The sequence below is a fragment of the Lygodium microphyllum genome, chromosome 14 (genome assembly GCF_053477565.2).
Source record: "Lygodium microphyllum isolate KBCC chromosome 14, Lygodium_microphyllum_v1.1.10, whole genome shotgun sequence".
Lineage (NCBI taxonomy): Eukaryota > Viridiplantae > Streptophyta > Polypodiopsida > Schizaeales > Lygodiaceae > Lygodium > Lygodium microphyllum.
Window position 1 is genome coordinate 7,272,267 of NC_141148.1, and position 72,089 is coordinate 7,344,355.

The following is a 72,089-nucleotide window of genomic DNA, read 5'->3' on the forward strand; positions in this document are numbered from 1 at the left end:
AATCTGGCTACACTGGCAGCCTTATTATCCTTAAGTGCTACTGCTTCAACCCATTTTGTGCAGTAATCAGTAGCAACAAGAATATACATGTTCCCTCTTGGAGTGGTTGGCTTAACTGGTCCAACAAAATCCATGCCCCACTTTTGGAATGGTTCTAAGGGCAAAACCGGGTGATCAGATATTCTGTCTGCATTATCTGGCTGACCACTCTTTTGACAAATTACACAACTTTTGGCAAAATCAAATGCATCCTTCAATACAGTCGGCCACCATAATCCAGCGTGCAAATTTTTCTTCCCTGTAATCTCACCAGTAAAATGCCCACCTGCTGCACCATAATGTGCTTCTTGCAATATAGTTTTCTGTTCAAAATCTGGCACGCATCTTCTTATTACCTGATCTATGCCTTTCTTATAAAGTGCTCCAGCAATCACCAAAAAAGGCCTAGACTTCAAAGCAAACTTTCTTCTTCAATCTGGGGTGAACTTAGTTGGTATAGTTCCATCAAGCAAAAATGATAACAATTGATCATACCAAGAATCCGATTCAACAACTTGAACCTCAAAAAGTGATGCATCAGGCAATTCATCATCCACACCAATGGGTGGTTCACCTATTTCCAACCTACTAAAGTAATTTAGCAATAGCATCTTGTTTCCCTGGGATATGAACTATCATAAAAGCAAACTCTTGTAATAACAGCACCCACCTGGCCAACCTTCCTGTCAGTAGAGGTTTTTCAATCAAATATAACAGAGCCTGATGGTCCACATGAAAAATGACCCTGTTCCCTAGTAAATAATGTCTGAATTTATTCAGATAATAGATCATGCCTAAAGCTTCCCGTTCAGTCACAGCATAATTCCTTTCTGTAGATGACAAAACCCTGCTAGCATAGTAAACTGGCCTATACCAGCCCTTCACCTTCTCCTGCATCAGAACTGCCCCAATTGCCATATCCGAGGCATCAACAAAAATATGACAAGGTAAAGACCATTCTGGTGATTGCAAAACAGGTGCAACAAAAACCATCTTCTTCCATAACTGAAAGGACTTTTCCTGAGGCTCAGCCCACACAAAAGATACATCCTTTTTAGTTAAATGTGTCAATGGTACTGGATATTTCCTGAGGCTTTTCTTATTTGTACAGGACATTTTCGAGAAGGGGAAGCTGCTGCATTTTATACAAGGCTTAAATCCCTCTCTGGCTGCTGATGTGAGAGCTCATAATCCTCAAACCATTGAGCGAGCAGCCCATCTTGCTGAGGCGTTTGAGCCAAAATATGCTAGCAAGTATAAGCATTTGTCATGTAGCTCCTATGGTACTTTTTATGAGGCTGACAAGAAGACAAAGTTTGCTGATTAGATCGATAAGAAATCAACAGCTGCCCCCTTTCCACGATATCCAACGGTTACTGGGAGTAAAATGCCATATGCAAAGCCATACAGGACCATGGATGCAAAGTCAGGTGTCAAACCCAGTTCTGGTTTTGACAAATCAGAAGCTAAACAACATTCCAGGGCCATAATGGATAGTAGGAAAAAGGCAAATTTATGCTTTAGGTGTGGAGAGAAATGGACACCTGAGCATCGAGACGTGTGCAAAATGAAGAATGTCAACTCAACCAAACTCAACATGATAATTGAATTATCAGATGATGATGAAGTGGCTGATGTAGCACACCCCCATGATGTCTCTCATGAGGAATTGACAGGAGCTCATGATGCAGATGAATCTCCTGACACAGAAGCCACAAAAGGGACTGCATTACCCTTTGATCCGGGTGGGGCTATTGAGCAAACCACTCGTGTGATGCATGATATTGATATTCAACCTACATGTGGCAGGAAAGGCCCTAAGCCAACACTCTCTGTGTTGGAGCATCAACCTACAATGCCTTTTCATGTCATAGGTGATGCTAATGGTAATGTCCTTGTGGATGATGAGCAGATTTATTGGGATGCCCAGTCTACACTGTATACCATCTCACTTCATGCCTTGATGGGTGCCAAAAGTGCTGACACAATCAGGTTGAAATGAATGATTAATGGCAGATCTGTTCATGTATTGGTAAACAGTGGTAGCACTCACAGTTTCATTAATTGCAGAACATTGCAAAGAGTGGGATTGGTTGCTACAGAGATAGACCATGGTCTGAAAGTGGAGATATCAAATGGACAACATATGATTAGCAGACATTGTTGCTAGGATGCCAGGATCAAGTTCTCTGATGATTATGAGTTTGCAGGTGATCTTCTGGCATTGGATATGGGGCCAATAGATGCTGTCCTGGGTTGTGATTGGCTGTAATCATTGGGGAAAATCAGTATAAGTTTGAATGCCTTATCTCTTGAGTTTTGCCACAAGGGTAGAACTGTTACATTGCAGGGCATTGTGAATCAGAAATTGCAGATCATTTCAGCAAGGCAGATTATGATGATGAGATAATGATCATTGTAAGAGCAAATCATGCAGATTGTGATGATGATGATAATGAGATAATGATCATTGAATACTAACGTACTCCCAGCTAGTGTTGTCCCTTTTCAGAGATAAGTAATTTTGAACATTGAGAGAGAAAACCTGAATACTAACGTACTCCCAGCTAGTGTTGTCCCTTTTCAGAGATAAGTAATTCGTACAGTGACTAACTAGGTGGTGTGCTCATATTAATAATAGAGAGCATTGCTGTTAATATGGGCAGGTAGAGGACATTGGCTTGGTACTGCTGGCAGCTGAAGGGCTATAACTGATCTTGGAGATGGAATCGGAGACGAGTGCGTCTTCAAGAGTCAAGACCATTACATTAAAGCTGGCAGATTATCAGAGACAGGACTATCCTGAGCAGCTGAGCTTCTACTGCTGCTGAGCCCATTAAAGCTGGCAGACTATCAGAGATAGGAGTCAGGACTATCCTGAGCTTCTGCTGTTGCTGAGCCCATATTTATTATATGTTGAGCCTTTCGCTTCTCTAAGAGCAAGCTGCACAGCACATCTAGGATCTCCCTCATCGATGGACGATCTTTTGGGATGTGGTTCACGCAGAGCAAAGCTATTTTCAAGACTCCATAAACTTCATCTAGACGTTCTGTTGATGAATCATTTTGATATCCATTGGGATGGAGCAATAAAGCTGGATCTATCACTCTCTGCCAATCTTTTGCATTATATGCCGACTGAACCCATCCTCCCAGGTTCTCACTCTCATCATCATCAATCATCTTCTGCATTATATACAATTTACTGTTGTATATGGGATTCATCCCTACTGGAATTGATGTTATCCCATTGGCAATGTCATTGATTGTATTTATCTTCCTTTCACCATATGGCAGATTAGTCATGAGAACACCAAATTGCTAAAATTTGTCTAGCTATGACAAAAATTCAGTAAAATACAAGTTTCTGATCATACCTTGCCGATGCCAGATTAATCCCCGGTTATGATGACGATCTTCCCGTGCACATTCTCCTCGAGGACCTCATGGAAGAAGCGTAGCAGCACACTGTGGAAGTTGAGTGGGAGCCACATGACAAAGACCCTGGAGAGGCCGCCAATGACAGGAAAGAAAAGGTTGAGGAAGCCCCACATTAAACCCTACTGCAATGCTCAAAGCCGGGAGCTTGTGTCAATTCACAATCTGTGTCTCCCCACCATCGCGCACATAAACATCAGGCCTCTGCATTTGGGTATTGCACGCAAGTTCTTTGAAGTAGTCGAAGCTGCTTTGGCTGTGACTGGCTATTTGGGCAACATTACAATTCGTTAGTCAATAAGCTCCTCTAGTTCTCTTTGCCATTTCCATTGGTGGATGCCATTTCTGTTCGCTTTGTCATTTCCATTGTGGGTGCTACAGTCCCGTCCAGTCGCTACAGTCATCTGCTACCCTCTCCCCTTCGCTGTCTGCAGCCCAAGTAGCTTCTGCCATCATCCCTTTGCCATCTACGGCTTAGTCTGCTGTCGTCATCCCTTCCCTATCTACCGGTCAGTCCAATGTAATTTGCATCTATGGCCTGTCGAGCTGAAGCTTGAGCTATGGAGTCGCCTGCCCTCAGAGATCCTCCCACACTCTATCTTCCCTTGTTTGCCCGGTCGATCCAACGTAATTCGCATCTATGGCCTATCGAGCTGAAGCTTGAGCTATGGAGTCGCCTACCCTCAGAGATCCTTCCGCACTCTGTCTTTCCCTGTTTGCCCTTCTTGTTCCTCTTCAAATGCTGCGCATCCTATCGCGAGCTGTCTGCGCTCATCTCTCCTCTCGCACCTTCTGGCTACGTTTTAAATCTTAAATTAAATTAATAATTGTTCTAATCAGTTCTAACTGTACCCATTCCTATTCCACCCATTCTTATGCATAAGTGCATAACTTGTGTTGGAATTCTATTGGCATAAGTGCATAAGTGACATATAGTATGTACATTTCTTTGTGCAAGCTATAAGTTGTGTTGTACGACCATCTTTCAACTCACACCATAGTTTCTTGGAATCATTGTGTAGTCCACATGATACCCTTGATCTTAATGAGTTAGAAGATGAAATAGTGTTGGAATCCCAACCTGTTATGCCTAGTCCATTTCAATCTCTAGCTATGTCAACCCCACAACCATCAAGTAGTGTTCCAAGTCCTCAACCCTCTTCCAACATCCCAAACCCTCTACCCTCTTCAAATGTACATGTCAAAAACCCATCACTTGTAAGCTCTCTCATTGGACAGTCCTCTTCACAAAGAAATACTCTATCCTTGCAAAAAGTCTCTCCAACACCAACCCAAGTGGTGGAAGTGCCAACTGCTTGTACAAAGAAGAATGAGATTTGGTATTCTTTCCAAATTTTCACTCTTCTTGACTATTATTAGGATAAATGGATTTCTTTGAATTGAGGGAATTTGAAGACTAAGCATTGGGTTGAATTTGCTCAAGATGTGAATGCAAGTTGTGGAATGGAATTCACGGAGACTCAATGCTAAAATAAGTGAAATAACTTAAAGAAGGCATACATGAAAGAGCATGCCAAGAGGCCATATCAGGTGCAAAATAATCAAGATGGGAGTTTTATGAAAGAATGGGTGATATGCTATCAACCACCCCAAAGGTCAATGGGCTTCAAGGTGCTTTTGGTGGAAATAATTTTGCCCTCGTCTCAACATTTTATCTCTAGATGATGAGGAGGATTCCAATGTGCCAGTAGCTAAAAGTCAAGACCTAGAACAACCCTTGGAGGCACATGAGGAGGACATAGAAATGGAGGGGCATCCATTATAAAGAGGGCTATGCACAAGTGTGATGAGAATAAGACTAAAGAAAGCAATGTGGGCCCATCTATTGGAAGAGAAATCTGAGGCCAATGCAACAAAAAGTAGAAAAGAATGTCAATGGACAATGTTGGTGCAACACTCAAGCAAGGCATGAGCAACTGGGCACAAGCACTAAAAGAAGTGGAGCTTAGGCACATTGTGTTAGAAGAGAAGAGGCTAGAAACTCAATTGCAAATTGCCCAACTCCTTGCCAATACAAGGTATACAACCCCCCCATGAAATTACATTTGTATTCTATTCTTTTGATCTTAATGCAAGATGTCATCTCATTTACAAAGTTGTGTCACTTTTGAACTAGTTTGAAAATGCCCAAAAGTACTTAGTACCTAATGTATCTAAAGAAGAAAAGTAACCAAGTATGTGCTAACTGAGATTGGTATTTGAGAGAGACAACTTGTTCTAATTGCATCAAAGTATCTAACTAAGAGCCCAAGCCAATAAAGTATCTAACAAAGTACCAAATTGATTAAGTACCAAAGTAACTAACTATCAAAGTATCTAAGTAACTAAGCATCTAACTAAGTATCTAAGTAACTAAGCATCTAACTAAGTATCTAAGTATCTAAGTAACTAACTATCAAAGTAACTAAGCATCTAACTAAGTATCTAAGTATCTAAGTATCTAAGTATCTAAGTCACTAACTACCAAAGTAACTAAGTAACTAAGTATCTAAGTAACTAGGCATCAATCTAAGTATTTAAATATGCACACTAACTGACCATACTAAATATTTAACTAATCATCTAACTACTATCTAATAAAGTACCAAATCAACTAAGTATCAAAGTATCTAAGAAACTAAGAACCAAAGTAACTAATGATCTAAGTAACTAAAGCATCTATCTCTAAGTATCTAAGTATCTAAGTATCTAAGTATGCACATTAAGTGACCACCTAACTAAGTATCTACCTAAGCATCTAAGTACTAAGTATTTAACTAAGCATCTAAATAATATCTACTAAGTATTTAAGTATCTAAGTATCTAAGTACTAAGTATCTAAGTATATATATACACTAAGTAACCACCTAACTAATTAAGCATCTAACTACTAACTACTAAGTATCTAAGTATATAAGTATCTAACTAAGCCTAAAGTATTTAACTGAGCATCTAACTATGTACACTAAGGAACTAAGTATGTACACTAAGTACCCAATAAAGTATGTCTCACGAAGTATACATTAAGCACCTAAGTAAATATATCTAACTAACTAACACATTGAATGTCACATTGGTTGAACTACATTGACACACACATTGAATGTACACGTTGATTCAACCACATTGACATGTAGATTGCTTGACGTTAATGACATAGAAGAACTTCAATTGAGGGTTGATTACAAAGTACAATGGAGAAATACAAATGCTACGCATGATGGAGAAACAAAAATGCTATGCATGATGGAGAAATACAAAGCCATAGTCTTAGCTTTGCTAAGAAAGAGGCATACAAAAAACTCAAGCTAGTTGCATACACAAGGTCCACTGATTAAAGGCTGCTAATCTTAGAGCTTGGCCCTCAATGCATTTTGACCTTGCGGGATGAGTTGGTACATTATCATTTTGGGATGAGGGTCAATATCATCCTCTCTTAGTTCATCCTCTAATGTATCCATGAGGAAGTTATGCACGACACAACATGCCACTAATATGTACATAGGAATGTGTTACAACTCAACATTCATGTCATGCAAAATGCACTATCTATTCTTCAACATACCAAAATCATGCTCAATGCACACTCTTCCCTTTGATAGATGTTGATTAAATAGCTTCCAATCTCCATTATGAGCATATATCCATAATGTCTTTTTTGAAATTGTTCTACATGGATTATGGTTAGGCCTATCCATTGTGATGTGTATTACTTAATTACATAAGCATGACTATGTTAGATGTTGTGCACAAATTTGTTCTCATTTGCCATCTACAATTATTTTGCTAGTTAAAGCTTGATTTTTAAATCTACTAAACATCGCTATATTAGATGTTATATAGAAAATCTTCTCACTTTACCATATAGGCATGGATTTCACTAGTTATAGCTTCACTTTTATCTAGTAAAACTAAAAACCTAGTTTCAACTAAAAATTTCCTAGGTACTATCTAGAAAAATTTGTGTATCTACTAGATATGTGTGTATTTGCTATGTAGTTTCGTGTCCAAAGTTCCTTGTGTCCAAGAACTCTTGATCGCGCCAGCTACCTCGACTAGTTCCTTCCACCACTTCGAGCACAATAGTTGACCGCCTTTAACAGTTGGTTTGGTCTTCATGACCACCTGGAGCTGCGTGAACAACCACCTCGATCGTCTTCTCCTCTAGCTTAATTCTCATCGACTCTTACCTTGAGCAAGATTGGTTATTTTCCTTTCCTAGAACCACGGTTGGTTATTGCTTAGCACCACGGTTGTTTATTATTCGAAAAAATTTCACAATCTAGAGAAATGTTTGCCCTTTTGTACCTTGGTACTTTTGTTGTCTATCATTGATTAACACGACAACCCTTGAAGGCGTCGCATACACTTGTTACTTTCAATACCTCGCCATCACATAGAAACTTCCCTTGAGGCTTGAGGCTTCAATGACTATCTCAAAATAATTCCTCTTTGTTTTTAAATTTTTATTTCAAGAGACTATAAACCACACTAATTGCAAGCAGCTAACACCATATTAGGGAATATGGGAATTTCCCATAAGTTTGGGACACACGGTCAAATTTTTGGATTTGTCATAACTTGAACACTATAACTCTAAATTGAGCGCTCTATAGCTCAATAGGTTTCATTTTTCAAGCACTTTCCAATAATAGGTCACATCATACGGTTTTGAGAAATTTATGGGCATGTTATCCGGGTGCCACCTTTTCAATATTCAAAAAATGAGAATTGGGAGATTCCCAAACTCACTAATATTGTGTTAGCTTGGATCACTCCTTCGGATAACTCGATTGTTGCAAGCATAGATAGTCATAAATGTCCATACTAATAAATACATATACTATCTTCATATTGATCTAGATAATGAGTATGCATCTATTCGAAAAGAAATAAGGTGTTTGGTAACACATCAAGTGTGTTGGAAGTAATGAGACTAGAGGGTAGGAAGAATATCGATGGACAAATGTTAGGATATATCCTGTGGATCCTACAATCAAAAGTACCTATCCATTTTCTTCATCTTTCTAATTGCTGAGGTTTGTTGGACATACTCAGCTTCTAGCTTATACTCAAAATCTAGTAAGCCATTCAAACATTTTGAAGTTGGAGAACCAATGGTTATACCAAGAAACAAATATACAATGAGAAAAAAATTAGAGGAGAACCAAGGAAAAATAAGTAGTCGCAGAACCTAACTACATGCAATTAGACAAAAGAAAGCGCTGCTCCGGTTGCATTCAAGACAAAGCAGTCTAAATAATATCAAGCTACTAAAGCTTGGAAGTAGAGGTTATAGGAGAAGAACAATAGCAATACGATAATAGTTGGTCACTCACCCTAAGCTTGTTGTATTCTCCTATTGTGTTTTGGGAGCATCAAGTCCAAAACAAGTATTTATTCCATGAATGCATTACAAATTCATACCTGTATATGTATTGTTATTTTTGTTGTAACTAACAAGGCCATTCTCCATCTAGACAAAGCAAGAAAGAACATAGATAGAGCATTACAAGCCTATAGTAACATCATTCCTCCCAAAACTATGAAGGGAGTGAGCTTGGAGTGGAAGCACAAGCTATGGTGGAAGGAGCAAGAGTAAGAGAGAGAAAGACACCATATGTGGGAACTCTAATAGTCACAATATGTGACTAGCCTTTCTTTTATTCAAATATCACTTTAAAAAAAATGAAGCAACAGTGATGGGTACACAATACCTGTAGTGCATAGGTGTGCAAGTACTATCAATGTAGTAATATACGGGCAACTAAGCACATGTGCCTTTACTCCCAACAACCTCCCACTTAAAGAAAAATGTATCTCTAGTGAGGAGAGAACGAGAAAAAGGTGACAAAGTATAAATGTACATAAGTACAATAGGATGAGGCAAAATGCCATATCATCCAATGCCATTAACTTCCTAAAGAAGACAAAAAGCTCCGCTAAGAGACTTTTTGTGAGTAGATCTATAGGATTTTGGTCAGGTGAGATCTTCACAAGGTGAAGTCTGTATGGGTCACTACTAACTGAGGGAGGTCCCTTCTAGTTACGAAAGGATCATTATTGCTTGGTAGTGATCCTCGTGTGTAGTGAACCCTACATCCAAGAGAGGGAGACCTGTTCCACTTGTAGAGGGCCCTGGTATCACTTGCCAATAACCCTTGTGTGTCGTGAAGCTTGCATGGGTCACCACCAAAAAGCAAGGGAGATCCCTCCCACTTACAAGAGACCCCATATCACTTGCTAGTGACCCTTATGTGTAGTAAATCAGACATGGGTCACCACTAAGAAAAGGAGGATCCTCTCACATGTGAAGTACCCCTGTATCACTTAATGGTGACTTTGGTATATTGTGAAGCCCACATGGATTACCACCAAGTGAGAGGAGGCCCCTCCCACTTGCAGATTGATCCCTATTGCTTGGTAGTAATCCTCGTTTGTAGTGAAGCTTGCACGAGTGAGCATCAAAGCGAGAAAGGCTTCTCTCAATTGCAAAGGAATGTCATATCTCTTGGTGGTGACCCTCATGTATGGTGAAGCCCACATGGGTCACCACCAAGGAAGAGAGACCCCTCCCACTTATGGAGGGACCCCGCATCACTTGGTGGTGACCCTTCTTTATGGTACGGTGAGAATTTGTTTAGGTAGTTTATTTGGATTGAAGAATTTTTTGACCCTTTTTTCTTATTCTCTCTTTTATGAATAGGAAACAATATGAATTATGAGCTAGAGTTTGAGGATGATGTGGAGGAAACTACATATAAAAATATTTTTAAAAATGTTTCTCCACAGTAGTGCGCACTCTTATTCCCATGCTCATGAGTTGTCATGTGTGTTTACTTTTCTGCTTTCTATTTAGAATGTTTTGCATTCCTGTATAAATGTGCTGAGTGTCCATATGGATGAATACTAAAGGATAATTTCAAGTAGCATAGTGAACACAGAGGCACAAGAATATGTTGACACTCATGACTTTGCGACCAACAAAGTCACAAACAAAAAGCTAGCCAGGAGACTGGATAAATTACATAGTGATGCACCTAATGATATAAAGAACTATCGAATACACTCAAAGAGGTATCATTTTTTGCAATTCTTCTTTGCATTGCTTTGCTACTTGCATCTTGTAGGGGATCAGAATGACTCATAAGGGATTTCACAAGGATCACATGGTAAGGAAAAAAGATAGCCTACCATTACCATTAAAGAGGTTGAAGAGGTAGATGAGATGATACCCTTAGACAGAGAGGAGGAGAGAGTGAAGGCTACTCTACAGAGTTTTGATGGAGCCCTAGCTACCCCTAATGATCTAGAGGGTTGTTAGATATGATCAATGCCCTACCCTCATTAGGTGCTACCAATGATCCATGGTGCTCAAAGTTGTAAGGCCCCCATTATGAGGAGAAGCCAAATGTGAGCCCGGACATTGGTTGACTCCTGACTTGTATATCAGATGAGGTCTATGTGACCGGATGGCAAAAAGGTGACCGTTGTGGGTCTAATCTTTGGGTTAGACGGAGTGGTTAAGCTTGTAGTAACTCCAGGCGCATTGCATAGAGTTGTGGTGTAAGGGAGTTAAAAGGGGCCCCTATTGTGGGGCTTGGGGGCCGCAGAAGCGGACCCTGGCTGGGGGGGTCCCAGGGGGGCCAGCGGCCCCCCTAGCGGGGGTCCGGGGGTAGCGCCCCCGACCCGATGGTAAAGAGAATATTCCTTGGAATATTCCCTGGCCGACTAGTGGAGGCTCATATGATAGGTCGGTCAGCAGGCCGACCTAACGACCTTCGCGGGCTATAAAAGCTAAACCCCTTCGCAGCCATCTCCCACTCATCTTTCACCCAGTCAGAGTTGTTGTTCCAGCTAGCCTTAAGCACTTCACCTATCTTCTGTCTAGATCGCCATCTAAGCTTCACACAGTGGAAGCGCACGGGTGGACAGAGCCATCTTTGTATTAGTTGTTTGGAGTTAAAGAATTTACTGATTCTCTTCTTATCTGTTGTGTACTCTCTATCTCTTTCTCAGATTCTGTTCGCTGCGCCATGTAATATTTTACATGGTATCAAAGCCCAGGGGGCTCTAGAGATCGGAGAGTGTGCAAGAGGCAAAGGCTTCAATAGCAAAGAGAAACTATGTCAACTTTCGGAAGCGGTTCTGACGCATCAGGAAGCGATGCAAGAGGTGGTGTTGCTGTACCGGCTATTCAAACACTGAGGATTCGTCCACCAACCTTCAGCGAAGGCAAGTTAGATGGTACAAACTACACTTTGTGGAAGTTCAAAATTACAACTATCGTTGATTCTTATGAGCTTCTCGAGAGTGTGCTGGGGATTGACGCAGAACTACAGTCTACCCCCGACCCATCAAATCCTAGTGTGACGATTCCTCCAAATGTAGATCTTCTACGAGCTTGAAAACGAATGAATTCAGATGCATTGTGTGCCTTAGGTACAAGCTGTTCTGACAGTGTTCTGACTTTGATTCAGCATACAACCAAAGCGTCAGAGACTTGGAATGTACTAAGGAGTCAGTATGAAACACGAAACCAAACGAGGATTCAAAACTTGGAGAATCAACTAGCAGCAGAGAAGTTTGCTGAAGGAGAGACGGTTGAAGCATTCATCACTCGGATTAAGAACTTGCTCGACCAGGTGGCTGGCGCTAGGATACAAAAGACTAGCGAAGAGCTAGCTCGGAGGTGTCTTCGGATTTGTCCACAAAAGTTTGATGGACTAGTAACTGCCCTTAACACTCAGGTGAGACCTCAAGCTTTGACTTTTGAGGAGTTTTGCGCATTATTAATGGAGGAGGAGTTGATGCTGAAAGCCCGAGAAGGAAGCAACAATGGAGATGCTGCATTCTCTGCCAATGCAAAAGGCAAAGGTGGTTCCTTCACCAAAAATGATGGTGACAAAAAGAAGAAGGGCGGAAAGAAGAAGTTTCAAGGAGAGTGCTTCTACTGCAAGAAGAAAGGACATGCAATTGCAGATTGTCGTGTCAAGAAGGCAGATGAAAAGAATGGTACCCTTAAAAGTAAAGGGAAAGAGACATCCAATACGGCTGAAGCAGAGCTGGAATTATTCATGGCGACCATTGAGGAAGTGTGCTCCTCAGCGCAAGAAGAATCTACCACTGACTCATGGGTGTTGGGTAGTGGGGCCTCCCGTCACATGACCAACAAGAAAGGTCTATACAGTTCTATGCAGCCTCTACAAGAATCCATCACTGTGACGGTTGGAAATGATGCTAAATGCCCTGCTATGGGCACAGGTACTATTTCTTTTGTTGCTGCAAATGGTGAAGTCAAAAAGCTTTCAAATGTGTTGTATGTTCCGAAATCAAGAGAAATCTATTATCAGTTGCTGCCATAACTGATCTTGGTCATGAAGTGAGGTTTAAGAAGATAGGTGCAGAAATTATTTATAGTGCTGGCACAATTGTTGGCAAAGGAGAAAGAAGGAACAACCTGTATGAGCTAAGTGCTCTTACAGCCATCGCTGGAGTGGGCACAAGTAAGCTTTGGCATGAAAGGTTTGGACACATCGGATTTGCAGTATTGAAGGAGATGCAAAAGCAAGGTATGGTTGCTCACCTACCTACAATAACTGAATTGAAGGAACCATGTGAAGCTTGTATGATGGGCAAGCAACACAGAAAGGCATTTCCACAAGAAAGCAAGAATAGAGCACAGGCTCCTCTAGAGTTGGTGCATGCTAACTTGTGTGGTAAGATGCCTACACAGGCCTGGGGGGATCTTCTTATTTTATGTTGATTGTCGATGACTACAATAGAAAGATATGGGTGTACTTCCTTCGTGATAAGGCTCAAGCTTTTGGTAAGTTTAAAGAATGGCTAATACTTGTTGAGAATGAAACAGGGAAAAGTGTTAAGAAATTTAGAACAGATGGTGGTGGTGAGTTCAACTCAAAGGAGTTTGAAGGCTTTTGCAAGAGCAAAGGGATCAAGCATCAATTGACGACGCCTCACACACCTCAGCAGAACAGTGTTGTGGAACGCAGGGATCGCACCATTGTGGAGATGGCAAGATGCATGCTAAAGGGCAAGGGATTGCCTAACCATTTTTGGGCTGAAGCTGTTAATACTGCAGTCTACATTCTAAATCAGAGCTATACAAAGGCTCTCAAGGGAGAAACACCTAATGAGGCTTACACTGGTAAGAAACCATCTGTCTCACATTTCAGAATTTTTGGATGTGAATGTTATGCACATGTTCCAGATGAGAAGAGAAACAAGTTACAACCAAAAAGCAGAAAATGTATCTTCTTGGGTTATAGTGATGAGCATAAGGCTTACAAGTTATATGACCAAGAGGCAAAGAAGATCATTGCGAGTCGTGATGTGGTGTTCAAGGAGGAGCTGCATACAGTGGAGGAGAAGGCAAGTTCTTCCACTTTATCATCAAGCGAAGTAGTCCACTATGAACCTGTCCCGAGAGCTATCCCTATCCTTAAGGAGGAGAAAGCATCATCTTCAGATGATGAGGAAAAATTTCACCAACTTGACATCACCCCACCGCAAATGCCATTGCCGCGCTAGGTGAAGCAGCTCTATGACCACAATAATCCTATGCCTGCATCTATTGAGGAGAAGGAAGACGGACCAAGGAGGTCTCAGAGAATAGAGGAGCAAAGGAGGGCTTCTCCTCACATAGTCAATATGGCCTTGATGGTTGAGATTATGAGAGAAGTAAAGTAGCCAACTGACTTAGAAGAAGCACTTGCAGATCCATCATGGAAGGCTGCTATGCAGGCGGAGTACGACAACATAATGAAGAATGAAACTTGGGAGCTAGTGGATCGACCAGCAAAGCGGAAGGTTATTGGCACCAAGTGGATCTGGAAGGTAAAGTACAAGGCTGATGGTACCTTAGAAAAGTACAAAGCTAGACTGGTTGCCCAAGGATTTTCACAAGTTGAAGGGTTTGATTTTCAAGAGTCATTTGCCCCAACTGCCAGAATGACCACTATTCGCACGGTACTTGCAGTGGCTGTCCACAAGAAGTGGCCAGTGTACCAAATGGATGTTAAGTCATCGTTATTAAATGGTGACCTCAAGGAGGAGGTGTACGTGGCTCAGCCCCACCAGGGTTTGAGCCCCCCCATTCTGAGAACAAAGTGTGTAAGCTGAAGAAGGCATTGTATGGGATGAAACAAGCCCCCAGAGCATGGTACCAACGGATAGATAGGTTCTTTTTAAACCTAAACTTCAAAAGATGTGCCTCAGATGCTAACTTGTATGTTTACAGGGATGGTAAAAAGTCTATAGTGATTGTCCTATATGTGGACGACCTTCTTATTACAGGTGACTATGAAGATATGATCAACCAAACTCGAAAGGCTTTGAGTTTTGAGTTTGAAATGACAGACTTAGGCTTGCTGCACTATTGTTTGGGGATTGAAGTCTAGCAAGAGCCAGGAAAGATCTTCATCTCTCAGAAGAAGTATGCATGGGAGATCGTGAAGGCATTTGGCATGACCGAGTGCAAGGTGATAGCTACACCTATGGAGGTGAATGCAAAGTTATCCGTCGAGGATACATCAGCACTAGCAGACATTGGGAGGTAAAGAAGGTTGGTCGGTAGTCTGATCTACTTGTGTAACACCAGACCATATATTAGTTTTGCTGTTGGTGTTTTGAGCAGGTTCTCAAACAAACCTCATGAGAGTCATTGGAAGACTGGGATGCGGGTGCTTAGATACTTGAAGGAAACTCTTGACTATGGTATCACATACAGTTTCAGAACTTCTCTTGTGGAGAACTGTGACTCAGATTGGGCAGGAGACATTGATTCCAGGAAGTCAGTTTCTGGTTATTGTTTCTCTTTGGGTTCAGGAATTTTCTCTTGGATTAGTAAGAAGCAGCCAACAGTGGCATTGTCTTCTACCGAAGCAGAGTACAAGGCAGCTTGTTTTGCTGCATGTGAAGCCGTATGGTTGAGAAGGATTCTATGGCATATGGGAGTGCAAGATGAAGAACCGACTGTGCTAAGATGTGACAATCAGAGTTGCATCGCCATTGCCAAAAATCTAGTGTTTCATGCACGCACCAAACACATAGAGATCCAGTATCACTATGTGCGTGATTTGATGGAGGATGGGATAGTGGAACTGGTCTACTGTCCAACAGAGGAGAATGGAGCAGATATCTTTACCAAAGCACTTATGAAGGATCTGCATCTTCAAAGACTCGGAATTTGGCCGAGGAGATAGTTCACCTATGGGTGGACATTGAGGGGGGGTGTTAGATATGATCAATGCCCTACCCTCATTAGGTGTTACCAATGATCCATGGTGCTCAAAGTTGTAAGGCCCCCATTATGAGGAGAAGCCAAATGTGAGCCCGGACATTGGTTGACTCCTGACTTGTATATTAGATGAGGTCTATGTGACCGGATGGCAAAAAGGTGACCATTGTGGGTCTAATCTTTGGGTTAGACGGAGTGGTTAAGCTTGTAGCAACTCGAGGTGCATTGCATCGAGTTGTGGTATAAGGGAGTTAAAAGGGGCCCCTATTGTGGGGTCCGAGGGCCGCAGAAGCGGCCCCTGGCTGGGGGGGTCCCAGCCCGATGGTAAAGGGAATATTCCTTGGAATATTCCCTGGCCGACTAGTGGAGGCTCATATGGTGGGTCGTCAGCAGGCCGACCTAACGACCTTCGTGGGCTATACAAGCTAAACCCCTTCGCAGCCATCTCCCACTCATCTTTCACCTAGTCAGAGTTGTTGTTCCAGCTAGCCTTAAGCACTTCACCTATCTTCTGTCTAGATCGCCATCTAAGCTTCACACAGTGGAAGCACACGGGTGGACATAGCCATCTTTGTATCAGTTGTTTGGAGTTAAAGAATTTACTGATTCTCTTCTTATCTGTTGTGTACTCTCTATCTCTTTCTCAGATTCTGTTCGCTATGCCGTGTAATATTTTACAAGGGTGTACAATTGGTTGATGCATGTGAGTAAGGAAGCTTGTCATGCCCACATTTACAATATTAAATGACCAAGACTATTTGTTATTGGCCAATATAATAAATTTACTAGATATCTGTGAGGATTATAGTCTCATTGTCTCAGCATAGTTTAATGAGGTTGACTTAGGGTGGACATTGGATGAGATAGATGTGCATCCCTTGGCTGATTCTACAAGTTGAAGATACAAAGTTTATTATGAGAGCCAGTAGATCCTTAAGAGCTCGGGCCTAGCCAACATGGAAAAGTATAAGGCATTAGGTACACATGAGAATGGGTGTGGCACAATCCTATTGTGGATGCATTGTTTGGTTGAAAGTGATAAAAATCAACTGGTATTTGGTTGATGCTCTTATTGTTCTTGGTTTCCTGATAGTTCTTGGCTTTCTTTTCTAAGAATATATCCTTTAACTAGGTCCTAGTATATAGCGACAACATTTTTACTTAAGCATGGGCTTAAAGACATCGGTCACTAGTAGGTCCAAGTCAATATGACACAAAAAATATGTGGCTCTTTTATAATACATTGGAAAATTAGATCATATAAAGGTACATGACATGCACATTCGTAAATACTATGTTCTACAATTTATTATAGAGAAAGATTGTATTAATTTAAATAAATGGTGAGTATATTCATCATTACAGATTATAAGTTTTCACAATGAGTACCATCACAATGCAAGGCTCTCTCTTTTTGTGCTGAAGGTGTTGGCCAGATTTTATGGAGGCTATTCCCTTCAAACAAACATAGATATAATTTTGATTGAAAAGAGATTTGCATTACGATGGTATTTGGAATTGAATATGGATGCCAATCTTTAAGCACCCTCACTACATATTATATGTTACTTATGCCATTGCAATGAGGATCAAGAATGTGTGCAATTTGCATCCTTACTCAAAAAGAGAATTTTTGCAGTGGCTAAAATGCAAGGTTCATATGGAGTCATAGCCTTTAACAGTGCTGGCATCATGTATACAACTACCAAGATTAGAGGATGAGGATGATGAAGATGATGAAATGCTAGTAAACAAGATGCAATTATCCTCTTCAAACCCATATAGTGAGGAATAAAAACTTGTATTATCTGCTATTTGAGCCCCATTTTTGGCCTTTCCTCTCCCTAGAGGCTAGCCATTGTAAAAAATTCTCATTCCCACATGAATTAAGCTAAGGTTCTTATCTCTTTTGTTTTGCCATTTGTAATGTAACAATATGCATGAGTTTTGGCCAAGAGATCCTCCTTGGACCAAGGTATTTTATCACAATACATGAACATTGTGTTCAATGCCTTGTAGGCTTTGGCCCTCCTGCTCCTTGCTTTTCCATCATCCTCATGGTCTTTGAGTGCATTGCATAGCACTCTCCATTGACTGTAATGAATGCAAGAAGAACCTATCATGGAGTTTATTTTTGTAGGCTTGCCATGGAAGCCCAAAAACCTTCAAGCCTTAACTCCACCTAATGAGGGTTTCCCAGAAATACTATTTCCATTTTTGAATCTCGGAGGGTCTGCCGCCTTGATCACAACATTGCCCTCATGGAGAACCTTCTTGATAGCCCTAATAACATCATCCTTGGCCTTTTGGGTTTACAATTTCCATGTAAATAGAATGTAGAGATGCACAATTTTCTCTACTATTCTACATAACACATGCAATGTGCACATGCAGATGTTTGTTAAAGGGATATCTAGAACAACTTGAAAATTTGGATCTTTGGTATGTTTATCAGATGCCTTATTCCAAATAGCAACATTGTACTACTTGGTGATGGCCATATAGTAAATGCAAGGAATCTTAGAAGTAGCATCTCTTGATACATTTTATAAACACTTTATTAATATCTTTAAATCTACAGCCATGTGTTACTCCAATTTATATTGTCCTTTACTACTTAGTTTCTCCCTTGAGCACTTATCACAGTATAGAATGTTGTTGAAATACCTAGTGCAACATGCCTAAATCTTCCATGTCAATCTGAAATGCTCCTAACTACCAAACATCTTGCTTTGATTACATGTTAAAGTGCATTGAGCTCTCAATTCCTTCATCATCCTCGCTACTTAGCTAAAGAGTCCTATTCATCAGGGTGATAGAAACTCTCTCCATCTTCTTACCTTTAATAATCTTAGTTTCATCTAGCTTGATAACAACAATGGCAACCCCATTTGCTATTGTATGCTTTAGCTTATAAAACCTAATCATAGATCTCTATAAAGTCTTCAAATCAAAGGATATATTGTTACAACTATCATACTTTAGTACTCTCTTCTTTTTTCTAGGATAGCTATCTATGATTTAAAAAGGCTAACCAAGGACTCCCAAGACTCTCTAGTTGATGTTGCATCTTGTTTGTCGAACTAAAGTTAACTAAAGTTAGCTTTGAAAGCAAAGAAACTTTTACTCTTTTGTTTTTCAATGTCTCTTCCATAACTTTGAAGAGCTAAGTATAGCTTTGTCCATTAATCTCTACTTTGTCCAAGGTGCTTTAGATATCCTCTTTGTCTAGGTGCAAGATCTTTGCAAGAACTTTTCGATGCATTATTCCTTAGCCCTTCTAAACCTCTTCTAACCAATATGTTTCCTATAGCTTGTTGGGGGTAAAGGCGCATATGCCTAGCTGCACAATAATTACTACACTATCAATACTCGCACATTTGTACACTATAGGTGGCAGGCACCCATCACTCTCACTTCATTCTTTATTCTTTCAGTGACATTTAAATAAAGGGAAGGCCGGTCACACATTGTGATGATTGGTGTTTCCATATCTGTTCTCTCTCTCTCTCTCTGTGTCTCTCTGTCTCTGTCTCTGTCTCTGTCTCTCTCTCTCTCTCCTTCCACCACAGTTTTTGCTTTTGCTCATGTTATTTCACTCCAAGATCGCTCCCTTCAATTGGTATCAGAGCCATTGCAGTGACATTGAGGAGCCCTTCCCCTTTAGTTTGCTTTAGCCTATGAATACCTACAATAGTTCATTTTGGGACAGCCATGGATCCTTCACTCAAATGTATGCAATGAGCTCCATCTCTTCCCGACTTCTTTCCATCACTTGGGGCTTGTTCCAAAACTTTGATGAGATATATTGGATCTTGCCTTGTGCCCCATTCGGCTCAACATTAGTAACAAACGATATCAGTAAATCCACGTGATTTGTGCCTCTTTGTTGGTCTTCCATATCTAGTCAGCTTGATCATCTAAATTAGCTCATGAAGCTCTCCTACACTTGGACACACTCTTGGCAACTTGCAAGAGTATTCTTGGTTGCATTGGAGCACTCTCTTGAGTAGTACATGCTCAGACATTGACTGGATATTCAAATATGCTTTTTATCTATAGGTTTGGATACCTTGTAACTCATTCTAATGTACTTTTGTGATGCTCATGGTACTTGCCCTTGATGCCAAGATGGTTATTTAATGCTTGGAGGTCCCTTATGGATTGGATTGAGCTTGAATAGCTCAGTTTTAAAAGAGATTTCCTTGCTGTAATATAGTTTGTAAGCAAGCTTTTATCAAGAAACACTACATATCTATTATGCTTGGATATCATTTGGGTGTTTCATATACATGTATTGATGCTTAGGATTGGTCTATGCACTCGAACATGCTATGGGATGCACTTGAGCTTTGATTTGGAGCTTGGCAACATTCATCTTGACTATGGTTCATCAAGCCTTGGTTGCTTCAATGGCTTATGCAATTATGAGCTTGAAGAATATATTGGGTTTTATGCTTATAAATATATGCTATTTGGATGTATGGACATCACCATGATGTTTTGAGCCTTTCTTGATCATTTGGAATTCCACTTCTATTTCAGTGGGAGCTATATTCAGTTTTATGTATTGAGCTACATTTGACACTTGGATGTACTATAGAGCATTTGGTTTATGTAGTTGGACTTGAGCTTGTTACATTGAGATAATGGAACTTAGCGTGATATGTACATGCTCTCTTCATACTATATGTATGTAGTTGATGCCTAGAGGGCTTATTTGACTTTTGTTTTAGGCCAGCACCTATCGCTTTCACATTGTTGTTAGTGATGTATTCATCTTACATGGCTATGAATTGGGATTTTGTTTCTCATTGCTTAGTTAGTTGTGCCTTGTAGGTCTTTGTTGTTATCTATGAGACCTACAATATGCATGGTGGTTATGCTTATGGGATGTATCTCAATCCAACACATTGACATTTGACACTCAATGTTGATTGCATATTCACTCACTCCTAGTTGCCATTCTTCCCTAGTAGTTACAATTTACATTTTATCAGTGATAGCTCATACTTGGCTTTGGTTTCTTATTGTTGTACTCTATTTTCAATTTTCTATAATTATAGTTTATTGCACTGTTTATGAGAGCAGCCACCTCCTCTTGATAGCTTTTTGCTTACATTTTTTGGATAGCCCATTACTTTAGTAGTATCTCTTATCTTTTGCTTGATTTAGTACTGGTTTTGGGATTGATTTGCAGGGTATTATAGCAACCCACATTGCCTTCTATTCAATTGCTTGGTCTCGTTACGCTAGTGGTTCTCGCAAAACAGTTTTATCTTCAACATTGAGAAATTGGATAGGACCAACTAATGCTATTGGAAGCCCAAATATGGTAGGTTTTGGTGCAAAAATTATAGACTAGACTACTTAAAAATGGGGGTTCCAAACCCAACATTGCAGCAGGATTGGGATGAACTAGATGAGGTATGCAAGTCCACAATCATTTTATCACTCTCTAAGCAGGTTCACTACAATGTTGTAATTGAAAATCAAACTACATATGAGCTTTGAACATAGATTAAGAATTGTTACACACTTGAAGAAGTTTCACTCTATCATTAGCCATTTAGCTTCATAGAAGGTTGAGTTCAAGGATACTTTGCATTCTTTATTTCTACTTGGTACTTTATCTAAGTTGTGGGACACTTTTCATACAGCTCTATGTTCCAAGGATGGGCTGAAATTGTAGGATGTTGAGAGTGCCCTCTTGATAGAAGAGGTGACAAAAAAGTGTTGATGTTTCTCGTATGTCACATGCATTGATTGTGAGAGGCCAACAAGACGATGAAAATGGCCATGGTAGAGACTCTAATAGGTCTCAGTCTAGAATACATGGACAGTCTCATAGTAAGTCCCATAGCCATAAGTCTAGGACATGTGGACAGTCTCGTAGTAAGTCTCGTAGCCGTAAGTCTAGGACACATGGATAGTCTTAGTCTACGAAATGTGGAAAGTCTTGCAGTAAGTCTCATAGAGACAAAATTCTAATCTTACTTGTCATTATTGTGAAAAGGTAGGTCATATTCAGTTATAGTACCATAAAATACATGAAGTTAAGCACAAGAAAAAGGGAAAGGGTAAAGTCCATGAGAAGAATGATGATTGTAGCACTGTGCCTAGCAAGACTAGCATCAAGATTGAGGAGATTAATGTAGTGCAACCTAATGTATTTGATGATCTTATGTTGGCAACCTCTTCCTTGGATGCTTCAGAGTTGTGACTGATATTTTGTCAGGCTATACTCAATGTTGGTTGATAGATTCAATGGCTTCCTTTCATGTGACCCCTCATAGAGAGTGGTTTCACTCTTATCACACTATGATTGGATCTATTCATTTGGGTAATGACCTAGCATTGGAGATAGTTAGTAATATTCACTCTTCATGATGTATATCATGTACTAGCTCTCACAAAGAGCCTTATCTCTACTAGCACCTTGGTTGATGTAGGTTGTGTTGTCTCTTTTGGTGATTCCTCACGGAATATTACTCATGGGAATCTTGTTATTGCATGTGATGCTAAGTCTAGTACCTTCTATCATTTGGTTGTACTTGGATCAATTGATCATGTTTTTGGTTGAGGCTGTAGTTCCACATGTATCTCTTTCGCATTGTCGCCTTGGATACATGTATTTTAAAGGAATGAAAATACTTACTAGTTTTGTAGTATCTTCCACCCTTAGACTATAAGTGTTTTTAGTCTTGTGATCATTGTTTATATAGTAACAGAAACATAGCATGCATAAGGAGGCTCTCATGAAGCGCATGGGTGAGCCTTCGGCTCTTGTGCATTTGGTTGTATGTGGTTCCATGCCCTATCATCACTAGATGGTGCAAAGTACTTTGTCACATTCATTTATGAATACTCATATAAGGCCTAGGCTTACCCTATTAAGTAGAAATTAGATTTCTTGTCTAGATTTCATCATTGGATTGCTCTTGTTGAGAACCAATTTGGGTATAGGATGAAATGCCTAAGGTTAAATAATGGAAGTGAGTATATCTCGAAATCTTTTGAGAATTTTTGCAATGAGTGGGGTTAAAGTATTAGTTGACCATCCCTTACATTCCTTCCTAGAATGGTATTGCCGAACGCATGGACATGACAATTTAGGAGAGAATCCCTAGTCAAGTAAGCTTACCATATCACTTTTGGACTAAGGTAGTTACTACTACCATACACTTGATCAACCAGTCCCCTTGCACTACTATTGATTGCTAGGTTGTAGAGGAGGTATGGATTGGGAATCCTCCATTATATGTTCATTTGTGCATCTTTGGTTATGAGGCATTTTGCCATGTTCCCAAGGACAAGCATAATAAGATGCATCCTAAGTTTATGAAATGCATCTTTCTTGGTTATGGGGATGTAGGTGAGATGGGATATCGCCTATGGGATTTGTAGGCTTGCAGGGTTATCTGCAATAGCCATGTAGTTTTTCATGAAGAAAAGATACATAAGCAGCCTGAGCAAGTAGTTGAGGTATGCATGGTGATCTTTCAAGGGAAACATCCTACTCGCATATAGCTAGCTAGATAGTCTACAGGAGTTGATGCTCTAATGGCCAAAGCTCTACTTGTTGTGTAGGATCAACTTGTTTTTGTAATAAAGCATAAATGCCTTAGACTAGGGTTTAAAGTATAAATACCTTAGCCTGGGGTTAAGTATAAAAGGTGGAGATGTAACATGTGAAGGATCTTTTTCTATTTTGAAGAATACAAGATTTGAGGTTTCCTTTCTCCCACCATCGAAGAGGGTGCATACTCTTAGCCACCAAGATCATGGGGTGCATACCATGTTCCACCTTGGCATGAGGTGAGTATTCATGTTGCAGCATTCCACTATGATTCTCAGCCTTCCATGGCAATATAATTTCATGATTAGCCACCTTGGCTATGGTTTCTTGGCACATATGGTGTATTTTTTGTATTTTTTGTTATTCTGCTTGTTATGAGAATTAGTGATGCTAGGAGGCATATTCCACGGTGGATTCCGTAAAATTATATTTGTTGTCGGGGCCCATACACAAGGCGCATTCCTTGTGCGAAAAGTCGATGGGGACACCTATCCTTTTCGGGCATCTTGTTAATTTAATGTGCAAATGGGTGATTCCATAGTGGGTGATTCTACAAAATACATATTTAAATTAATGGACATTTATGAGTTTAGAGTGTGCACTCCTAATAAATTAAGGTTAAAATGGAGTTATAACTAATTTATTTATTTTGTAGTTGAAGACTGCTAGGTATTCACTTTTGTCGGTTTAATTTTATTATTTTCTAACAATTGTGAATGCTTCAGTTGATGTGTAGAGTAGGCAGCAATGGCGTTGGGAAGCACTGGGCGATAGCTTGTATTTAAGTTATTTAGAAGAAATTATCATTTTGATGGGCGCGCATCTTGGGCGTGGCGCCAATATTTATTTTGATGCGCTTATTTATTGAAGCGCCTGACATTTATTTATTATTTTGTATGCGCATGGGTGCACGATTAAATATTTGTTATTAGACATTGTACTTGAGCACAACCTGACTCTTTGGGTGCCTAACCACTTTATTCTTTAGTTGGAAAAAAGCAAACACAAAAGCTAAAACGTGCTAATGGTAAATTGGGCTATTTTTTTGAGCTTGGAGATGAATAATATATCAAATACATGCTTTGTGGAGTGCTCACACAAGGCATGGGGGGAGATTGTACCCAATTAGTGTTTTGCTTCATGTCGTGCAAGTCTTCTCACTTGTTTTTTGTGCAAAAGTAGAGTTCTTTTGTTCTTGGGGACCTTCTGGTGCTCGTTATGTATGCATACAGCATCCGATCTGTGCACCAGTGGTATCAAAGCGAAGTTGAGATCAAGGGCTTTCAATCGCTTACCATCTTACGCGAAGGCGAAGCTCTTGGAATGATCGAGCTCTATAGTCAGTCTGGCGGAAATTCGTCAATACCAACGTATGCCTGGCAATGAAGAACCCCTGCTACGCTGTTGGATCGTGAAGAACCAGCCTCTACAGGCGGAGGACGAGTAGACAAACTCCTACAACAAGTCGCTTATTTCCAGATAAGAGAAGAAGTTTATTATCATTGCTTAAGTAAGAGATAAGCTTTAAAAGCTTATAAAAGCTTAAAGCTCTTGTGATTTTGATATTTCTGTGGCGGTATGTCGCCATGGATGGTGGTGTAAAAAACGGCCCCCTCTTTTCACGACGATAGCAAATGTTGGTTTTTTTAAAAAAACCAAGAGCTTTAAAGTTTAAAGCTACTAAGGCTACAAATTCTAAAGTTTCAACCTCTCCCATAGTGGCTATTCATACACAACTAGTCTTGAACGGGTTTTCAACTTCCTTGCAAGCCCTGATCACACCTAGGGATTGACAGAGTTCAATTCCAGCAAACAGATTGGTACACGCAGACTACACGCACCAAGTATCCTCTTGGAAGAAGACCGTGATATCAAATTTAGCATCCGCAAAGAAGAAATACTGCAAAAAGCCATTTAAAAGAAAAAATATAAGCCTTGTAAACTCGACTTTGAGCTACGCTCATCCAGTTAACAAGATTTCGAGTGTGTGAGGTCTTTTGAAATTTTACAGGATGTTCGATCAAACCATGGAAGATTTTATGGCCGAAGGTGATTTACCGAAACCAACGATGGAGCAAAAACTAAACCTAATCATGATGCAGCTTCAAGAGGAACGAAGAGCATGTCAAACTTTGCAAGCTCAATTGGCCAATCTGCAATGATCTACCACCAACCAAGATGGCCCGCAATCTGAAGATCTTATACGACGTATGATCGATGCGACACTTGAAGCGCAATCTATTCGGAAAGAAACAAAGATAAGTAAAAGAAATTTCAAATTTCATACTTTCAATGGGTCACGCGATGGAAAGACTGTACTTGCTTTTATCAGTCAATTTGATGATTATTTCCATGAAGAACAGTATGCTGAGAAAGGCAAAATTAAGTGTGTCACTAATCATTTAGTAGATAGAGCATCCCTATGGTGGACTGTTGTCCACAAAAGCATTGATTGTCAGACTTTCCAAAAGAAATTTTTGCATAATTTCCTTCTGCTCCAATTCCACGAAAAAGCAATCAAACAGTGGGATCTTCCACAATAGAGGGATCTCGAGCGTATTTCACAATACATAGAGCATTTTTTGGAATGCTTTATTGTAACTTTGAATGCTCAAAGATGTACTTGAGGCAACCTATAAACGCAAGTTTATGTCTAGCTTACTTGGACATTTTTATGTGGAGGTGAACATATTCAAGCCAACAACTCTCGAAGATGCAATTTCCTTGGCCCATGATACTGAAGACAAAATTCGAGGATGAGAGAAGCAACCATAACAATTTCCAACTAATGGTAACTTTGGTTCAAAACAATTCAATTCAAAATTTTGAAGATTCAATCAAAATCATTTCCTTCCATCTTCATTCCGTAAAACCTAGATACGACTCCCTGCTTTACCATCAAACACAAATCTAAACCCTAAGCCATCTTTCCAGCCAAATCCCAACATTCCTAAACTTCTTGCTATTACCAATAATGTGTCTAAGGCCAAATCCATAGTCTGTTAAAAATGTCATCAACCTGGACATCTAGCGGCGAATTATCAATCCAAAAAGGCAATTGTTCACATTAACTATTTGGGAGCAACACAAGATGAAGACCATGAAGAAATGCTAGATTTCATGGAAGAGGATGACGATATCGATACTACTTCAGATACTTTACTAGATATGCCAAACCCCCATTCTTTATTAATGATGAAATGTCTTGTGCATGGTAAAGAAAAGACTATTTTACATGATGACGGGAGCACACATGACTTTATTTCTGCAAAATTGATCAAAGAATTGAATTTACATACTAATTTCACTCATTATCGCATCAAGGCTGCATTCTTAGGCACTAGATACAATGGAACACAAGAAGTGCATGATTTAGAAATTAAAGTTGGTGATTATGTTGAATGTAGAAATTTCTTAGTTGTGCCTTTACAATCTAGTGACATTATCTTAGGAATGCATTAGCGTCATCAGTATAATCCCGATATAGATTATTCCATGCATTCAGTCATGATTCATTCTAATGGAAAACAAATTACATTGCATGGTATACACACTTTCGATAATTTTCCATTGCTTAGTCATACACAGGCTAAATGTGCATTACGAAAGGTAGCAAATCCTACTTAATATCGGTGAATGAAATTGAAGTTAAAGAAAATCAGATGAATTCTAGGTATGCACAATTTCTTTCACAATTTCAAGATTGTTTTGCTGCTGATTTACCACCTGGCTTACCATACGTCCTGAAGATCACAAAATAGACCTAATTCTTGGATCACAACCACCATGTAAAGCACCATATAGACATAACCAAATTGAACAGAAAGAAATTCAAGCCCAAGTTGAAGAATTGTTAACCCGAGGACTCATTAGACCCAGTAATTCTCCATTTGGTGCACCTGTCCTATTAGTAAAGAAGAAAAACAAAACCTATACGATGTGCATTGATTATCGTGCCCTAAATAAGATCACTGTTAAGAATAGATATCTGATTCCTAGGGTAGATGATCTTATGGACAAACTCCAAGGGTCTGCAATATTTAGCAAGATAGATCTTAAATCTGGATACCATCAAGTACGATTGGACACATCTCATATTTTCAAAACTGCATTTAGAACACAATTTGGACACTATGAATTCCTTGTTATGCCTTTTGGTTTAACTAATACACCAGCCACATTCAATCGTATGATGAATCACACATTTTTGAAGCATCAACATTGTGTAATTGTTTTCTTTGATGACATATTGGTTTTCAGTAAGAATGAGAATGAGCATTATAAACATTTATCTTTGGTTTTCAAATTATTGAAAGAGAATCAATTATATGCTAATCTTGAAAAGAGTGATTTTTTCCAAACACAAATTGAATACCCAGGACATATTGTTTCATTTGAAGTATTAAAGTTGACCCTAAAAAGGTAGAAGTAATTTTGAATTGGTCGATACCTAAAAATGTGCACGAATTACGTTCTTTCTTAGGTCTTGCTAGCTTTTACAGAAAATTTGTGAGAAATTTTTCATTGCTTGCATTACCTTTGGCAAAGTTATTAAAGAAAGGCATTGTGTATCATTGGTCTGACAATCAACAAAAGTCCATTGATTTACTGAAACATGCTTTAACTCATGCTCCTGTACTGCAATTACCTGACTTCAATAGATCATTTTTCCTAGTAGTCACTAACGCTAGTGGATTTGGAATAGGAGCAGTCCTTATGCAAGATTCCCGTCCCATAGCCTACTCTAGCTACAAACTTAAACCCTCTGAACTTAAGTATTCTACCTATGATAAGGAATTGCTAGCTGTAGTACAAGCTTTATGTTAATGGAAACACTATTTAATGGGATCTGAATTCATGATCAAAACTGACCAACAAAGTATTAACATCTCCTTAGTCAACCACAAATATATGACCGACACATTAAATGGGCTGCTTTTATTCGAAGTTTTCATCCACTCATACAATATCAACCTGGAAAAGAGAATGTTGTTGCCGATGCTTTAAGTAGAAGACCGACTATTCATAATATCTCTGTGATATCTTTTGACTCTCTTCTTCCTATGAAAGATACCTATGACCAAGACCCTAGTTTTCAAATTGTTTGGAATAAATTAGTTGCAAATAACTGGATTCCAATTGATTCATTGTCTTACATTGATGGATTTATGTTCTATGAAAAAAGATTATGTGTAATTGTTCCATTTCGATCATTTGTCTTGCATGAAATTCATTGTCCCCCATACCAAGGCCATAGAGGAATTATTTCTACTTTGCGTATATTGATTGAAGATTTTTATTGGCCACACATTGAATCTGATATATCTAACTTTGTATCTGAATGTTTAATTTGCCAAAGAGTTAAACGATACCATGGTAAACAATATGGTTTATTAATGCCTTTACCAATGCCAGAACGACCATGGAAACAGATTTCAATGGATTTTATCATTGGTTTGCCTAACACTAAAGCTAATCATGATATGATTTGGACTATTGTCGATAGGTTTAGCAAACAAGCATATTTCATTCCATGCAAGAAAACGTTAACTGCATCTCAAGCTGCTCAATTGTTTTTGAAAATTGTTTTCACTAATCATGGCTTGCCAAAAGTTATTATTTCTAACCGTGATTCTAGATTTTGCAATAATTTTTGGATTACTTTGTTTGCTAATTTAGAAACAAAGATTGATTTTTCATTTGTATTTCATCCTGAAATAAATGGGTAAACAGAAGCTACTAATAGTATAATTTTAGATCTTTTGCGTGCATACACAATTTCAAAACCACAAACATGGGATACACATTTACATTTACTTCAGTTTGCATACAATAACACACCACATATATACAGCTACACAGAAAGCACCATTTGAAATCATTTATGGATTACCTACACTAGTTACATCATTATCAAACAAAGTCCAAACTGCTGATGATATTGCTAACATGCATGCCACTATTTTTGATGAAGTTAAAGATATGATTGCGAAAGCCCAGCAATCATATACAAAACAAGCTAACAAGAAAAGAAAAGCTATGAGTTTCAAAGTTGATGATTATTTTTGGTTATGCATTGAAAAGCAAAGATTACAAAGTGTTGACAAACACCTTGTTGTAAAGTTAGCTCCTAGATTTTATGGACCTTTCAAGATCATTCACAAAATCAATGACAATGCATTTAAACTAGAATTACCACAACACTGAAAAATCCACAACACTTTTCATATCTGTTTATTATGACCTTTTAGAGGCCAATTACCTTTACATCTTGTCTATGAAAACCCTCCTTTGTTAGAAGAAGAAACTGAAATCCTTGAATCTGAAACTATTCTAGATACTGACTTTATGACCACTAGAACTAGCTGTAGATATTCTAGATATTTGGTTAAGTTTAAAAATCATCTTGTTGAAGAGGCTCAATGGATGCATGCTCGAGACCTAAGTGCTTACCCCTCACTGTTGGCTCCACATTGAGCTAATAGCAATTGAGGACAATTGCTATCCCACCCCGGGGGTATGATGCCAGGAGGCATATTCCACGGTGGATTCCGTGAGGTTTTGCGGTGGATTCCATAAAATTATATTTGTTGCTGGGGCTCATACACAAGGTGCATTCCTTGTGTGAAAAGTCGATGGGGACGCCTGTCTTTTCGGGCGTCTTGTTAATTTAATGTACAAGTGGGTGATTCCATAGCAGGTGATTTCGTAAAATACATATTTAAAATAATAAACGTTTATGAGTTTAGAGTGCACACTTGTAATAAATTAAGGTTAGGATTGAGTTCTAACCAATTTATTTATTTTGTAGCTGAAGACTACTATGTATTCACTTTTTTTTGTTTAATTTTATTATTTTCTAACAATTGTGAATGCTTTAATCGATGTGTAGAGCAGACAGCAGTGGCATTGGGAAGCACTGGGCGATAGCGTGTATTCAAGTTATTTAAAAGAAATGATCATTTTGATAGGCGCGCATCTTAGACATGGTGCTAATATTTATTTCGCGCTTATTTATTGAAGTACTTGATATTTATTTATTATTTTGTATGCGTATGGACACACGATTTAAATATTTGTTATTAGACATTGTATTTGGACACAGCCTGACTCTTTGGGCACCCAAACGCTTTATTCTTTAGTTAGACAAAAGCAAACACAAAAGCTAAAGTGTGCTAATTGTAAATTGGGCTATTTTTTTGAGCTTGGAGATGAATAATATATCAAATACATGCTTTGTGGAGCTCTCACACAAGGCATGGGGGGAGATTGTATCCAATTAGTCTTTTGCTTCGTGTCGTGTAAGTCTTCTCTCTTGTTTTTTGTGCAAAAATAGAGTTATTTTGTTCTTGGGGACCTTCTGGCACTCGCTACGTACGCATGTAGCATCCAATCTATGCATCAATTAGCTATTTTACATTGGTATCAGAGCATGGACTTTGATCCATGGGAAGAGTCATTTTCTTTAGTCATAGGGACAAGTGATAGGTAACTAGAGTACAAGAATTAGTTACAGTGTTTGACATAGTTAGAACCGTGATTAGCCATGATTATATATATTAAGTTGTCACTAATATGGAGGTTCTTGGAGTTGGACATGAAGAAACTGGAGGATATATGGTGAAAATAGCATGTCATGGCTCTTTTCATGACATTTTAGAGGTCCTTGAGTTAACTGTGGCTAACAAGGATTAAGAATGGACTAAAATAAGGGTTACTTTTGTAAAAAGAGAGTTTCTCTCTCTTCTTTCTTCTTCCTACAAGCTTTCCCTACAACTCCATAGGCAAGATCTTACTTCTATCTCTTCCCTAGTGTCCTAATGGTCCAAATGGCCACCATAGATCAATTGTTCATGTTGTGAGCTTGCTATAGAGTACCTATATGCTTTGCTTTAGCCGCATTTTGATCATGAGGTAAACAAGTATGTTCATGGATTGTTTGTGCCAATTTTCTTGAAGACACACTCCCTCATTAATGTGAGCAAAATGGAGGCCAAGCTTAGCTTCTAGTCTACTCAAGTTCACTTACAAACACTCTTCCAAGTCTATGGCATTATAGAAGCAAACTTCATCACTCTCTCTTGAATTCTTGGAGCTTCAAAATCCTAGCCATGGCTGAAAATGGATAGTATGAAGATTCCTTCAATTTCTTGAAGATTTGGCTTCTTATTGACACCTTTTAGCTTCTAAAGGTCAAGGGGAAGAATCTACAACACACATTAGGTCTACATTGAGGATTTCAAGCAAGATCGGAGCATCCTCTTCTCTTGATTTGGAAAAAATAGGGTAGCCACTTGATTCTTTCATAATTTTTGGTCTTTGAAGATTGGAATCATGGGGCTTTTGGCTCTTGATGCCTCCCACCAAGGTTTCTAGGCATTTGATTTTTCCAAAATTTGAAGGTCTTTCTTTAACATTGCAAGCATGCAGCTTGATTTTGATGTTTCAAGTATATGGATAGCTTATGCAAGTTCAAGTACTTCAATGGGTAAGCTCTTCTTCAAGATTTGAAGTCTTCTACTCTCTTGGAAGGTTCATCATTGATTCCCCTTCAATTTTCAATCACATTTGGAGCTCATAAGGATAATCTCCATCAAACTTATGGTCATAGGAGATTTCTTGGAGAAGAATTGGAGTTTATGAACTGAATTTTCATCCTATGAATTACAATTTGAAGGTATTCTTGGCTACCTTAAGCTAGAGATCAAGCTTTTCAAGTCTCATATAGTTGTTGGAACTTCCATGATCATATACCTTCAACAATGAAAGAGGTACTTCTACATTTTTCTTTTAATTTCCTTTAAATCCAATTGCTAAATCCATCCATTTGCTGAAAAAGGAAGAATGAGGGGCTAGTAGAACAAGGCCACCTCATTGGAAAGGGCATGATGATTATCAATAGTAGCATGAGAAGAAGTATAGGGCTATGCCTAGAGGCTCAAAATAGGTCAAAGAAGAAGAAGTAGTAGTAGCTAATGAAGACTTGAACTAAAGACTGAAGTGATAATGACATTGATGAGCTTCTAAGGAATATTGTGGTGGCTCTAGTGACTCTTCATACCAAGCATACCTCTTGGGAGGGTTATCCATGACCAAGAGATTATTATTGATATTTATTCTTTATTATTCCAATGTACTATTGAAAGAGACATATGTGAGAGAGAGTATATGAGAGATAGCCAATTTTCTATGAAAAACATTGTATCTACATGACAAAGATTGAGAGAAAGACTATGAAGATGATGAAAGATGAATACTATGTGATGAATTCCATTCAAAGTTGATTATATCTTTATGTTATTTTGATTCTTTGGTAGTTTTTATGAAGAATATGAAGAACATTTTTAAGATTTATTGTGATAAATTTGTGGGAGATTCTCTATATGATGTTGCGTGAAGATTGGTTATTCTTGGTATTCTTTTTCTTCTTGTGGTTGATTGAAGTATGAAGACCATGGTTGTTAGTGTGACAAGATAGATTTTCTTGCAATAGTTTTTCCATTTTCTTAGTATTCATCTTGGGGCTTCATGTTTTTATATGCAGCCAGGGAAAAACTGCCATTAGTGGTGAGAGCACTTACAATGGCTGAAAATGGAAAAAATGACACTATTGAAGAGGAAGAAAAGCAATGGAAGATTGTAAAATTCCTACTATTTTTGAAGGATTGGAGATCTTCATTGCCAAAGACACTTTCTACAAGAAGTGCATTCCTCAATGGTGAAAATATGTCACTATCTTGACAGAGTGATCCCACTGTCTCTACAAAAAGTTGTATCACTATAGCCGATTGTTTTCCACAAAATTGAAAGAGTAGAGCCAAAACAGAGAGAATGACCATCCACGGGATATTTTCCCTTCATTAAAGAATTTCTAGACATCATTTAGTGGGAGATTATGAAGAAGCTTTAGGAGTCATGATCAGTGGTGGAAGCTTACAAGAATAAGACAGACTTGTTTATGAACACCCAACAACAAGATACATGGGATGTTTGGTACACTGACACAATCTTTTGCTTGTCCAATTGGCAACCCATTGGAAGCTAGTAGATAGAGTGTTCTTTACCACCTATGCTATTGAAACCCTCTGAAGTTGGTATTATCAAGATGATGGCACTATGGTGATCCTTAAAAGAATGAATTTTGATACCTTCAAAATTAAATATCTTCCCCTCTAGCTACAGTGGAATGAAAGTCAAATTTAGAGACATTGAAAAGAAGTAGAAAAAATATTGACAAGAGAGTCCTCTAGAGATTGAAGCCCTTTTGATTCCCTTATGTTGAGTACGAAAAAACTGGGTGGAGCCAACTTCCTAATAAATGACACTAGAATGAATCCAAAGGTGCATGAGAGAATGTGAATATCAAAGTTGAGAACCAGCTAGCAACCGAAGCCTCCGTTGAAGCCCTTGTGGCACTGTTTAGAAAAATCCCAATGGCAACCCAAGGTCCCCTTCCAAGCTTGATCCATCCCCTGAAAATGTAAATGGCAGGCCATTGAATGTAGTCCCATTGCCCATCTTTAAGTGAAAGTACAATGAAGACCGTGATCTTTATGTAGCCAATTTATTGGTAGTATGTGCAGCTAACAATGCAAGAACCCTTGAGCATTCGATAGCAATATTCTCTGCCACTTTCACATGCACGGCATTTTAATTGTATGAGAGACAAGCAAGAGGAACTTTTGGCACATGATGGGACAACCTTTTGAAGGTGGCATTTCTTACCAAATTCAAGCGTGAAGGTTTTGAAGAGCAGATACAAGAGGAGTTCATGAGCTTATGTCAGCCCTCTAGTGAATAGTGGAAGCACATGCAACCCAAGGTCCCCTTCCAAGCTTGATCCATCCCCTGAAAATGTAAATGGCAGGCCATTGAATGTAGTCCCATTGCCCATCTTTAAGTGAAAGTACAATGAAGACCGTGATCTTTATGTAGCCAATTTATTGGTAGTATGTGCAGCTAACAATGCAAGAACCCTTGAGCATTCGATAGCAATATTCTCTGCCACTTTCACATGCACGGCATTTTAATTGTATGAGAGACAAGCAAGAGGAAATTTTGGCACATGATGGGACAACCTTTTGAAGGTGGCATTTCTTACCAAATTCAAGCGTGAAGGTTTTGAAGAGCAGATACAGGAGGAGTTCATGAGCTTATGTCAGCCCTCTAGTGAATAGTGGAAGCACATGCAACCCAAGGTCCCCTTCCAAGCTTGATCCATTCCCTGAAAATGTAAATGGCAGGCCATTGAATGTAGTCCCATTGCCCATCTTTAAGTGAAAGTACAATGAAGACCGTGATCTTTATGTAGCCAATTTATTGGTAGTATGTGCAGCTAACAATGCAAGAACCCTTGAGCATTCGATAGCAATATTCTCTGCCACTTTCACATGCACGGCATTTTAATTGTATGAGAGACAAGCAAGAGGAAATTTTGGCACATGATGGGACAACCTTTTGAAGGTGGCATTTCTTACCAAATTCAAGCGTGAAGGTTTTGAAGAGCAGATACAGGAGGAGTTCATGAGCTTATGTCAGCCCTCTAGTGAATAGTGGAAGCACATGCAACCCAAGGTCCCCTTCCAAGCTTGATCCATCCCCTGAAAATGTAAATGGCAGGCCATTGAATGTAGTCCCATTGCCCATCTTTAAGTGAAAGTACAATGAAGACCGTGATCTTTATGTAGCCAATTTATTGGTAGTATGTGCAGCTAACAATGCAAGAACCCTTGAGCATTCGATAGCAATATTCTCTGCCACTTTCACATGCACGGCATTTTAATTGTATGAGAGACAAGCAAGAGGAACTTTTGGCACATGATGGGACAACCTTTTGAAGGTGGCATTTCTTACCAAATTCAAGCGTGAAGGTTTTGAAGAGCAGATACAAGAGGAGTTCATGAGCTTATGTCAGCCCTCTAGTGAATAGTGGAAGCACATGCAACCCAAGGTCCCCTTCCAAGCTTGATCCATCCCCTGAAAATGTAAATGGCAGGCCATTGAATGTAGTCCCATTGCCCATCTTTAAGTGAAAGTACAATGAAGACCGTGATCTTTATGTAGCCAATTTATTGGTAGTATGTGCAGCTAACAATGCAAGAACCCTTGAGCATTCGATAGCAATATTCTCTGCCACTTTCACATGCACGGCATTTTAATTGTATGAGAAACAAGCAAGAGGAACTTTTGGCACATGATGGGACAACCTTTTGAAGGTGGCATTTCTTACCAAATTCAAGCGTGAAGGTTTTGAAGAGCAGATACAAGAGGAGTTCATGAGCTTATGTCAGCCCTCTAGTGAATAGTGGAAGCACATGCAACCCAAGGTCCCCTTCCAAGCTTGATCCATCCCCTGAAAATGTAAATGGCAGGCCATTGAATGTAGTCCCATTGCCCATCTTTAAGTGAAAGTACAATGAAGACCGTGATCTTTATGTAGCCAATTTATTGGTAGTATGTGCAGCTAACAATGCAAGAACCCTTGAGCATTCGATAGCAATATTCTCTGCCACTTTCACATGCACGGCATTTTAATTGTATGAGAGACAAGCAAGAGGAACTTTTGGCACATGATGGGACAACCTTTTGAAGGTGGCATTTCTTACCAAATTCAAGCGTGAAGGTTTTGAAGAGCAGATACAAGAGGAGTTCATGAGCTTATGTCAGCCCTCTAGTGAATAGTGGAAGCACATGTCTCTAGAATGGAATCCATACTAAAGAGATAGACCAACCATAACTTGAATGAAGGCATCCAGAAGGGATTTTTTCTTAGAGGTCTACAACTAGGAGATCATAAGTTTGTGGAGTTGAGAAGACCAATCAACTTGTTAGCTACAATGAAAGGTACAAGATTGTATGATGAAGTTGAAGCAAGGCTATCGATGACTTCTAGAAGAGGAGTCTTACCTCCTCCCATGCGAGGAATATTATAACCTCAAAATGCAATCCCAAGGATTATTCCCTGCCCCTATCCTCAAATGCAAATAGTGTCATAATATAGTGCACTGAATCCATAGTGGCTAGCCACAAAGTCAATATTGCCTCAAATGATGGTTCAACCACAACAATAGTGTCCTCAAATTGCTCCCCCAATGGCAACTCAATAACAATAGTGGAAACCTACCAACTAGAACCAACAAACCAACTGTCTCAATAAGAGCCATGAATCAGAATCAAAATAGAGGACTCTTTGGACCAACCCAACCAGTCTATGTAGTAATTATAGAGACTTCCCAAAACCCTACTGCAAGTACTCCAAGAGAGAAAAAGTTGGACTATTTGTCCAATTCAGTTTGCAAGCATCAAGTAAGAGTTAGTGGACATGATTACAGAATAGCTATAGGCACTAAAAGTGAACACCATTAGCATTAATGTACCCAAAAGCCAACCATAGTAGGAGCCTTCTATTCATATTGTCTATGGAAGAATCATACAAAAACATATGTTCTCTAAAGGAGATGCATGACAGAAGGAAGAAAGACAAAGAAGTAAGATTCAATTTTCTAGAATCAAAGATGACAATCCAAGATATTAGACCAAATCCTAGAGAATTTGGTCCTAATTTTTTCCCAAGGAGGTTTCCCTCCCAAAGCTATAGAGAAATAGTCTGGCAACGGCTAGAGATCAGAAGAAGTGGAGTGTTACACATATGGAGAAAAATGACATACTTCACCAAATTGTCCAAATCCTAGAAGGTTAGTGGACTACAAGCTCTTTATGCAATCAATGCAAAGGAGAAGGAAACACTACAAAAGGCTATCCTAGCCCATGCCCTGTGAGGACCAGTGGTGTTGCTGAAAGTCAGGAGGCCAAGGCCCAAGAACTTGCCTCCAACTTGGTGAAATTAGAAGTTGCAAAAATCATGCATGTTAAGAAATAGGAATCACTTGTCCAAAAAGGAAATAATCCTCTTTTCAAAATTGTGAAGTTCAATCTTTCAACATAGAAACAAAATAGTACAGAATAGAACAATGTAGTACCGAGCACTACAGTGCCATAGAGAGACACAATGACAGTTAAACAAGCAAGACCAAAAGTCTAGGAGATAGACGATATAGAAGTATCCCCAGGTAATAGAAGAAATTTAGATGTTGCAACTTCTAGAAGGAGGAGGAAAGATGAAAGTGGGTGTTGCCCCATTCCCTAGCCAGATTTGGAGAGGCTCATGGATCCTATCAAAGAGTATGACGTGGTCAAAGACTTAGATACCTTCAAACCAAACCTAACATTCCAACAATTGTTGATGCTATCCATTGGCTATCTACTGAAAGAAATTTAAAAGTATAATAATGAGAAGAAGTGGCCTAAGGATTGCTCCCACAACTGCCATTAAGTCCAATAAGGCCCCATAGAGCCACTAAAAGAAGTGGATGTGGCTAATACATTCTTGGATCCTGGCACCCCAAAGATTAGCGTTTGGATTGAAGGATGTTTTATTGCATATGCATTGATTGATGGAGGCTTATCAATGAATATAATGATGGATGTGACAATGAAAGATCTAGGCCTACAATGCATACGTCCTGTAAATGGCTTATCAGACTAGCATACTAAAACATAATTAGGCCTTTGGACATTCTTCCATATGTGAAGATAACTCTAGTAGGAAGAGACTATTGACTAACTTATCTGATGGTGAGACCAAATTCCTACAAGACCTCATATCCTCTATTGTTATGAAGATCATGGCTATTTGAAGTAAGAGAAAGGACTGATTGATTTAAGGCGACCTTAACCCTAGGCACAAGATCCAACAAGGTGGTAGTGGAGTTGTATGGATCACAAAAGGTAATGGGTCCATCTCTATTGAAGTCTTAACAAACTCCTCCAAAGGAAGTTACAGCTGATACATTAGTAGACAAAGAAGCTATCAGATATATCTTTTCTAAGAAAATAGAGGCATAGTCCTTACCAGTGGATACTATAGGCCAACTTCCAAAAGAAGCAAAGTCATTGTCAATGGGTGAATACCTCCTACACCTGAACCAAGAATGACTTCTAAAATTACCTCTAACAGTGAGATAGAAGCATGGATGTACTACTCTCCCTATTACCTGGGCCACAACAGAGCCAAAGTCAAAAGCACAAGCAAATATAGAAGTAAAAGAAAAAGATGCAATAAAGAGTGTGTTCTTCTCTTACATAGACACTATAGAGGTAGAGGTAGAGTCCGAAGAGGACAATGATAAAAGCCAAGATGCAAATAATGAAAGTGAGATGGAAGAAGCTATCTAATCAAAAGAGGATAGAAATGAGCAGGAAGTCCCAGAGGCTTCCAAAGTTGAAGATCCCATGCTACTGGGTAGAATGGGTTCAAAGGAACCTTGACCTTGGGTAGAGGACCCAATAAAGTGGTGTTGAAGCTATATGGTACTCAAAAAGGACATGGATCCACCTCCTTGGAATTATCTTTTGACTCCCCTAATGAGGCTACAAATGGAACATCAGCAGTCAGATGAAGATGCTATCAAACGGATCCTTCCCAGAAAATAGAGGCACATTCCTTAACAGTGGGTACGGTAAGCCGACTCCCAAATGATGCAAAGCCATTATCAATGGGTGAATACTTCCTGCCTGAACTAGGAATGATTTCCGAAATCACTTCTGATAGTGAGATAGAAGCATGGATGTACTGCTCTCCCTGTTACATGGCCATAGCAGAGCCAGAGATAAAGGTAGAAGATGAAACATGGAACCTATTCTTCTCTTACAGAGCTCCTATAGAGACAGAGACAGAGGATGGAGATGATATTGAAGAAGAAGGTTATGAAAGCGAGACGAAAGAGTCTATCCCACCTGAAGAGGATACATATGAAGAAGAAGTTCCAGAAGCATCGGAAACAGACGAGCTCATGCTGTGGGACAGAATGGCGATGGTACCATTTGGTCTAGTAAATGGATTTTCTAATATGCAAAATCTTTATAAGAAATGGATAAAGAAGAACAAGCCATCTTTCAGCAGTGGCTCATGCTGCCCTCACCCACCTTTGCCAAGAAAAGATGATGATGATGCACTATGCCAACAAGCACCAGTCTCACGATTCCAACAGGCATCAGAGGGTCCCTGTTATGTGATGTTCTTGGACGCATCATCAGAAGATGAGTCTTCAAGCTAAGAGGTAACTAATCTTGAAACCAAACCCGAAACGGCTCTAATCCCATTTCTACATCTCAAGGAGCAACCTGAGTCTCAACCAAGAGAAGAAGGCAGTCAAAGTGGAACATCAGATGAGGATACCACTCCATTGAAGGAGTGGGATTTGTACCCAGAAGCAGTCCATGGGACCTTCATCCGTGAAGTAGAAGGAGAAAGACAGTTGACTTTTGTGGATACAGATGGATCTAAACGCCACCTGAAGGTGGGTAGCAGCCTACCAAAAGAGGAGTTGTCAACTTTGTACAACTTGTTGAAAGAGAATTTGGACATGTTTGCATGGTCTTACAAAGATCTAAAGGGGATTGATCCCACAATATGTCAGCATCATATTGACTTGGAGCCTGATGCCAAGCCAGTACAGCAACGACAGAGGCGAATGAACCCGAATTATTTGACCTTGGTGAAAGTAGAGCTGCTGAAGCTTCTGGAAGCCGAGTTCATCTATCCGGTGGCAAATAGTGAATGGGTCTCACCCATCGTGGTTGTACCCAAGAAGAATGGCAATCTTCGTATATGTGTGGATTTCCGCAAGTTGAATTCCAAGACGAAGAAGGATCACTTTCATATCCCTTTCACAGACCAACTGTTGGACACAGTGGTGGCATGACATGAGCTTTATTCCCTTCTGGATGGATTCAGCGGATATAACCAAGTGCAGATAGCAGAAGAAGACCAATCCAAAACAACCTTCACCACAGAATGGGGGACCTACGCTTACCAAGTGATGCCATTTGGGCTCTACAATGCCCCTACTACCTTCCAGCGAGTCATGATGGCCGCATTCCAAAATCATTTGCATGACTTTATTGAGGTATATTTGGATTACTTCTATGTCTATAGTTTGATCCATGAACACTGGGGACATTTGGAACAATGCTTTGACCGATGCCGGGAGTATGGGATTTTCCTCAACCCCGACAAATTCATATTTGGGGTCTCTTCTGGTGTTCTGTTGGGCCACATTGTCTCTACACAAGGGATATCAACAGACCCTACAAAGATAAAAAAGATTACAGCTCTGATAGCACCCACCAACCTCAAACAGTTGAGGGGATTCCTAGGCCATGTGGGTTACTACATAAGGTTCATAGCCCATTTTGCAACAAAGGCAACCTCCTTGCACAAGCTTCTAAGGAAAGATACATAGTTTATTTGGACGGAAGAATGTGACAAAGCCTTCAACACTCTCAAGCAGTGTTTGATTGAGGCACCCATTCTGCAACCTCCTGATTGGACGAAGGAGTTTCATGTACACACTGATGCATCAATTTAAGGGGTAGGTGTTGTCCTATGTCAAAAGGGCCCCTCGAAATTAGATCAACCGATCTATTACGCAAGCCGAAAAGTCACTGATAGGGAACGGAACTATACAGTGATAGAGTTGGAGTGCTTGGCAATGGTGTTTGCTCTAGAGGAGTTTCGCCACTACCTACTGTCTACCCACTTTAAATTTTATGTGGATCATGAGGCCCTGTCCTTCCTGATGAACAAAGCAGACGTGAAAGGAAGAATGATGAGATGGCTCCTTTTATTCCAGGAGTTTGACTTTGAGGTAATTACCAAACCTGGTCATTCCCATGTTCTGGCTGATCATCTATCGCGTATCCCACAGACTGCAGATGAGGAGCAAGATGATCCAGACCTCCCTGATGCTTCCCTATTCCTGGTCGAAACTGTAACTCCTTGGTATGCAGACATTGCCAATCTGCTGGCAACCCAACAGTACCCTCCTGGTATTTCTAGTCGGGAAAGGAAGAAGCTTATGTTAGAATCAGCCCCCTACACCCTGTTAGGCAGTGCACTATACAAGAAAGGCAAAGATGAAGTGCTCAGAAGATGTGTTGCAGGAGATGAGATTGGGATTGTTCTGAAGGCTTGCCATGACGAGCCATGTGGAGGCCACTTTGCAGGAGAAGCTACAGCCAGGAAAGCTCTGTTAGCAGGTTGCTAGTGGCCGACCATCCACAAGGATGCCTGTGATTACTACAAGCGATGTGATGCTTGTCAGCGAATGGGGAAACCCACCAAAACAAGTGTTATGCCACTGCAACCTATCCTTCCTTTGAAGCCTTTCGAGAAGTGGGGCATCAACTTTGTTGGCCCAATCGACCCACCCACTAGAAGGAAACAGAACAGATACATCTTGGTATGTAAGGATTATGTCACAAAGTGGTGTGAAGCTAAAGCCCTAAAGCGGGACGATGGTAGCAGCGTGGCCCTGTTCATGTACGAGAATATCATCACCCGTTTTGGCAGTCCCCTAGAGCTGGTAAGTGACAGAGGCACTCATTTCATTAATAAAGTCATGGAAGAGTTGATAGAGCTATATAAGATCCGCCATCGCAAGTCCACTTCTTATTACCCCAGAGCCAACGGCCAAGTCGAAGTCACGAATCGCATCCTCTGCTCGATCTTGATAAGAACAATTGTCGCACATCGTCGTGATTGGGATGATTGACTTACAGAGGCCCTCTGGGCGTACAGAACCTCCCATAAAGCCGCAACATGACAAACACCCTTCCAACTGGTGTATGGTACAGAAGCTGTTTTCCTTGTTGAACTGGAATTGCCCTCTTTGCGAATGGCTATTAAAGAGCATTTGGGGGACGATGATTCACTACAACGCCGTCTCCTGCACTTGAAATGTTTGGATGAAACTCGCAGGATGGCTCTACAATGCATGGAAGCCACGCAAGCTCGACGCAAGGCTTACCATGATAGCTTCATCAAGCACAAGGAGTTCAAAGAAGGTGATTTGGTCTTAGCCTATGATTCACGATTTGGCAAGTTTCCTGGCAAGCTTCAATAGTGGTGGATGGGCCCAAATAAGGTACTTGCTGTCAACCCTAATGGCTCTGTCCAAGTGCAGATCGTTGATGCCTCTGATGATCCCTTCCTGATCAATGGATATCGCTTGAAGAAGTACTTCCCTCCTTAGGGATCTTGACAATCACGATCACTTGATCCTTTCCCCCATTGGCCTGGCACTGTCACTCTTATGATGCTACTTCTGATTGCCGTTCTTTAGCCACTCCTAATGAGGTGGGCGCAACCCTCTGTCCCCTCAGCCCCACCTTCTAGTCTTGATCTCTTATCCTCTATTTTCCACCAGCGGCAGTGACGAGGTTGGTTCTGACAATTGGTATTTCCATCATTCCCTTAATTTGAAAAAAAAAAGAAAAAGAAAAAAACAATATATCGGTCATGGGAGAAAATGACTTAGGTCCCTGTCATACCGACCTATTCTTTGAGAAAAGGTGGAGACACCCTTGGGAATAGGGGACAACAAGAAAAAAAAAGAAAAGAAAAAACAAAGAAAAGAAGAAAAAAAAAACTGTTATGGGAGAAAAGGAAGCAATTCCCTGTCATAGCAGGCCTCGTTCCAAGAAAATGTATTTAACACCCTTGGGCGGGAAGCTGGCTGTGGAAAAGGTGGCAACACCCAGCAGTCCAGAAAGTGAATTCATCAATTGACATCCCCAGGATCCAGTTCTGAAGCTACCTCCCTTGGTACGCTATGTCCTGGGTCTTTCTGTAGAGCGTTTGACAGTCCTCTAGCAGACGCCATGTTCCTATCTAACACAACGTTCGATTTGATGGCTACCTCCCTGGGTATGCCTCTTCAACAACTGATGACGCGATCTTCATCGACAAACAATCGAGCGATGCGAGCTTTTATCCTAACCGGATGGGGAAGTGCGTATGGGTTGCCCTCTATACCTATCAAACGAGTGTGAGACAGAGGGTGGGGCGAGAGACTAGTCTTTTCCCTTTAAATCAAATGAGAGGTACGTTGTGTGAATGGAGTGTTGCACACACGAGATGGGCCTCTTAATGCACAAAGCACGATTTGTTTTTGTGCACTGCACCATAAGTCTCCTTGGCCTTCTCGCACTGTATGCCGGCACAAGGCAGGATGCATAGTTGCACCATCAAATGCGCACAAGGCATACACCCTCCGCACAAGTGATTGTGAGGCTAACATCAATGGGTTTTAGGAACGGGCTACCCTCCTGTATCTATCAACAGAGCATGAGACAGAGGGGGGGCTGAGTGTGACTGGTGTTTCCTCAATCACTCATTGAGAGGCGAGATTTGAGGGACGTTACGACCTTTGGAGTCAGGTACGTTCTCATTTCCTTATGCACCCACGGGATGGGTCTCTGCCATCAGCACAGGACACGTCACCATGTTCTGTACACTGCACTGTAAGGCTCCCTTGCCTTCCTGCTTGCACCAATGCCAGACGTGTTGGACACACTAATGCACCATCAATTGTGCACCCTGGCATACTCCCTCTACACTATCCCCTTGTCAATTCCTAAACCGGGTGTGCGATATGGATTTTAATAATTATTCATCGAGTGATATTAGTAATGGGGCGAGTGACTATTCTCTCATCCCATCTGAGTGCTGTAAGCTGAGTGACTCTCCTTCGTCAGCGACACTAACTCCACGTGATTCATCCCTCAGCTACCTCCCTAGGTGCTGCTACATGGTCCCTGCCACGAAGGACGTGTGCTGGAGCGAACCTTGGTACCTCCTGCAGCAGCCGACAACGACACAGGACGTGCCATCGACAGTCACCCTTGATTCTCGATCACATGGGCCAAGTTTTTCTAACCCTACACTTTTTGTTGTTAGTGATATTCATGTTTTAAGTGTGGGACGTTCGTGGTTGGTCTGTTGAGTGGTCCTAGGTCCCTGTTGCTCGGTTAACCTTGTCCGTTAAGGTCTTAAGTGTGGGGACGCGTCCCTGCGCGTCTACATTGCATACCCCTCTGCATATGCCTCAACCTGCTCATGCATATACGCCATGACTTGATTTCACCCTACTGGGGTCCCTTCCCCACCCATCCATCCATTTTTCACCCACCCTCGAGGCTGTTCCCTTGCAGTTTTCCTTCATTCCTTGATTTTGATGTCCTGCCATGTGCACGTACCCTACATTCACCGAAATCCACATCCAACCTTATACCCCTGTTCATCCCTTTGAACTGTCCACTTTTCCTTTTTACCCACCCCTGTTCCAGTGCATGGTTCTCGAGTTATTAATTTTTGAAGCATTTTGCGTACCTTGGACGGTTTCCCACGTGCACGCACTTTTCTTGTTTCGGAACCGTGATCTAATGTCATAACCCTGACAACCACTTTCCCCCTGACATTTTTCCTTTTTACTTCGTGTCCTTCTGCTGCACAGTTGGTCCAAAATTAATTTTTGCGGTTTCTCGAGCCTTTTTTGTGTGTTTTTTTGACATTTTTCCATGTGAACCTGCCATGTTTGCATCGGAATTCTAATTTGATTTGACACCCGTGTCCACTGCGCCTTCCTCCACCTTTTTCCTTTTTCCTCCACCCTCTTTTGACTTCTGGATTTTTAATTATTAATTTTTAAATGTGTTTTTGAGTGTCTTTTTTGTGTTTTTTGCATGTGAATCCCTCCTACTTCCGCCGGAACTGTGTTTTAACATGACAACCATGTGCCACCCCTTCTTGCAGACATTTTTCCTTTTTACTGCATGTCATTCCGGCAAGCGGTTCGTCCAATATTAATTTTCGATTCCATTTTCGGGTCTATTTTTTGGGTTTTTCCCATGTGAATGCATCTTATCTCAGTCAGAACCATGTTTTGATGTGATAGGATTGTCGGACACGTCCTTTTGCACATTTTTTCTTCTTCCTACACTTCGTTCCGATGCACGGATCTTCCGATATTAATTTTTGTTTGCTTTTTTGGGGCCGTTTTTTGTGTTTTTTGCATGTGAACGCCTTGTCTTCCCCCGAAACCCCCGTTGCGTTTTTTCCTTGTCTTCCCCCTGCCGTCTTGCACGCTTTTTGTTTTTACGTCATTTCGTTTCAATGCCCGGATTGGGAGATATTAATTTTTCCTTGATTATACGTGTTTCGCGCGACTCGTCCCGTGCGCGAATGCGCCCGTTTTCGATTTCACTCATCTCCACATGCCCCTTCGCGTCCGCGTGCCCCATACCGACATCCTGGCGCCATTTCGATCCCGTCACTGCAAATTTTTTTACCCTGCCCCATGCACGCGCACGAGACGGGGCACGCCTTTCTTTTCTTTAATTTTTTATTTAATTTATTATTTAAAAAAACAATTTATTATCTTTCTCTCTCCCCGACATCCTCCCCTATGCCCCCCACCCCCCCTTTCTCTCTCCCCGATCCCCAACCACCTCCCTCCCCATCCCCCCTGCGTCCCCTTCTCCCTCCCTCTCCCTTTCTCCTCTTCTCCACTCTCCCTCCTCCTCCTCATCTTCTCCCTCCTCTTCTTCTCCTCCCTCCCTCCTCTCCCCCCGCCTGGGCCCTCCGCCCCCGCCGCTCCTGTGGACGCCAACTTCCCTGGCTGCCCTGCCGCCACGGCCGCCTCCCTCCTCTGCCTGGGCCCTGCCTGGGCTCCACCGTGCCCGCCACGCTGCTTGCTTGGCACGCCCTCGCCATGCCACCCAGCCCCGCCTGGCACACCCTCGCCAGGCCGCCCAGCCCCGCCTGGCGTCGCCCTGTACCTACCGCCTTTTGCAATCCCACACCCCACCCTCCCACCAGCCCCCAATTCCCACCACTCCCACCCCACCTACCCCACAACCCCCCACAGGCCCCCCTTCACCCCCCAATACCCACCCACCTCACAACCCCCCACACGCCCCCATTCCCCCCCCAGGCACACCAACCCACATTACCCCACTCTCACCCACCCCACAACCCCCCATAAGCCCCCCTTCTCACCCTCTTTCCCCTACCCCCCGCAGACGACCTCCAAACCAAAAAAAAAAAGACGAAACTCGCAGAAACCCTTCTCAGCCCTGTCTCTCGCAGGGTGTGTGTGCGCGCGGAGTCGTATGTGCGGGTTCGTGCGCGCTTAGCGGCCGTTCATGCGCGGGGACGCGCGTTCGTTTGTCCGTGTGGTGGTGTGCACCAGCCAGCTGTTCACACGTAGCTGACACGCAGTCCATTCCCGGGTTCCCGAATTTTTAATTTCCAAATCGAAAAAACCCTAAAAATACATTTAAAAATTCAAAAATCATTAAAATTCAAAAAAGATTATAAAAATTTCTTTAAAAAATTCCCAATATTTTTGCATTAAATTGAAATATTTTTTCAAACTGAAAATCTCAGAAAAAAATTCAAAAATTTCTAAAAGTAAAAATTCTTTCAAAAATACATACAAAATGGGCAAAAATTCATTAAAATGGGTAAAAATACAAATTTAATTGCAAAAAAAATTCTTGAAAATTTCATCAACTTCTTTTATTATTTTTGGAATATTTTTCAAGTTGAAAATGCTGTGCCAATTTATTCCATTATTATTTTATGGGAAAAATGCTTTAAATGCCTAAATTCATGAAAAATCCTCTTTAATTCCAAACACAAGCTGAAAAATCTAGAAAAATCCAGATACCTTGGTCACACGTGGTGGATTGATGTTGAAAATCTTCAACATTTTTATATGTGTTTCATTGTCAAAATTTTGTCACAAAGATTAACAACAACACGAAAGAAAAAAAAACATTACAACAAATAAAAACACATAAAAACCAAAATATACAATTAACAATACAATTTTTTTTTTAAAAAAAAGAAAAAAACAACAACAACATATAAGCCATCAGTCATCCAAACACATTCATTCACACTAATCTTGCTATGTCGTGTGTCCAATTATTTTCAGTCCGTGGTTTTTCTTTTTGGATTGTTGACCTACATTTTGGGGATTGAGACGTGCGCATTCATTGCATACACATACACCCACTTCCAGGTATTTTTTATTTTTTCCGCTACCCCAAAATTCATGCTTAATTTTTAACATGAATCCTAAAGACCACCATGGCATGCGCGCTCGCGCCAAACACACCTTTTTCTAATTAAAATCAACCCGCTGTTCACTTAGCACGCGCTATGTGCGCTTCAGAGGCACCTTAATATTTTTAATAACAATGAACCAGCCGTCACAAGAGCAAGCGCTGGCAAAAAAGTGCTCCACATCACCTTAATTTTTAATAAATTAATTTGCATTTAGAGACCTCAGTCTGGTATCGAAGTCCAGGATTCGCGTTAATGCAACATTTCAACCTAATAATTTGTGATTAAAATTTTAAGAAGGAACCGCCGTTTTCTTGTTAAGGTTTAACACTTAATTAAAAATTCACCCATTTCTTAATAATTCATAAAATGAGCCTTTCATTAAACTATTTCCCCTCACTACACTTATTTCCCCTTTTTAATGAACTTGCTTCGTGGGATGGGTACGTGAAGTCTTCGGAGTTGTCTCCATGGTCAAACCTGATTATATCAAAGTTGTGGTCATGATATGTGTGGGTTATTGTTATGTTTTGGTTCAGTTTCTTTGTTACGGTTAAGGGTACGGTGTGTAGTTTTTTCTTTCTTGCCTGATACGGGGATTTGGGTGTTTGCATGTTGCATAGCATGAAGCTTTCGATCGCATATGTGTAGAGGTCATGTCGAATTTTTTCTAGGCTGTGGTTTGCTTGGGGATAGTTGGTCGAGTCACGTTTTATCACCTTGGTTGATATCTTATCCTTGGTTTTCATCTGTTGCTTTGCAGGTATTCTCTTTGTTTGTCTATGTTTGTGGTGTGTGTGTGTGACCATCTGAATGGCGCCCTCTCGTACTCCTCCCCCGATCCAATATGTTCCTTTGGCTTTACATGATTATTCTTTGTTACTGGATTCGGACGTTGTCGCTAAAGCGGGCTTGTCCAAGTTCGTGAGCCTTTCTTTCCCACTGGTTCCAGATGATCCTACCATTTGTGACGAGTTTTTAACCTCTTACAGTAAGAGGTATGATCCAGTCCGTGGCACTACTGTTCTTCTGACACCGAAGAGTCCAGGCAAGGCTCTTGGTCTGCCATATCGTGGGGAGTCTGTCCCTACTGCCAGACAGTTGTTCGCCAATGATGATATTTTGAAGCTATTGCAGAAGCAAACTCAAGATGTTCTTGATCCGAAGAAGGTCATTACCACGTTAGGAGTCGGTGTCTCCATAATTTCCAATCCCCTATGGAAACAACTATGCCAATTCCTTCATGACAGGTTCGTGCCTATAAAATCCCCATCTCATTATCTTTCCAAGGAGTTGTTTACAGCTTCACGAATGATTTTGAAAGGTATAACTATTGATTGGAGTACCTACCTCCTCTCCAAGATGGATCACCACTTTATTCGAGCTACTCGAGGAAATGTGACTAATGTTACATTTGGGTCCTTCCTCTATGTCTTCTTGCTACATGCTGCCCCTGCAAAGGAAGTTCCTTTACCTCCAATTGATCCTCCAAAAGTTCCTCCTCCGCCTCATAATGAAGATGATGATGTGATAATTGAGGATGATGATTCTCCTCCTCCCCTTGTCATTCAGATAAAACGCCTCAAGAGGGTGGCTGAGTCAATGCCTATTCTTCCTCCTCCAGTTCCAGTGACAGTTCCTGGCCATTCTTGCAGCACCTTGCCTGCATTTCTTTAGACGCCAAATCTTTTTAGAGCCCATAGAGACGGGATGCTAGAACTTACTATTCCTTCTGTTCACCGCCTGGTAACAGGAGATGCTATTACGTTCCTGTGCAAGGATATCCAGAGTTCTATTGAACTTTTGATGACTGCTTGTATCCAGCAATTATATTCTTCATTTTATGATGAAGTTCAACTGTCTAAGGAGGAACTGAATAAGACCAATACTGAGTTAGCCTCTGCTTAGGAGAAATTCTCTGACCTTTGTACGCAAATGGAGCAGTAGAGTAAACTCATGGATACTCAGAAAGCTGAAATCTCTAAGTTGAAAGCTGACTTGGAAGAAGCTAGGTCTCAAGTGGTTGCTGTAACAGAGGAGAGGGATAAGTTACAGAAGGAGAGTCAAGAGATGAAGGAGGTGATAGCTGCCCAAGCAGAGTAGTTTAAATCCACCACAGCTATCTTAGACCAGAGCAATGCTCAAATCCAGCAACTCAAAGATCAGTTGGCTCAATCTTGGTCTAATACACAGAGTCCTATGCAACCAGTTTCTCTTTTATCCCCTGCAGACTTGGCAGCTCTTCAGAGATAGGCTACATTATGTCCCTTATTTCAAGCCAAGGTGGAAAGATTGCAATCTCGCATGGATTTATTATGGTCTTCTTTTGAGCAGTATTAAGAATATGTTCCACTAAATCATTCCTTTTTTGTCCATTATCAACAACAGAAGTTGGCCTTCTATATAAAACTTTCCACGATGGATTTACCTATTCCAGAGGATGGATGGAGTGGGGCCTAGTCATCTGATTTGCTGATAGAAGTAGTGAGGATGGTTTTTGAAGACTCTGTCACTCCAGATACGATGCTTCTGTCCCATATGTATTTGAGGGGTGATTTAGTGATTCCAGATGATGAAGATCTGGCTTGGTATGTCGGAGATGTGGTATTGCAAGCTTCTTTGTATGTCCGACATTTGGAGTTGAGGATTGATGAGATGTTCTAGGGATATTCTTCAAAGGTGGCTGAGTGTCTTGAGTTTTCATGGCATACTATGGTTGATGCTATCATTTTGAATCACCATCAGGTCAAAGCTTCAGTTCATGCCCAGAACATTAACCAACTAAGGGTGGATCTTTTAGCCTATCTCTCCAACCAACCCCCATTTGATACTTCTTTCTTTGAAGCCTATCATCGTAGATCAGCTTTAGGTCCGTCCTTACCATGCCTAACTCATTATCAACAAATGGCTCGTAGGTATGATGCTTATATTTCCCTTTTTCAATCTAACCCAAATGTCATTTTACCCCTTCTTTTCCAACCTCAAGGATCTCCTCAAATTCCTATATTTACCCATTGTTCTTTTATTGAAGATCAAGTTTTTCTAGCTCTTGATCCTTCTCCTTCCCCATCCCCTGACATTCTATCAACTTTTCGTGCTTATCTTTTAACGCCTTTCTTAACCGAATCTCCTCAATTTTCAGCAAATCCATCTTTAATCCATTCTTCATTTTATGATTTTTCCTATCCATCGCTTCATCCTCTTTCATTAGTCCCTCTTCCGTCTCCTAACACTTCTATTCCTAATCCTCCTCAGTTGGTTAGTGGGTATCAAGGTTTTGATCAGAAGATTCTTTGAAGAAGAGGTTGGAGTTCAAATGATTCCCTTACTGGACCTCAAATCAATTGGCCATTGATCCTAGAAGAATGGATAAGTGCTAGTCAGGCTTATTAGAATTATCTGCATTTTGCTCAGCAATATTCTCAGTTTGCAGATCCTTCTATGTGCTTAACTGCTCATTTTACTTGGTACCTGGCGTATATGCATAGGCATTCTCATAATGATTCAAAACCTATTCCAAAGTTGTGCATGAATGTCAATGTGAGCATTGATTCCTAGCAACTGGATGTCTTATACTTTCATGCCCTCTATTTGCCTAGCAGATACCTTGTCTTGTTGGAAAGGATGTGCTACCTTCAGTTCTTTCAGAATCCTCCCAAGACATTTGTAGATGAATCTTTGTCTATGGATCGTTTTTGAAATCATCAAGCCTTTAAAAGGGATCATCTCCATTGATACATTTGCAATGTATTGTGGATGATTTTTAATGATAAATCTCTCTTTTTGGAGGAGTCGTTAAGATGGTTGTGTTGTGTGTAGTGTTTGTGTTGTGGGTTAATTTATGTGATAAGATCGTGGTGGTTGCCTATTCGATTTGCTTTCGTGCGAGCTATATTTTTGGAGAATTGCGGTGATGGTGTTGCTGGTTGGATAGTTGAAGATGGTGATGCAGAAGCAGAAACCTCTTATATCCTTTACAAGTTTGTTGTGATTTCCAGTTTGATAAGAAGAGTTAATGTATAAAGGGTTTTCCTTTCATTATATTCTTTATATCAGATACAGGTTATAAGTTGGGATGGTGGTTGGATGGAATATTTTTGAAAATTTATTGAAGATTAAAGTTGAGCTCTTGAATGAACTTGTATTCCCTTTTTCCTGGTTGTGAGGATGCTTCCTTATTAAGTGTGGGGATATGTTGAGTGTTGAAATGACCTATTTTTTTGGCTAATTTTTGTTGTTTTTGGGAGCTGAAGCGTTGATTTTATGAGAGGATTGATTGGTTTGGAAGTGGTTTGAGAGTGTTTTGGATAGGTTGGAATGGTTTTATTAAGCTCATGATGTTTATTAGTAGAGATGTGAAGTTCTGTTGATGTTCTGATATGTTTTGTTTGGTCCTGATAGCTTCTGTTGAGCTTCTGTTTTGTTCTATTTTCTCTCTGTATGGAAGGATGGAGTATTGATTGATAGGGTTTGAGATTGTTTGAAAGCTTATTGAGTGATTTTTGATGGTTTGGAATGGTTTTGGTATGAGTTATGTGGTTCTAATGCTTTCTGTTAACCTTTTGTAACTCTCTATTGAGCTTCTGTGAGCCTCTGTAGACCTTCTGTATGCCTCTGTATGTGTTTTGTTGGATGAGATTGTAGCTTGGGAAAGTTTTCTAGTCTTAGAAAGAGGTGAATACAAGTGCAAAAGAGCTAAAATAAGTCAAAGAAGTAGCTGCTGAAGACTCAAGTAAAGACTGGAGTGAAGTGACAGTGGTGAGCTATGAAAAGACATTGTAGTGGCTCTGGTGCCTCTTCATATCAGACATACCTCTTGGGAGGTGCATCCACGACCTAAGAAGGATTATTGAGGGTTATTATGAGAGCATTATAGTGAGGATATGATGTACTATTGATAGAGAGAGAGAGAGAGAGAGTCAAAGATAGTCAAATCTATGAAAGCAGTGTAATTGTATATGAGAGATTGAGAGAGAAGACTATGAAGATATTGAAGATGAATAATATGTGATTGATTTCCATTCAAAGATGGTGTATTCCTTTGTGTTCTTTGTTCTATTGATGGATTTTGTGAAGATGTTGAAGATTATGGTTGATTCTATCAAATCCGTGGGAGAAATCTACTATGATGCTGCATGAAGAATTATTGTTTTCTTTATTTTGATGATCAAAAGAATGAAATAAAAGCTTGTTGATGTTACAAGATAGATTTTCTTGCAAGAGAATTCCCTTTTCCTTGGTGTTCCTCTTGGGGCTCCAAATTTTCTCTTCAATAAAGCTCCAATTTCCAAAAGCTTGATAGAGTGATCCTTGTGGCCTAAATGTGGCTGGAAATTTGAAAGGGAATCAATGTTAAGCTTCCAAAAGGGTAGAAGACTTTAGTCCTTGATATAGAAATCCACCATTGAAGCACATAAGCTTGCATATGCTGTCCATACACTTGCAATGCCAAGAAGAAGCCCTATTCTTGCAATATTGATGAAAGTCCATGAACTCTTGATATAATCCCCTGCATAGAAGCTTTAGGATGCATCAAGAATCAAAAGTCCCATGAAAACATGCTTCACAGATAAAAAATTCTAAAACTTCAAGTGGCCACCCTGTTTTGAATCTATAGCCACCGTTCTTTGAAGCTTCAAGTCCAAGAATGCATCAATGTCGATCCCTTGAGTATTGAGGAAGCTCCAAGAAGCTTGATAGAGTAAAATCCCTCTGATCTATTAAAGAAATTTCAAAGAATACTCACTACTATCATAAATCTACCATAGCTAGGGTTTGGGAGGTCAAAATTGATCAAGAGAGTGGGAAATGGCTTTGAGTATTTGCTGGAAGCCTTCAAGAATGATTATCAAAGCTTGTCATGCCATAGCCAAAGCCATATGTTGTAGATTTTTGTGAAGGAAGAGAAGATCAGTTTAGCGCAAAAAGCGCAAACTCAACCGCATGTACCACCAAACAAAATTTTCCTTAATCAAGGCAAATGGCTACTCTATGGGAAGCTTAGTGCATGAAGATTACAGCCTTAGAAGTCACTTGAGCCATTGAAAGGCCTGGGAGAAGGACAACAAAGCCAAGATCCACCATGAAAGCTTGAAGAAAGATTGAGAGAAGGAAGAGAGAGAAGCTGGTCCCAAAAAGTAATCCAGGTTAAACTCCTGTAATCCCAGTTTAGACTCCAATTAGAGTCAAGAACCTTCAAAATGGACCTCCATTTGACCACATCCTGCTATTTCTACCAAGAACCTCCATCTTCCTTAAGATCTTCTTCAAGAAACCTCCAAAATTAGTCCCGACTTGTTGCAGAGAACTCTGACTAGTCACGGTTTGAACTATACCAAACCTTCTGACCAAATCTTGGTACTCTAGTTAATTGGTTCTTGTCCCTGTGACTAAATTCTCCATGAAAATGTCTTTTCCCATGGATCAAAGTCCATGCTCTGATACCAATGTAATATACTCATTCTCACAGCAAGTCAAATAACTAGAAATTTATAAATTGCACCATGCTTGCAAAGAAATACAAGAAATACACCATGTTTGCAAGGAAGCCATAGCCAAGGTAGCTAGGCATGAAATAGTATTGCCATGGAAGGCTGAGAATCATACATGTAAGCTGCAACATGAATACTTACCTCATGTTAAGGTGGGACATGGTGTGCACCCCATATCTTGGCGGCTAAGAACATGCACCCTCTTAGTTGGTGGGAGGAAGGAACCTCAAAGCATGTATTGCTTGAAATGGCAAAAAGATCCCTCACAAGTTACATCTCCACCTTTTATACTTAACCCTAGCCTACTCTAGACTAAGGTGACTTATGATTTATTATAGAAAAAGAGCAGGATCAAGCACTGGTACACCACCAGGAGGAGGTGAAAAAGTGATAATGTGATGTAAGAAGGTACCATAGGAGACATTACTCGTTGAAAATGTTGATTCATTTTGGATAGTAGAAAGTCTACTCAATTAAATTTAGCACCCTCTAGAATCTTCACAAAAGCTGTGAACAATTCCTTGGATAGATACTTAGATGCAAGTTGCCCGATATAACCGGTCTTGGAGGAACTAACATAGCTGCTTCCATACGAGAGAAGAGATATGGGCAACAAATACCCCTGAACTATTAATAAGCTGGTTGAGAAGAAGGGGGTAGAAGTTTCCTTCTTCAAGAGTGTGACAATCTCTTCAACAGTAAGTAATTGGTTACCATTGGGCACAAATGAAGTAGAAATGGGTAAGCACAGTGCTTCGTTGATATTAGTTGTAGATAAACAGAAGGTGCAGGATCAAACTAGTTTTTATAAGAAGCCAAGAAGGAGTAACAAAGCTTCTCATCCCACAGGCAGCAATGTGAGCGCAACAAATGGTCGGCACGTCAGATGCAATCTGCCTCTAAAAGGAGGGAATAATCATGGACTGCGAGGGGAACATGTTGTACCACGAGTAGAGGGGTAGAAGAAGGTGCCATTTAGACTATATCAAAAACCCACACACACACAAAATCAGGAATAAAAGGAGAAAACCTGCAAAACCCACAAACAAAACCACCACTACGACCATCAACAGGAGAAAGACTTATGACAAGACTAACTAAACTGGACCAGACCATCCCAAGCAAACCACATCCTACGGAAAATTCGACATGACCTATGCACATATGCGACCGAAAGCTTCACGATATGCATAAAAATCAAGCAACCTAATCCTCGTAGACAAGCACACGACAAAAAACAAAAGTGTCCGACACAGACTCAAAAAATCATGACTAAACCAAAAACTCTAACCAAAAATATAAAGAACATTGATCATGTAAGAGAGGGGGATTTAAAAATGGGGAAATACTGGCTACACTGGCTGGTATATAAGGTGTTAGGGACTTGATTTTTGACCATCATATAATAATACAAGTCTCCTTTCATCTTCACCTCTCTCTCTAAGCTTTCATGGCTTCTTCCTCTCTCTTTCTGTCTTTCTCTCTCCTTTTCTAGTCTTTCTATCTCCTCTTCACTCTCTTTCTCTCTCTTCTTGTAGTATTTCTCTCTCTTTTGCATACTCTCTCCTCTTCTACTCTCTCTCCTATCCTCTTCTTGACAAGTGGTATCAGAGCCATAGGTTCTTGATCCAGTTGGCCAACATTCCATTCAGTTATCTTTTTTTAGTTACACAGATTTAAGAGCCACAGGTACACAAGTACAAACATGACATGGAGTAGTGGTGTAGTTATCAAGGATTTCTAGACCACCTAGAGCATTAATGGAGTCTTGGACCAAGTTTGGTGGTGGGAAGGCTGAAGTTAGCAACTTGTTGGTCATTTTAGGCCATTTTCTGAAGGTATTTTCCTAAAAAACAGTGGTAACAGGAGTAGAAGATGGTATAGTTACTATTACTTTTCAAGGAGAGTCTTTCTCTCTCTTTCTTTTCAAGCTCCTCTCAAGCTTCCATGGAGGAGATCAGCCCATTCTTCCTTACTATCATTAATGGTTTCCATCCTGCTCTTATTTTTTGAAGCATTGAATCTCTCCTTTCTATAGAATTTGCTTCTGCTACTCTTGGAACCTTCCATCTGCTGGGCAGTAAATGGCATCTGAATTGATAAGTCTCACGCTCAACAAGCATTGGTCCATTGCCTTGTCTTGATTTAGCAATAGCTTCAAGTTCTACATCTCTGACCTTTAGAGTGCACTGAATATACTTTGTGATGGTGATGATAGTCCTTTGACAATGCAAGTTCAGTCTTGCATCCCTCAACTTGGCATCGAGGGGTTTAACCTGTGGACCGTATGCTGATAGTGGGCATACAGTGGAACTTTCAATTCCACCTTGCACTTCACTGTAGCTCTTCTTTGCAATTCCCAACCCTATAGATGACTTGCATGATGCCTCAGAGCTACCTGTCAAGGGTCTCAAGAATCTCACTTAAAGGATCCCTCAAGACTAAGGCAGAAATAGATAGTGTATCTTGATTGGGTTCTCCAAAATCATCTTCTTGGATAACTTCAAGGAGACCTCCCTAGTAATATGGAACTCCTCGAATCATCGCATCCTACATCTAATAATTCTGCTTCAACCAGTCTTTTGAAGGTGGAGTCTCTTCTTCGAGCTCAAATGCATCAACTTCTACAAACTGGATGAGAAGGCATATGCATCAAAGGCACTGATGCTACATGACAAATTGGCATCCATAGACAAAGAGCCATTGCTCAAAAGGGTCAAAGTAGGCCAATAGTAAACCATGATCTTGTTGAACACACTAAAGTATTTTGATTGTGCTCAAAATGCAGATGAGACTTTGAACACATTTAAGTATTTTGATTATGCTCAAAATGCAGATGAGACTTTGAACGCATTTAAGTATTTTGATTGTGCTCAAAATAGACCAATAGTAAATCATGATCTTGTTGCTATATAGTTGTAAAGAACAAGGCCCATATAGAAGATCTCAGATTTGGCCCCTTTGCATTATTCAGAGTTAGGACCCAATTCATAATATACTATTGGCAAACTAGAAACACCAATCTTATCTCTTTTACCAATTGAGCTTGCCACCCCTTTAGTGTAGTCTAGGAATAATGTGCTTTTCTAATTCTATTATAGCCTACCTCTTCTTCTTGGAGGCTCAGCTAGGAGGTTTCATCTCAAAAGAGCAAGGTGAAGTCTTTTTTAAGCATGTTGATTGATTTCATGAATATTTGTGATGTGGAATAGATTCGCCTTGCTCCTAGGAAATTCAATGTGAAAGATAGAGCCTGAGTAGAAGCACACAAGTGGAAGAAAGAGCAAAGAAAGACCTATGGTGGGGAGAGAGAGAGAGAGAGAGAGAGAGAGAGAGAGAGAGAGAGAGATGTGGTACGTGGAAACTCCATTAACACAATATTAGTGAGTTTGGGAATCTCCCAATTCCCATTTTTTGAATACTAAAAAGGTGGCACCTAGATAGCATGCCCATAAGTTTCTCAAAACCATATGATGTGACCTATAATTGGAAAGTGCTTGAAAAATGGAATCTATTGAGCTATAGAGTGCTTGATTTAGAGTTATAATGTTCAAGTTATGACAGATCCAAAGATTTGACCATGTGTTCCAAACTTATGGGAAATTCTTATATTCTCCAATATGGAGTTCAATAGTCACAATGTGTGACTGGCCTTCCCTTATTCAAATGTCACTAAAAGAATAAAGAATGAAGCGATAGTGATGGGCCCCTACCATGTGCGGTGTATACGTGTGCTGGTATTGTCAATGCAATGAATATATAGGCAGTTAGGCACAAGTGTCTTTACCCTAAGCAACCTCCCACTTAAAGGCAAATGTGTCCCTAGTAAGGGGAGAATAAGAAAAAAGTGGCAAAGTAAAAATGTACATAAAGTACAATAGGCTGAGGAAATATGTCATCTCATTCAATGCCCATCAACTCTCTAAGGAAGGCAGAATGCTCCGCTGAGAGACTTTTAGTGAGCAGATCTATAGGATTTTCGTTAGTTGAGATCTTGACAAGGTTGATGGACTTGTCCTCAGTGATCTTTTTGATAAAGTGGTAACACATCTCAATGTGCTTTTGTCTTCACATGGAAGATTGGATTCTTGGCCAACTGAATAGCACTCATAGAACCCGAATGTAGTTTAGGGACCACATAAGTAATATCAAAGTCTGTTGCTAGATGGCCTAATTAGAGAGCCTCATTGCAAGTCCCAGTGACTAAAATATACTATGTCTATGTAGTGGAAAGGGCCATGCATTTTTGCACCTTGGACAACCAAGAAACAACACCTCTAGCAAAGATGAAGATATAGCTAGGGATGGACTTTCTACTATTTGCATGTCTTACATAATCAAAGTTAGTGTACCCCACGACTCCTATATCTTCGCCATTATAATTATGCATATATATGTAGTGTCCTTAAGATATCTCATGATACCCTTTACGGCATCCCAATGTCTCCTGCCAAATGTAGCCATATAGCATGCCATAATTCCCACTGCAAACGCTATGCCAGGATGAGTGGCTATCATGGCATACTTCAAACTACCCAACATTGCAAATGCATAAGGGATCTTGGCTATCTTGGCCTTTTTCTCATCAGACTATGGGCAATCAACCTGACTGACCTTTACATGAATAGGTAAAGGTCAACCAATAGGCTTAACATTTTATATATAAAGCCACTCAAGGACCTTCTGAATGTACTCCTTTTGCAACAAGTAAAAGAGCCCCTTAGAGTGATCACATGTGATGCACATCCAAAGAATATGTGAGACATGTCCCATGTTATTCATGTCAAAGATCTTCTTAAGCTAATCTTTCAAGGCATATAGCTCATCAATGAGTACTCTCAGCAATCAACATATCATCGACATAGAGTACCAAAATTGTAAGGTTTCCATCATGGGTTTTCTTTGTGTATATACACGAATCCATATCATTGTGGATATATTCCTGTGAGTGCATGAAAACCTCAAACTTGTGGTACTATTACTTGGGTTCTTGCTTAAGGTGATAAAGGCTATTTCTTAACTTGCACACTAGGTGTTCCCTACCTCTTTCCTGAAATCCCTTAGTTTGTTGCATATAAATCTCATCACGCAAGCCCCCATATAAGAAAGCCATCTTGATATCCATCTAATAAAGGTCTAGATCTAGATATGCAACCAAAGCCAATATCAAGCACAGGATTATCATCTTGACTATAGGAGAGAGGAATTCATTAAAGTCAACACCATGCTCATGCTTAAAAACCTTACCAACCAATTTGGCCTTATAGGCAAGCTTGGGGCATATAGGGATACTTTTCAACTTGTACACCCATTTACACGGCAAAGCACACTTTTCACAAGGCAAAGGAAATAAATCCTAGGTATAATTTTTTTTTTGTAGTGAGGTATGCTTTGACTGCATGGCCCTCTCTCCCAAGAGTGACTATCACCTCTGTCCATGGCCTCATCATAGGTAAGAGGCTTACCAACATCTATCACCATAACATAATCCATAGAGGGCGTGGTCAATTGATGCTTAATACTCCTTTTATCACAAATTTTCTCAAAGTTTTTGGATACATACTCACTCCCATTGTCAGATCATAGGCATTTTAGCCTATATCCAAATTGGTTCTCAACAAAAGCAAACCAATGCTGAAAGGTAGCCAATATTTTCAATTTTAACTTTATGGGATAGTCCCAGACCTTATGCAAGTAATCGTCATTGAAAGTAACAAAATACTTCTCACGACCTAACGATTTATAGGGCATAGGTCCTCAAATATCAAAATGAACAAGAGCTAGAGGCTCATCCATGTGCATAATGCCAGACCTCTTATGTGAGTTACGAGTCTTCTTGCCATAAAGATAATGATCACACAAGAATCAATATACTTATAGTCAAGGGGCAGAAGATACTGCAAACGGGTAAGAATTTTTATTTCCTTTAATGACATGTGCCCAAGTGTAAGGTGCCCACCCATCGATTGTCTAGGCACACTTTTAGCGATCTATCGAAAAACGAATCTAAGCATCACTGGCTCGGCACTCCCATGGAATATTCTAGGTTTTGTCACCTAGGGTTTCCCGAATCCACCTCACAACGGAACGTTCACGGCCGAATCCACTAGGATTGACCTAAAATTTGGGCTCCTAGTGGCCAAAGTCTCCTAACAGCATTCTAGCTTCGGATCTTGGACATCCTACTTTATGTAGAGATACCCAAGCTGAAGCAGAACCATGCCGCACTTGGTTCAAAGAGAATGGGAAATGAGAGAGATGCACTGCTCAACCTCTCTGCTTATAGGACATAGTCCCATTCCGGTCCCCTAAAACGGCATGAATCAGGGTTCTAATCTAACAATTCCTAAGGGTCGTTCGGACATTGGTAAAACCTTGTGAGAAGCCTCCCAGTTCTTTGGACCACCCTGTTGTAGGACAGACTCGTTGGGGGTCTTCCCACCCGCTTCCCTTGATAGCTTTAGTTTTCTAATTAGGTCATACCACATTTATGTGTGACACTTAAAGTCGGCTTCATTAATTAAGCCTTTTAGGGAAGAGGGTTCATTCATATAACTTATAGCACAGACACAAAAACAGAGCAAAGAAATCTATTGGCAAACAAGTTCAAATAATTTCCTTAACTTATCTTCAAGTTAATCTTTGTCTCCCACCGATACGGAAGAAATTATGTATCCCTTCTATCCAACAGAAGTATCTCTTCTGCCATGCAGAAGTAACTGGTCCAAACCACATGGCACCACAAATTCAATCCTTTATCTAGAATAGGACCTCCCAACATGCCCAGATGTTGGGGGCCACGGAGGTCTTCAACTCCATTCTAGACCTAGCAAGGGGTGTCCAGAGCTCCACCTGACCCACAAGTTGTCTAGGAGCAAAACATCATTCCCATGGTTGGGCTTTTCACCACTTGACCTTCGGCTCGTGAATCGAGCAGTGCCCTCTTTGGGTTAATCTGCGGTGCGATCGTGGATGTGATCCACCCGTGCAAATTGTCATTCCTTAATTAAATCCTTCAAGAATCATACATAAACAAGGCATTCAACCCTAATATCATTTTCTAGGAAAACATTCCTTTATTCCCATGGTGACTTGTCATCACATACCCTTGCCATGCATTTACCATAAATCACAAGCACTTGGAATAATCATCCAAACAACAACTAACAACCAATTGAATGTAAAAGAATTTAGGATGTTGTTCGATCAACCAAAAAAAAAAACCAATTGTATTCTTACCAAACGATGCAAGAATAGTCACTATAACATTACCATCACATATATGTTCTTCCCCTTGGGATCAAAGAGAGATTCTATGTAAAATTTACTTAACTCTTGTATGCACAATTTTTAATGTCATGATTATGCCATTCATAATCCTTGACCAATTCTTCCTTGTAATTGCTCTATCAATGAATAAGCCACGTGCAACTAGGTGCAATTAACTTTCCTTGATATATGCACTTCGCAAGCTCCATCTTAGGAATATGTGAGATGAAATGATCTATACTCGTGCATCATAGTATGGGCCTAACGTATCTCATACGAGAATCAAAACATGCATCTATAAATTTGGAAATACATTACTTACAACTGGTACCACAATTGGATTGACGATGATGCCTTCGTCTGAAGCTTTGTTGTCAGTTATGGGATTGCCATTCGCACATGACATTCTTTGCTTGGGGGCCATCGTCCACAAGTAGACTCAAGAGATAAAGAAAGCGGAATAGATTCGAGATGGGAGAGTGTAAGAGAAGATGGGTAAGTTGGGGATCGAAATAGAGGGGATTGTATAATGAACAGTTGCAGGTTGCGCAAAAAATTTTAGGGGCTGAAATCTTCAGAATTTGGTCCAAGTGTCTTTAGATAATGTGTATATCATGAGTAGGGCTATACTTTTCTTTTTAAAGCTTGGTGATTTGGGTTATGGTTCAAAAGATACGAGCAGTGTTCTATAGAGGGTGGTCTTGTAGGATAATTTTTTGGTCAGGATCAGATTGAATCTAATGGATGTAAGTATTGCATGTGGCATATGCTTTGATAGATACATTTGAGATTGACATGAGGTCCTATAGCCCCCCCTCTCATGCCAACCTATCACAAAAGTGGCTCCTGTAGAAGAATTCACAACAAAGACGGCTAATTTGATGTAGATGTTACGAGTCCCGAGACTAAGAAGACCATGAATTGAGAGAAAAGAGAAGCCCAAGTCAAGAACATGTAGGGCCTCAAAAATAGAGCTCAATGAGCAGTTAGACAATAGAGGAAAGGTACCAACATCACTAAAGGCATTACAGGAGAATACCAAAGATATAGAGATTTTGACTTTTGCTTACCAATACAGATGCATTAATGGTAGTTACAAATGTAATATTAGCAAATGGAGCACATTATATGCAGGATGCAAAAAAACTTGATGATACACAGAGGAAACTATGGAAGAGCTTGTAGATGATATAGAGATTCAGGATGAAAAAAAAGCTCAAATACAACACAAAGTTTGTGGATGTGGATGCTACAGAGTTTGATTATGTAGATATGAAGACTGAAGATGTAGATGCTACAAAGTTTGAAGGAATGAATGATATTGAGAAAGAGAATGTGATAATGTTAAGGGTAAACAGATAATAGAAAATACAAGAGAGACATTGATGCACATTACAGATGATACCATCATTCAGGATGCAAATAAAGACGACGTAAATAGATTAAGTAGGTTAATGATGTGGATCTTTGATCTTGGCATATTCCGTGTGATATACAAGTTATTTAAAGCCAAAGGGGATGTCTTGCATGTATTTATGCCTTATTGGTCGACTATCTAGTGGATGTTTGACAACCATGAGGGTGATATGGCTGTTGGAAACTCTAGTGGATAGACATAGCTAAATTGAAGATGTGTAAAACGATTTTAATTGGGAGAGGATTAATACTGACCGATGCATCAAAAATGGGCTTTGATACCTTGGGAAAGGTCCTACAAAGTTTGGTTGATACCCATGTTCGTATGCAGAAGATACAAAGTCGGGAAGGTGGATATCTAACTGGGACATCATGTTATAATGAACAGTTGTAGGTTGCGTAGAAAATTTTAGGGGCTGAAAACTTCAAAATTTGATCCCAATCTCTTTAGCAAAGTTGTATATCACAAGTGGGGCTACATTTTTGTTTTTAAAGCTTATGATCCGAGTTATGGTTCAAAAGATATGATCAATTTTCTGTAGGGTGGTCCTGTAGGACAGTTTTCTAGATAAGATAAGATTGCATTTGATGGATGTAAATTATTGCATGTGACATATGCTTTGACAGAGTTGTTTGAGATAGACATGACGGTACCAAGGATAGGAAAGAGGATAAAATTATGTGAGAGAAGAGATGGATCAAAATATGCGAGGCCAAGCCCTCAGACATGGATTTAGTGTTATGTAGATACAAGCCATATGTCCCGCCTCTTTGTTAATAGCCTAGCATACAAAACTAATGAGGAAGCCCTCCACAAGGCCTTCCAAGCACACTACGAGATTATCGACTACCATGTTATCATGGACTATGAGAGGAACATGTCAAATGACTTGAGCTTTATCACCTTCCTTGAGGAGGCTCAAGCAAATGTCACATAATAGAAAATGAATAATTAATTCTTAGATGGGTGCATGATTAGGGTGGACCACATGACACCTCGTTCGTGCTGTTGCCTCCCCCTCCCCTGTTGCTTGACTTGTCCCCCCAATATCAAACTTGTTGCAGGCGACATCGAAGGATTGGGGCTCCATCTCATCTTCAATTGCTTCGATTCCTCAGAATGCAGCCATGGCATATGCTTCTCCCACACCAGGGAGTTGTTCTAGCAAGGGTTTCCAAAAGGGAATAGTTTTCCAAAAGATGCCCAGGACAAAATAGCTTCTAGCCAAAAAACAAGGCCACATGGAGGGGTTTTTTAAAATCCCCCCACCCCCCTCTAAAATATTGTTCAAAAAGCACCAAATCTATTTCATATTTCAGCCCAACAAATAACTGAGACCAACAGCATGCTCCTCCTCTTCTCGCCTTCGTTGCAACGCCGGATTTGCTACCTCTTTCAGCCCAACTAACCAACAACCTACTCCTCTTCTCATGCTCACTTCAACACCGTTAGTGCTCTCCCGCTAGCTTTTCCCTTGCAACCTGCAACTCCTACTGTGGCCCTTCGAACAACAAATTCTGCTTTCACTTTCTCCTTGCACTTTAGCAATGATGGAGGGGAGGTCACCATGGTTGCCAATAAGGTATTCACAACAAAATGGTAGTCCAATAAATGTGTAGTTCAAAAGGCCTTGTGGCCGCCACCCATTCCAAGCATAACAAAGCTAGACTTATACATAAAATGGCGTACTCTTTGATTAGAGCCTCTATGAAGCCTTTCATCCATCACATCAAGGAGCTTTCCTAACTGAGATAAGGTCCAAGCCCAAGATATAAGGCTAGCCCTCTCAAACTCCTTCATAGGTGACATTGTCACCTAAATAAGGCATATACATGACAAAATAACTAGCACAAGAACTCAAAATTGGAGATGTCACTTCTCTTTGAAAGTGGTCCATTCCCAACATACTCAGGAGCAACATATCACACAGTTCCTTGCATGCTAGTTGTGCTACTTGCATCCCTACTAACCAACTCATAACTTTTGCTTAGAAATCCACTCCATCGGCATGCTTCACTCTTGTATGGACAACAAAATCATGCTATGATGACAGATCACAAGAAGTATGGGATGCAAAATCATGCTTCAATCTTGTATAGTCAATGAAGGAAGAACGTAACTTTGAATTTCAGTTTCATCTTTTCATGGTAGGCCTGCACGTGCACAACTCTTTGACAATCGTAATGACTATGAAAAAAAAATCACAAACATATTTCAGAAAACACCTGTTGTTCGGTTAACCCTATCCGTTAAGGTCTTAAGTGTGGGGACGCGTCCCTGTGCGTCTACATTGCATATGCCTTAACCTGCTCATGCCTCTCTGCCATGACTTGCTTTTACCCTAATGGGGTCCCTTCCCACCCACCTGTTTATGTTCCACCCACCCTTGGGGCTGTTCCCTTGCAGTTTTCCTTCATTCCTTGCTTTTGAGGACCTGCCATGTGAATGCATCCTACGTTCACCGAAGTCAAAATCCAACCTTATAGCCCTGTTCCTCTCTTTTGACTGACCATTTTTCCTTTTTAGCTACCCCTGTTTCGGTGCACGGTTTTTGAGTTATTAATTTTTAAAGCATTTTGCGCCAATTAGCCGGTTTTCCATGTGAACGTGCTTTTCTTACTTCGGAACTATGATCTGATGTCATAGCCCTACCAATCGCTTTTTCCCTGACATTTTTTCTTTTTACTTCGAGTCATTTCGATACACGGTCTGTCCATTATTAATTTTCCAGTTTTTAATGACTTTTTCGTGCGTCTTTTTGACATTTTTTCATGTGAACCTGCCCTGTTTGCATCGAAATTCCAATTTGATTTGACAACCGTGTCCCCTGTGTCTTCCCCCACCTTTTTCCTTTTTCCTCCCCCCTCTTTCGACTTCCGGATTTTTACTTATTACTTTTTCAGTGAGTTTTTGGGTGTATTTTTGGAGTTTTTTGCATGTGAACCCCTCCTACTTCCACCGGACCTGCAGTTTAACGTGATAACCCTATGCCACTCCTTCCTGCGGACATTTTCAAGTGCGGTGCCGGTAAAGCAATGGTGCACATTGAAAGATGAGAAAAAGAGAGAAATGGCCACATTGGAAAGAGGAGACCCTGAATACAAGGTGGAACAAGATGAGTAGGTGGGGAAGGGACCCCAACATGATATAGAAGATACATTGTATCAATGAACAATCAGATAGTGGTGTTTTTATGTGTATTCAAAAGAGATGCATAGGGATGCATCCCCACACTTGATACTTTTTGGATTCGTCCGATATTAATTTCCGATCCCATTTTTGGGTTTTTTTTTGGGTTTTTTCCACGTGAACGCGTCTTATCACAGTCGGAACTATGTTTTGATATGATAAGATTATCGGGCACGTCTTTCTGCACAGTTTTCCTTTTTTCTGCACCTCGTTCTGCTGCACAAATCTCTCGATATTAATTTTTAATTGCGTTTTTTGGTTCGTTTTTTGTGTTTTTTGCACGTGACCGCCCTTTACCCCTCCCAGACCATTCGTCATATATTTTCCCTGTCTTCCTCCTGCCGTCCTGCCCACTTTTTGTTTTTACGTCCTTTCGTTTTGACGTCCGGATTAGGAGTTATTCATTTTTCTTTATTTTTATGAGTTTTTACGCGCTCCGTCCCGCGCGTGAACGCGCCTTTTTCGCTTTTATGCGTCTTAACGCGCCCCAGTCGTGTCCGCGTGCTCCGTTCCTGCATCCAGGCGCCCTTTCCCTCCCGTCACCGCAAATTTTTTTACCCCTGCCCCGCGCATGCGCGCGGAACAGGGGCGTCTCACCTCTCCTTTTGTTTTCTTTTTTTAAAAACAATTAATTAATTAATAATTAATTAATTTCTTTTTACATTTCTTTTCACCCTCCCCTCTCCCCAACGGACACCCTCTCCCTTCCCTCTCAACTGCCCTCCCCTCTCTCCTCTCTCTCTCTCTCTCTCTCTCTCTCTTCTTCCCCAACCTCCCCTTCTTCCTCCCGCCCCGCCCCGCCTCCTTCCTTCTTCCCCCCGCCTCCCTCCTTCCTCCCCCCCGCCTTGCTTACCCCGCCTCCCTCCTTCTTTTCCCCCGCCTCCTTCCTTCTTCCCCCCGCCTCCCTCCTTCCTCCCCCCGCCCTGCTTCCCCTCCTTCCCTCCTTCCCACGCTTCCCCCCCATCTCCCCCGTCTCCTGCCCGCCCTCCGCCTTCTTCTCTACCGCCCGCCCTCTGCCCTCCGCCTTCTCCCCTGTGCCGTCGAAGCTGCCAAATCGCCGACCAACTGCCGCCGCCAGTCGACGAAGCAGCCGTCCGCCTGCCACGTCTCGTTGCTGCCACACACACAGCTGCAGAGCCGCCGTCGCTGCCGAATCACCGACCAGTCGCCGAATCGCCGCCGACGCCGCCGCCCACAGACGCAGCCGCCACCCTCTTCCTCCTCCCGCTCCTCCCCTTTTCCTGCAGGTTCGTTCCTTTTCTTTTTTTCTCTCTCTTTTTTTTCCTTTAATTCATGTTAATTAACACTAACCCTAGTTAGGTTAGTAACCCTAACCCTAACCCTAACCCTAACCCCTTTCCCACTAACCCTTGTTAGGTTAGTAATCCTAACCCTAACCCTAACCCTACCCCTACCCCTACTTAGGTTACCTAACCCCCCTTAGGTTAGTCTCCACCTGACTTGCCTTCCCTAACTTATCTGACTTCACCAAGACTAACCTAGTTCCATTTGACTACCCTGACCTAACCTAGCTTGACTTATATGACTTACCCTGACTTCCGTGCCTTAGCTGACTTAATTTGACCTTACTTACCAGACTAAGCTGATTTTCCTGATTTAACTGATTTACTTAATTTATAAATTAATTTCCACCTCATAAAATTTTAGAAAAATTTCTAAAAAATCCTTTCGCTTTTTGCAAATTTTTGGAAATTTGTCAGCTAGAAAATTCCACCCCCAAAATTTTTGAAAATTCAATATTTCCCAATTTATCCCCGAATTACCCAAAAAAATGTAAAAAATTCATTTACAATTAGTAAAAAATACCCAAAACAATTCTAAAAATTTCTAAAAAATTCCATTCATCCCCCTTGCCATTTTTCCATTTATTTTTCACTTTAAAATATTTTCATACATGGAACCCCTATTTTTTAAAAAAACCAATAAACAAAAATTCACCATAAAAATCCCCATCTTATTTTCATACCCTAAAATGTGGATATTTCCTAACTGGTTGAAATTTTCTTTTTCCTTCATCCCCTATCCATTTGTAATTATTCTTCCTTTTGATAAAAGAAAAAAAAGACACCAACATAAAACACAACCCCCTACAATTTATTCAAAAACAAAAAAAATTAAACAAAAAAATTTCCAGACCAACACACATAATTCCAATCCCCTCACCTAATACTCCCTACAATACCAACCACACACAATAAACTTAACAAAACAAAAACAAAAACAACCTCAAAACTATCCTAATACATCATTACATCAATTAACAATCATACTCAAATTCAACACATCCACTAAGGTGTTGTCTTTGTTGTTTCGTTAGTGGTCTTTACTTTTCCTTTATTGGATTCACTTCTTTTGGGGGACTCTTCCGTGCGCATTTAGGCATTACATACACACCCCTTCCAAGTATTTATTTTGTGTGCTTTATTTATTTTTATTTTTCCCTTAATCACAAATTAATTGTTAAAATGAACTATTAATTCACATTTTCAATTAAAATGAACCAGCCATCACAAGAGTACGCGCTGGCAAAAAAGCGCTCCACATCACCTTAATTTGTAATCAATGGACTTGCATTTAGAGACCCAGTCTGGGTAATGGAAGTTCGGGATTCGCATTAAAGCACCGTTTTAACCTAATAATTGGTAATTCAATTTCTAATAAGGAACCGCCGTTTTCTTGCTAAGGTTTATCACTTAATAAAAATTCACCCATTCTTAATAATTTCTTAAAATCAACCCTTTACTAAATTAATTCCCCCTCACTGCATTTAATTCCCCTTTTTAACGAACCGTTTCGTGGGACGGGTATGCGCCGTCATTAGAGTTATTTCCATGGTCAAATACTAGTTTATCAACGATGTAGTCTTGATATGTGTCAGATGTGCTATTGTTTTGGTTTCCTGTCTTTGATACGGTTAAGGGTACGGTGTGTAGTTTTTTCTTTTATTGCCTGATACGAGGTTCTGGGTGTTTGTATGATGCATAGCATGAAGCTTTCGGTCGCATATGTCTCAAGGTCATGTCGAATTTTTTCTAGCCTGTGGTTTGCTTGGGGTTAGTTGGTTGAGTCACGTTTTATCATTTTGGTTGTTCTCTTATCCTTGGTTTTTTTTCTGTTGCTTTGCAGGCATTCTCCTTGATTGTCTGTGTTTGTGGTGTGTGTGTAACCATTTGAATGGCGCCTTCTCACGCTCCTCCCCCTATCCAGTACGTCCCATTAGTTAGTAGGGATTACTCTTCCCTACTCACTTTTGAGCCTCTCACAAAGGCGGGACTCGCTGCTTTTGTGGCTACTTCTTTTCCATTGCTTCCCGAGGATCCGTCGTTATGTGATGAGTTTCTGGCCTCTTAAAACAAGAAGACAGGACTAGTCCAGGGAATTTCTATGACTTTGATACCTCGAGGCTTAGGGAAGGCTCTGTCTCTTCCCTCCAAAGGTGAACATTTTGTTACCACTCGTCAGATTTTCTCTAATGAAGAGATTCTGAAGCTGTTGCAAAAGCGGACACGGGAAATGTTGGATGTTAAGAAGGTGATCAACTCTTCAGGAGTTTCCTTTTCTATGATCACTGATCCCGTATGGAAGATGATCTGTCAGTTTCTCTAGGACAGGTTTATGCCTGCCAAAACGCCATCCCAGTACTTGTCCAAAGAGCTTTTCACAGCTTCTAGGATGGTGTTGAAAGGAGTTGCTATTGATTGGAGTACTTACCTCCTCACTAAAATGGATCAACATTTCGTCAAAGTCACCAGGGGTAATGTTACCAATGTCACATATGGATCATATTTGTCTGCCTTCTTGACCTATTCAGGTTTACAGAAGACTGTGCCTCCACCTCCTCCATCAGATCCAGTACCTCCTCCTCCACCTTCAGATGAGTCAGAACCTATTGACATAGAGGATGATGATTCTCCACCTCCCCTGGTCATACAGTGCAAACACTTGAAGCGGGTAGCGGATAAAGCTCCTTCCGTACTTCCTTCAGTGCCCATTCCTGCTACCTCTGGCAGTGAACTCCCTGGGTATCTCACTTGTAATAACCTGTTCAAAGCACATCGAGAAGGCTCATTGGACATATCAGTTCCCTCCCTAAACAGTCTCGTCTCAGGAGATGCAATTCCTTTCCTCTGTAAAGATATTCAGAGTTCCATTGAGTTGTCAGTGTGACAGCCTGTGTTCAACAGCTGTACGCGTCTTTTTATGAAGAGCTCATGCAGTCTAAGGACTAGTTGCATAAGGCAACATCCGAGTTAGCTTCTGCTAAGGATACCCTAGCAGATTTGTTTAAGCAAATGGAACACCAAACCCAACTAGTTGCCACCCAAAGCGATGAGATTTCTTCTTTGAAGATACAGTTTCTAGAGGCTCAATCCCAGGTTACTAGCCTTTCAGAGGAGAAGGAGAGAATGTCCAGAGAAGCGCAGGAGTTCCAAGCTCTCTTAGATGACAAACTTTCAACTTTACAGACTGCTAATGACACAGTGGCATCCCAAGCCTCCCAAATCAAGTAGTTGCAAGATCAACTGGCGAAGTCATGCTCTGTTCCTCCAAGTCCTACTATTCCCTTGATTCCTTCTCTTTTATAGCAGGATTTGGCTGCTCTTCAAAGACAGGCTACTTTGTGTCCTCTATTCCAAGATAAAGTGGAAAGATTGCAGTCCAGAATGGACTTGTTATGGTCTACCTTTGAGCAGTTTCAGGAATATGTTCCACCAGACCATTCTTTCTCTGTCCACTACCACTTACAGAAGTTGGTCTTCTACATGAAGCTTTACACGATGGATCTACCTCTTCCAGAGGATGGATGGAGTGGGGCTTGGTCTGCTGAGTTGCTGACAGAGGTAGTAAGGATGGTGTTTGAAGATTCTGTCACGCCAGATACTATGTTGATGTCCTACATGTATCTACGAGGAGACTTGTTAATTCCAGATGAGGTGGACATGGCATGGTTTGTGGGGGATGTGGTTCTACAGGCTGTTTTGTATGTCAACCATTTGGAGTTGCACATAGTTGACATGTTCCAGGGTTACTCCTCCAAAGTGGCTGATTGTCCTGATAATTCGTGGCATCCCATGATTGATTCTGTAGTCCTGAATCAAAGACAAAACACAGCTCCTACCTCTGCCCAGAGTACTAATCAACTGAGGATGGATCTCTTAGCCTATCTCTCAAAACATAATCCGTTTGATTCTACCTTCTTTGATGCCTATCATAGACGATCTCTCTTAGGACCTTCTGTTCCTACCCTCCTTTATTACCAACAAATGGCTCACCGATATGCTCTATATCTTTTCCTTTGTCAATCTAATTCCACAACTATTTTACCCCTTCTTTTCCAACCTTCATCTTTCCCCAAATTCCCATTTTTACATATTGTTCCTTTATTGAGGATAGGGTATTTTCCCCTTCTCCACCCTGTCCTTCTCCATCCATTCATGTACCCTCCACCTTTCCTATTTATCAGTTAACACCCTTCCTTAGTGATTCTCTCCAAATTTCTGCCACTCCTTCTTTAACCTTTTCTTCCTTTTATGATTTTTCCTATCCCTCCCTTCATCCACTTTTCCTTATTCCACTACCCTCTCCTAACACTTCTATATCTCAACCACCTCAGTTGGTTAGTGACAGTGACGGGTTTGATAATCAGATTTCCAGAAGAAGGGGATGGAGTTCGGATGATTCCCTTACAGGACCTCAGATCAATTGGCCAATAATTCTAGGAGAATGGACAACTTCCAGTCAAGCTTATCAGAACTATGTTCATTTTGCTCAGCAGTATTCACAGTCCGCGGATCCTTCAGTGAGATTAATTGCTTACTTTGGTTGGTACCTGGCATATATGCATAGGCACTCTCATAATGATTCCAAGCCTATTCCAAAGTTGTGGAATGTCAATGTGAGCATTGATTCCCAACAGCTGGATATTTTGTATTTTCATGCCCTTTGTTTGCCTAGCAGATACTTGGTCCTGTTGGAAAGGATGTGATGTCTTCAATTTTTTCAAAATCCTCCCAAAACCTTTGTAGATGAATCCTTGTCTATGGATCGTTTCCGACAACATCAATCTTTCAAGAGGGATCATCTTCATTGATACCTTTCCAATGTATGGTGGATGCTTTTTAATGAAAATCTCTCTTTTTGGAGGAGTCATTCAGATGGTTGTGTTGTATTAGTGTTTGTGTTGTGAGTTCATTTATGTAAAACGAATGTGGTGGATTCCTATTGGATTGGATTTCGTGTGCGAGCTACATTTTGGAGAATTGTGGTGCTGGGTTCGTAGTTGGAGAGTTGAAGATGATGAAGAAGAAGAAGAAACCTCTTATATCCTTTACAAATTTGTTGTGATTTTTAGTTTGATAAGAAGTGTTACTATATAAAGGGTTTTCCTTTCTTTGTATTTTTATATCAGATAC

At 40.5% G+C, this 72,089-nt stretch overlaps 1 pseudogene; it reads left to right on the forward strand.

Moving 5' to 3' along the window:
* The first annotated feature begins 978 nt into the window (after positions 1-978).
* LOC148025289 (uncharacterized) lies at positions 979-56,696 on the forward strand (annotated as a pseudogene).
* The last annotated feature ends 15,393 nt before the right edge of the window (positions 56,697-72,089 follow it).